General features: G+C 33.6%; 5 protein-coding genes across 5 annotated transcripts; 2 read left to right on the plus strand and 3 right to left on the minus strand.

Moving 5' to 3' along the window:
• Positions 1 to 5,316: 5,316 nt before the first annotated feature.
• Positions 5,317 to 7,741, minus strand: LOC132604349 (chalcone synthase J-like). Its single transcript, XM_060317830.1, has 2 exons — positions 7,345 to 7,741; positions 5,317 to 6,552 (listed from the first exon to the last, which is right to left on the minus strand). The coding sequence occupies exons 1-2, from the start codon at positions 7,520 to 7,522 to the stop codon at positions 5,561 to 5,563; spliced, it is 1,170 nt and encodes a 389-aa protein (XP_060173813.1). The 5' UTR covers positions 7,523 to 7,741; the 3' UTR covers positions 5,317 to 5,560.
• Positions 7,742 to 12,469: 4,728 nt separating this feature from the next.
• LOC132604351 (chalcone synthase J-like) lies at positions 12,470 to 15,063 on the plus strand. Its single transcript, XM_060317833.1, has 2 exons — positions 12,470 to 12,754; positions 13,268 to 15,063. The coding sequence occupies exons 1-2, from the start codon at positions 12,577 to 12,579 to the stop codon at positions 14,260 to 14,262; spliced, it is 1,173 nt and encodes a 390-aa protein (XP_060173816.1). The 5' UTR covers positions 12,470 to 12,576; the 3' UTR covers positions 14,263 to 15,063.
• Positions 15,064 to 19,254: 4,191 nt separating this feature from the next.
• Positions 19,255 to 20,694, minus strand: LOC132601938 (uncharacterized). The gene is made up of 3 exons (XM_060314986.1): positions 20,559 to 20,694; positions 19,896 to 20,476; positions 19,255 to 19,815 (listed from the first exon to the last, which is right to left on the minus strand). The coding sequence occupies exons 1-3, from the start codon at positions 20,692 to 20,694 to the stop codon at positions 19,255 to 19,257; spliced, it is 1,278 nt and encodes a 425-aa protein (XP_060170969.1).
• Positions 20,695 to 33,540: 12,846 nt separating this feature from the next.
• On the plus strand, positions 33,541 to 38,774 carry LOC132604352 (probable leucine-rich repeat receptor-like protein kinase At2g33170). Its single transcript, XM_060317834.1, has 3 exons — positions 33,541 to 34,073; positions 34,702 to 37,688; positions 38,131 to 38,774. The coding sequence occupies exons 2-3, from the start codon at positions 34,736 to 34,738 to the stop codon at positions 38,478 to 38,480; spliced, it is 3,303 nt and encodes a 1,100-aa protein (XP_060173817.1). The 5' UTR covers positions 33,541 to 34,073; positions 34,702 to 34,735; the 3' UTR covers positions 38,481 to 38,774.
• Positions 38,775 to 43,686: 4,912 nt separating this feature from the next.
• Positions 43,687 to 44,533, minus strand: LOC132602637 (S-protein homolog 6-like). The gene has a single exon (XM_060315443.1). It carries the CDS (start codon positions 44,374 to 44,376, stop codon positions 43,936 to 43,938), a length of 441 nt encoding a protein of 146 aa, XP_060171426.1. The 5' UTR covers positions 44,377 to 44,533; the 3' UTR covers positions 43,687 to 43,935.
• Positions 44,534 to 72,089: the final 27,556 nt, after the last annotated feature.

The following is a 72,089-nucleotide window of genomic DNA, read 5'->3' on the forward strand; positions in this document are numbered from 1 at the left end:
TCCGCACCCGGACGAACCGCTCCAGCCAGCCTCGGTCTCTGTCCTCATCTATTTTCGAGAAAAAGGGGTTCCGGCTGCGTTTGGTCAATTTTATTACGCCGCCCCGGAATACCCTCGGGGAATATAGGCGTATCAAGTGGGCCAACGTGAAATCTTTCTCGGCGTTATTGGCCAGCAGCCGGAGACATGCCACGACCCTCCAAACAATCAGACCGATTTGGGCCAAGGTCACGCCATAAGTCCGGCACATGTCAAGGATGACCGGGTCAACCGGAGGGTCAAGTTTGAGAGTAAAGGGGTAGGTGTAAACGTACAAAAAGCCTCTCCGGTGGTCGGTGACTGATTCATCAGTCCCGGGGGCGAAAACTTGAACTGAGTATGTGTTCCACCCGCAGTCAGCCCGGACCAGGTCGAGCTTATCCTCGGTAATGGAGGAGGGGTATCGCCACACGTCGAACCCCCTGTCGGACACCGACGAAGGTTTTTCAACTTCGAGGTCTTTGTTGAAGTTGAATTTAGCCGGTATAATGTCCGAAGTTGTAGGCTCGAAGGAGCTCTTTGCTTTAGCTGGAGATACGACCTCGACTCCTGGGGATGAAACTGAGGGAATGTCGTGGGAGGTGGTTTCAGACATTTCGAAAATATGAAAGGATGAAGATTCAGAAGAGAAGTTCAAGAAGAATGAGGGAACTGATGATTCGAAGGATGACAAAGTACGAAGCAAGCAACACTCGAGCAAGAATAGTTAGCAGAAACGGTGACAAAGTTGGTTCTTCCTCACGTAGTGTAAGGCAATGGATCAACAATGGATTTGCTATGAAGATAACTGTGTATGATGAAGATGAAGAAATGCAGTAAAGAGTGTAAGTTGTAGAGAAGATGGATCGTGAAAATGTTGGAATGAAAAGGGAAAGAGCCTTATATAGGCATGGGGCTGTGACGGTTACGGTTCCCCATCCAACCGGGGAGCGCCACGTGCCCCGTAATTAATGTGGAATGACTTGAAACGACGTGCATGCGGCGGTTGTCAGGACCGGCTATTCGGGATGAGACACGTGGCCGATAAAGAGGGGACGTGACGCAACCGTTCCCGCCAAAATGAGAAGATAACAACGAGCCATTGGAGTCACCGGTTTCGTGATTCATCCACTTCCCGTTATTCCGAAAGATCGGTGATCCGAGAAATGTGGGGACTATCTGTATACGGTAAAAACCGAATGTGAGTCAAATCGGTGAAGCGAGAAACCATAGGGAGAAGGGAACGAGAACATACATGAAGACTTTCATTCTGAACCAGAGGGACGCTTGTCCGGAGCTAATCGGGGGGACCATTTGGTCCGGTTCCTTCATCACCGAGTTGGTCGAGGTCGTTACCCCGAATATCCGTGCCGTTGGTCCGGTACAGCCGTTGCACACAAGCCGCGCGTCAGTAGCGTTCTGCCATAGTCAACAACCAGCCATGCGTGTGTCAGATTGTACGACCAACCTAATCCCACCAAATTCGTTCAGAGTTGTCCTTATTATTATTATTTTAATGATAATGATTTGTATTGTATGAGGCCCATGGAGGCAACACTATAAATAGAGTTCATCCCCCTCCATTATGGGGGTTGGCTTCTTCATTTTCCTAGAGCACTTGTAATAGCAAAACATATATACAATTTCTCTCTCTAAGATCTAATTCGGTCCATAGCGATCATATGCATTTTTATTATATTTCTTCAAACAAGTGTTGCATGTTGTTTAACAAGCATTAATACTCTCCATCAATCGCTATTGCTACATAATGTCCATACATTCTATTCCCCACGATACATATTGAGATTCAAACACATATCCTATACCCACTTACAAATTCAATTGATTATCTAAAATCGGGGTAAACAATGTTGACCCCAAGATCTTCACTTTCTGGCTTGTATTTTGCATGTCTTTGTGATGGATTATATGTAGTATATTTGTTTTCTGAAATTTAATTTGGGACAACTTTTATTTTTAAAACTCATCAGCGTTGGTTAATTTTTGTTCTTCCAGTTGCTATAATATAGGTAAAAGATTAGTAACAAGTACTCCCTCCGGTTCAAAAAAAGTCTACTTAGCTTTTTTTTTTTTTTTGATCAAAAAAAGAGTTCACTTATCAAATTAAGAAAGAATTGACTTTATTTTTTTATATTTTTTCCTATTAACTATTAAGTGTTATATGATCAAATTTCAATGCTTATTTAATTAGAGGTAGTTTAGTCTAATTATCTATTTTTATTTAAGAGTTAGTAATTTTTTAAAGGATGCGTAAATAGCTAGTGCACTCTTTTTTTAATCCGAACGGAGTAATTTTTATTTGTCTTGTTGTTATTAAGAGGTAAAAGATGAGAAGTTGAGAACAGGTGATGACTTTGAAATATGCATAGAAGACTTAAAAGATGGTTGGATGTTGAGCGCAAATTAAATGATTTGACTTGAAAAATATGTGGTCATGACAATAGTAAAAGAGGGAGAATAGTCAAATTAACTAAGACAGATACTTTCAGGGAGCTGTAATAAAGGCCTTTCTCATCTAATTTTATCAGGGATGGGCATGCTACAGTAAATACCGATTATCATAGCTAAATTAAAATTTTTTATATTGTAGTTTTGATATTATGATATTTGGTATGTATTTTTAAAAAGTTTTGTATTCGATATGGTATTTGATATTAATAAAGAAAATACCGAAATATCGAATACTATATCGAAGTATATAATTATATATACAATTCATATATCTTAGAATTATAATACTAAAAAATATATAAACCAGTATTATTAGGAAACTTATTGTTTAAACGTTGGAACTTTGACTACTCTATCTTGATTTAAATATTTTTCTTTTTGTGTAATTGATTTACGAAAGGGATTACTTATACTTTCTTTTGAATATTTTTACATGTATAAGGTGTTTAGTACATAATAATTGAGACGTTTCTTAAGTAGCTGAAGTCATAATTCTCCACAATATGAGTATATGTAAGTCGAAATCGAATAAACTATGATACCGATTTATAGTACCATAAAATACCGAAATTAAACTTTAAAATACCAAACCGTACTAAATTAATTTGATATGGTAATGATATAATATTTTTAGAAGCCGAAAATCAAAATTATCATATCGAAATTTCAAATACCGTATTATGTTGACCCCTAAATAAAATTGCTCTATTTTGCGGCAGTACTAAAATACCCTCTTAGATATGGATGGCAAAAAGTAGATATTTTGGTGTTTTCATAAAGATGACTAGACATTTTGTCATTAAAGCAGGGAAAAATAGCGGCTGAGCATAGCTACAAATTGACATGACACAAATGTTAAGATAAATGACTAAACTGTCCAACCCCATTATATTAATTAGTCTCAGGGTCGTTTGGTGCACACTATAATTGGGATATCTCATCATTAATTTTAAGATTAATTTTGTATCATATTTGATACAAGATAGAAATTTATTTTGAGATTAATTTATAGTCTAAAGTAGTGAAAACATTGCTAAACTTGATACGGATTCGTAATTTCATCTCAGAACTATTAGCACACTTAAAAGCACTTCAAATCTTGACTAACTAAATTTTAATTCACCTCCAAATTGACATGCCGCAGCAAGTGGAATGCTCTCGCTGTCTACTTGACATTTTCGTCCTATATGTCCTCTACATAGATAAATTGTTTTTAAAAAAATGGTAAAACTAAATTTTTAATTAAAATATCTTTAAAAAATGAAATTTTTTTTACAAAAATTGAAAACTTGATATTTTTTTTAAAAGTGTTTTAAAAAATTCCGATTTTCATGATTCTTTTGGGACACTTCTTTAAAAGAGAACTAGAAAATAATGGATTAAAACTGGAGTTTTATACAAATATGGAAAAGTTGTTTTTTTTTTTAAATGTGGAAAATCCATTTTTTTTAAATAATACCGGTAAATTAGATTATTTTTTAAATATAGGAAAACATTATCAGTTTTCCACTTTATTTTTTTTAAAAAAAATCAGTATTCAAGATTTTTAAAAGGTCCAAGTTTAAATTAAAAATTCAATTTTTCAGATTTTTTTTTTAGAAAAACGAATTTATTCAGTTTTCCAGATTTTTAAAAAGTCCATGTTTTTTAAATAAAAAAAATTAATTTTCCAGATTTTTTTCATAAAAAATCCAATCCAGATTTAATTTGAAAAAAATCGATTTTCACATTTAAAAAAAAAGTTTTTTTTATTTAAAAAAAAACCCCACTTTTTAATGGAGGAAGGGGATGGTTTAGATGTTGGAATAGGAAAAAAAATTAAAGGGGGATGGAAAAAAAATTGATTCTTCTCGTTTTACCAAAAAAAAAAAAAAAAAAAAAGAACACCCTGATGTGGAAGTTTCTCGCGCGCGTGTAGGAGTTTGGGCACACTTGCTTGTGCTATGTCTCAATTTGGGGGTGAATTAAAATTCAGTTAGCTAAGATTAGGGGTATTTTTTTAGTGTGACAATAGTAGAGGGACTAAGCTACGAATCCGTGCCAAGTTTAGGAGTGTTTTCACAATTTCAGCCTAATTTATACCTTCTACCAAATAAAGTATAAAATGAAGTCCAAATTTAATGGTGAAATATTCTATCTTATCACATTAACCTTGGAATTATTTTATTCCATTGACCCCAAGCTCCTCACTTTGTGGAATGTATTTTGCATGTGTTTGTGATGGATTTCGGATTATATGTAATATATAATTGTTTTCTAAAATCTGATTCGATGAGAACACGTGACATGACTTTGAAATATGCAAAAAAGATTATGGGGGAGACCCAAATGAAATTATTTGTTTTGGAAAATATGTGGTCATGACAATAGCAAAAGGCGGTAGAGTGGTCGACAAAGATAAATACTTTCAAGGGAACTACAGTAAAGCCTTTTCTCATCCAATAGAATTGCTCTATTTTGCTGCAGAGGATAAAAAATCATATTGTGTATGTACAATCCATAATTAGCTTTAGCAATATTGGAACAATACCACCAATAAAGGTTGCGATGAATTCCTCAATCCTTAACATACATAAAACATACATACATCATACTCCTAATTAAGTAACTACATATCAAAATCATTAATTATTTAAACCTTCAAACAGATAAATGGAAGAAAGAAATAAATTGACCTCTTTGATTTATTTAAGTTACAAGTATCATTATCTGTGAAAGAAAGCCTTAAAAAAACGGTAAAATTATGTCCGAGAAATTTATAGGTTACGAGTTTGAGTAGTGAAAACAATCACTAATGTTTGAATTAGGATAAGTTGTCTACATCACACCCTTTAGAGTGCGGCCCTTCCCTGCATAAATACAGAATGTTTTGTGCATCAGACTACCCTTTTACAAATATAAATATCTGTGAAGTGCAATAGTAGACAAACACATACATTATAGAAAAATAGCAAAAAAAAACTTCCGCGAAGATTGAAAGGTCGTTGAGATAAGTCTAGTGGCTAAAACATTTTGTCAACCACCATATTTTATTTATTTATTTATTTTAATCCACAAAGTATATCTCAACTTAAATAGATATACTGCGGAGGACGACTGCCTCAATAGTTAACCCAGGTCCAAAACCAAAGAGCACGCCCCAGTTAAGACCTTCACCGGTGGTACCCAATCCTGCCCTTATAGAGACTTTTCTCATCTCATCCAAAACAAATAAAACACTAGCACTCCCCATGTTCCCATAATCGCTCATAACATTCCTTGTAGCCTTGAGTTTTTCAGGCTTTAGGCCCAACTTTAATTCAATTTGATCCAAAATTGCACGTCCACCTGCATGAGATACCCAAAAAATGGAGTTCCAATCAAAAATGCCAAGAGGTTGGAATGCTTCCACTAGGATCGTCTCAATGTTTTCTGAGATTAGCATTGGAGTATCCTTATGTATTTTAGCTATCAGGCCAGCCTCACAAAGGTTACCAATAATTGCATATCCACTGTTTGGGAGAAGAGTTTGAGTTGTGAATACAAGCTCAAACAAAGGCCTCTCTGCAGTCAGGGTTGGATCTGACCCCACAATGACAGCTGATGCCCCATCACTAAAGAGGGCTTGCCCAACCAAAACATCAATCTCGGTTTCACTTGGGGCATGGAAGCAGAGCAGATTGATCTCTGCGCAAACAATGAGAACCCGAGCACCCTTGTTATTCTCAGCTAAGTCCTTAGCCAATCGAAGAGCAGCACCACCACCAAAACAACCTTGTTGGTACATCATGAATCGCTTGACCGATGGGCCAAGTCCAAGAAGTCTAGTGAGTTGGTAGTCCGCGCCAGGAACATCCACGCCACTAGTGGTGCAAAAGATCAAATGGGTGATTTTAGACTTGGACTGGCCCCATTCATTGATGGCCTTTTGGGCTGCCTCCTTCCCAAGTTTTGGCACTTCAATATTCGCAATTTCTTGTCTAGCATCAAATGAAGGTGCTTTGTAGTCACAAAAATTAGGGTTTTTTTTCAAGATCTCCTCTGTTAAGTGAAAGTACCTCTTTTTAATCATTGATCTGTCACCTGCAACATATGGAAAAATGCAAACCAACATCAACTAAAATAGAGTTCGCAAACACCCCCTCCCAATATCACTTAAGGTGCATGCAAGGTTCAATTGACATGCTTTGAATTTTAATGCTTATACTGATTTATTAGTTGAATAAACACTTGTTTCTTTAGATGAAAATGGCGGCCAAATATAATCCAAATTTTGAATCTAAAATCTTCAAGTAATACATATAAAGGTAGTCGGATGTTTCTAATCCCCTTTATATACCCTTATACTACATATTACATTTGTATGAGATTTTACTACATATATTTTTATATGTACGTTAGTATATAGATAGAAAGAGAGACAGAGACACACACATGCATGCATACGTATATAGTTCCAACAACAGTAAATGCACACAGATTATACCAAAGCAAAAATCTCAGGATCTATAAACCTTATTCTCATCACTTATATATATGTGTGTGTGTGTGTGTAATGCCTTAAAGTTTTAGTATAGATGAACTCTTACTTTCTTAGATTAATTTGTTGAGAAAGAGGAAATCTCAAAGTGATTGATTTTAGATAAATACATAAACTATTTTGATACATTTTGCTTAAAGTCCGATGTTAAGCAAGATTACAATGTACCTTGTGTTCACTACATGGTTGTACTCAAATATATATACAAGACGAACGAAGTAAAAGAAATGTTCTTTTTACTGAAAAACACTTGGACTTATGGATATTGTGCAGTGAAGATAACAAAAAAATAAAATGGAATATACGTATCATAAAAGAATAGTAAATTATCTTACACATGCGCTTAAATTTGTGCATAAGCTCAGTTTTATGCTCACTATTAGTGACACGGAAGAAAAAGTCAGGATAGGTGCTTTGATCGTAACAATTGGGAGGATTGGCTGTTCCGATGGCCAACACAGTGGCGGGCCCCACGGCTCGTTGTGTCCAGCGGATCCCGTCGATGGTGACCATTTCACCAGAAAAAATAGTGATTTAATTTATATTGCTGTGTTTTCCAGTGTAGTAGAATATAAGGAATACACCACCAAGAAGGATATGGTATAACGACTGAGGCTGTTCTTGTTTTAACTAGATAGTTCGAGCTTGAGCTCTGAGCATGAATGACAAGAAGCGCTTCTCCAAATGGGACCTACCCTGAACACCGGATAGGGGGGAAAAAGGACTAGAAGGAATACGCTTTGTTTGCATGGTCTCTGTTTATACAGGCATTTTGACGTTGTAACGTGGCCTTTTGTTTGGCCTTTCAAAAAATATGCACATTGTTGGCTAATTCCTATCCAAGCATTTTTAAAGAGGCTGCTGAAATATACTCCATATATGGCAAAGCTTTGTACTTGCTATAAATAGGTAGCTAGGTTTCTGACGTTATTGGGACAGATCGACTGGAACGTTCTCGTGCTACTCCCTCCACTTCATAATAAGTGACTCTTTTAGTTCATGCACACTTTTAAAAAATTGTTTATTCTTAAAAAATTATGAGTATTTTTACTAATTTATCTTTAATTAATGCTTAGAAAAAAAAAGTTATTTAATGATTCTTGATTATAAATGAGGGTAAGTTTAGAAGAATATAATTAATTTCTTCTTAAAATTCTAAAGCATCACTTATTTTGAAATAAAATAAAAAACTTAAAAGATCACTTAATATGAAATGAAGGGAGTGTTATATATTGGGAAATACACTTGTCGCTTAGCGTATATGAAGTTATTCTCTCGATATTTTGGATTGACTAGATCATGTACTGTCTTTCATGTACCTGCTACCATATTAATTTGTGCACCTCTCTGCTAATGACTTATATCTCATTGACAGAACTATGTAAATTTTGTAAATTTTATAACCCATTACTTTGCTATGAGTTATTCGATTACGAAACAAATTATTGCATGAGGGTATGGGACAGGCGGACAGCTAGCTAAGAGTCCCGTTGCATGTGAAGGTATGGGCACGCCAGAAAGTCAGAAACTCCCTAATTTGTTTATTGTTCCTTCTATTTTAATTTATGTGTCAGTTTGATTCAGTTATATGGAGTTTAAGAAAATAAAGATTTTTTTTAATGTGATGCTTTTAAACAAAGAATGTGTCTAATATATTAAAATATTTTTTAATCTTGTGATCTTAAATATATCATATAGGATATAGGTATAAAAAGTACTAAATATAAAAAATAACATTCTTTTTTATCAGACTAAAAATAAAAGTAAAGATAAACAAATTAAAGCTAAGAGAGTATATATTTGGTAAGGTCTATGTAATGGATTAGTTTGGTGCGGGGATTGCAGCATCCATTATTGGTCATGCAGCCCTACAATTTTGGGACATAACATAATCTCCACCAAACCCCCCAAAAACTTTTTTTAATCGTTTGGACAATATTCGGATAATGTAGGGTAAAAAAGATACTAGAAGTAGAAGTTGAAGTAGAAAAGTAATTGGAGGTTTGAAGTAGTGTTTGGACATGAATTTCATCTGGAAAAAAATAAAAAGGTAAATATTTATGAGTAAAAATCATTATTTTACTTTAGATACTCCTCAATTAAGTTTTTCAATGTTTCAAACAATGAAGATCATTATATTTGCAAATAATGATAACCGGACGAATATTTGGTAGGCGTTTGGACACTATTTGATTGAAGTGTTTCGGAGGTAGATCAAAAACCTCAGCGAAGGTCACCGAACACGAACAAGATACGAAAAATGTTAGACAGCGGACCACTTAAACTACAACGTTAGAGATTGTTTGCTATTGCTTATGCCTCAGCAGAGAAGTAAAGTTTTGCTCTCCTCTCTTTCTCTTACGTATCTCGTTCTATAGCTTAACCCTGACTTTTACTGTTTTTTTTTTTTTTTGAAAAAAGGAGAAGAGTAATTTAGGTTGGAGTTAAAGAAGAGTAATCCTATTTGAAATTAGATTAGACAAATGAATTCTTAAAAATGATAGACATTTCTAGCTCTAAATCAATAAATAAAATCAGAAAACCCCAGTAATTGTCACCACCTGGCCGTAGTTCTATGTGAAAACTCATTTTGTTTTTTATTACAACTAAAAGGAAGACAAAAAAAGTTAGTAGGTACTAGCTTATATCAATCTCTTCTTTAAAGATTTTGCACATTTTAGTGGTCAAATGAATTATATATTTCTTGATTAATTCTACTGTTTTGATTTAAAACAAAGTGTGTCTTATAACTACAACTCCTCTGCATATTTTCAATATTATTGGGCAATTTGCAGAAGCAAGCCATATGTGACTTTTAGGCGATTGTGAAAAATATGTAAGAAAAATAATGTGGTTGGTAGAATCTAGGCAGGCAAGAGCAGAGCTCACGCCCAATAACTACTCCAATCATGGCCAGTTGATGTATCATGTAGCTACGAAATGAAAATGTAGCTACGAAATGTAATTGTTATAAAAGGTAGTTATTATCGATAATTACCTCTTAGAAGAAAAATACACCAAGTAATTTTTCCAAATCCAAAAGGATCGGCCCAATAACAACATGCACAACAATAATTTGGAAAAATTAGCTAGCCCCATTGGCTAGTTTTTGGACCGTTCGTTACCGATTCTGTCTTAATTTATGTGATATACTTTCATTTTTAGTTAATTCGAAGAAAAAAAAATATTTAGAAATAATTTAACTCTAAACTCTCAATTTTCCCTCGATGTCCATGATTGAAGGAGGAGAATGTGGTGATATATAGTCTCAATTTCTTTGGAATTTAGAGAATAGGAAGTACCATGTCTAGGACTAGGATTTCAGCGGTTGAATCTAACAAATTAATATTGTGATCAGATCTCTGTGTGATCAGGGGCGAATTTATGCATTAAAAACGGGTCAGGTGAGCACACGGTCACCCAACTAAACTCGGTATATTATGTATATAATCCTTAAAATATATCTAATATTAACTGAAGGAACTCATGGTCAAACTAGATCAAATGAAGCACTAATTAAGATTGGATTTAATCCAATGCACTTTTATGTCTTTTCTTTTTACAAAATCCAACATGAACTCATTCTCTTGAAAAATCCTGGATTCGCCTCAGCGTGTGATTGGTAGTACTTTCCCTAGTATTATAACAGTGAACCAGCTATAATCTGGGATTACAGCTAATTAATTATTTGTTATATCATTTGCATGTGAAGTCTCTCTTCAACATTAAAGAATAAGAATCATAAATTTGCATGTGATCCTGTTCAATGACAGAAAGAACAAATTACTAGAATTTTTTAAATCTATGATTCCTAGCTAGTAGTACACTAGCACTCCAGTCTACTCCAATCTAAAAAATTAATACTCCTCCGGTTAACCTTTGTGTTTTGATTCAAAACAAGTGTATCCACTTATATAATTAAAAAGAAATTAACTTTATTTTTTCAGATTTTCCCTTACTTGCTCAAGACAATAAAAAATCTAGAGTCTTATTAATTAAGGATAATTTAGTTAAAATACATGAAGTATTTTTTTGGGTGAATGACTATAAACACATAATAAAAAAAGTATTTACGGAATATGACGAAACTTTTTAATTTGCATAACATAACGAATTTTCATCTTTCACACAAAATTTTTTGAAAAGGAAAAATAATTTTTATTTAAAAAAAATAATTAAAAAATAATTTTAATTTTTTTAAAATATTTTTTAAATAAAAAATAATTTATTTTCTGGTTAAGGCTTAAAAAAATTTGCTCAAAATTTTGTGTATGAAATGTGTATATCTCACTCAAGGCTTAAAAAGTTCGCTCAAAATTTAGTGTATGAAAACTATATGAAAAATGTATGAAATGTGTATCTCGTAATCACTCAAAATTTTATGTATGAAATGTGTATATATTGCTCAAGGATCGCTCAAATTTTGTGTATTAAAAAATATATATATGAAATGTGTATATCTCGTTCAATGCTTAAACATACACTCAAAATTTTATGCATGAAAACGGTGTGAAATGTGATCTCGCTCAAGACTTAAAATTTCGCTCACATTTTTCGTGGATAAAGTTCATATTAGGTTTCTAGAAAATGAATACAACTACAAAGTACTTTCATACAATAGTCAAGGCTTAAAATTTCGCATACAATTTTATGTATGAAAATTATATTAAAAATTTCGCTCACGTATACATTTTTCATACACAAAAATTTGTGTTAATTTTTTAAGCCTCGAGCAAAATAATATTTTTTTTAAAAAAAATAATTTTTTAAGAAGTAAAATATTATTTTTTAAAAAAATAAATAAAAAATAATTTTTGTTTAAAAAAAATATTTTTAAAAAATTAAACATTATTTTTTAAAAAAATGAAAACCTGTCATGTTTCTTAAAATATTGTTATGTTTTGTAAATAAGGAAAACTATCTATATATTTTGTAATAAAGAGTCTTAAATAGGTACCCTATGTCATTTCCCCTATTTTTTCACTTAGAAATTAGTATTTTCTTAAGGTGTGTGTTAAACGCTAAGTGAACGCTTATTTTAAATAGGTGGAAGTATAGTACTGCCTCCGTCTCAAAATATTTGTCGTGGTTACTAAATAGTTATCTCAAATTATTTGTTGTTTTCGGAGTTCAAGGCAAAATCAATCATCTTTTTCCTATTTCACCCTTGGTAAAAATTTCTTGAAGACTACAAACTCCTTCATTAACACATAAATTGATCTGAATATTTAATGTAAAGAGATAATAGCTTAGACATAAATTTGGTTAAAGTAATAAAAACTCCCTTTTAATCATTGTTTCTTAAACACGGCGTATAAACCAAAAAAACATAAATACTTTGAGATGAAGGGAGTATATGTAACGAGAAGCACATGTTGTTTGGAGATTTGCAGTTAATTAATCATTTATTATGTCAACATTTCTAAAGAAAACAAACATTTGCCCGTGAACCCCGTTCAGCATTTAGAGAGAACAAAATACTAATACAACTTCTTTAACAAAGTGAATGCTCTAAGCTAGAAAAAAATACACAGCTGCAAAGTACTCACTATTTGTTCCAGCAAAAAATGGTCACTGTCGAGGAGCTCCGTCGGGCACAACGAGCCGAGGGGCCAGCCACCGTGTTGGCCATCGGAACAGCCAATCCTTCCAATTGTTTTGATCAAAGCACTTATCCTGACTATTATTTTCGTGTCACTAACAGTGAGCATAAGACGGAGCTTAAGGAGAAGTTTAAGCGCATGTGTAAGATAATTTACTCTCCTTTTGTAATACATTCCATTTTATTTTTTCTTATGTCTTTTTCAAACTGCCTTATTATGTGTTACTTGATCCGAGGATCTTTCGGAAGCAGCCTCTCTATCTCGAGGTAAGGTTTGCGTACACTCTACCCTCTCCAGACCCCACCAATGAGAATACGTACACTAAGTATGTTGTTGTTTGTTTGTTTTAATTTTTCTTATCCTCGTTGCTACGAGCCAAGGGAGGAGCTCTCCTTGTCCAAAAGGAGTCATTTTACACCCCTTTTGTCAGGAAATTATATAATTGTGCAGATATGTTACTTCTTTTTAATGTATATACATTATATGTTCGAATTCTATTGACTTTTTTGTGTGTTTACTCTTTTAATTTTGATTTTTTTTTTCATTAAAATCCTAAATTCACTACTAGGAGCATGTTAATGAACCTTGCACGGGTGGTATTGAAACTCAAATAACGTTTTAGTTAATATTGGTTTACATTTTTCATATGTTACAGGTGCTGGATCAATGATTAAAAAGAGATATTCACACTTAACAGAGGAAATCTTGAAAAAGAATCCTAATATTTGTGGATACAAGGCACCTTCCTTTGATGTTAGGCAAGAAATAGCAATTGTTGAAGTGCCAAAACTTGGAAAAGATGCAGCCCAAAAGGCCATCAATGAATGGGGTCAGTCCAAATCCAAGATTACTCATTTGGTCTTTTGCACCACTAGTGGTGTGGATATTCCTGGGGCTGACTACCAACTCATTGAACTTCTTAGGCTTGGTCCATCAATTAAGCGACACATGATGTACCAACAAAGTTGCTTTGGTGGTGGCGCCGCTCTCAGATTGGCCAAGGACTTAGCGGAGAATAATAAGGGTGCTCGAGTCCTTGTTGTTTGCTCAGAATTAATGAATGTGATGGGCTTCCATGGCCCAAGTGACACTGACTTAGATGTTTTGGTTGGTCAATCCCTCTTTAGTGATGGGGCATCCGCTGTCATTATTGGATCAGATCCTATCTTCGAAGTGGAAAGGCCTTTGTTTGAGCTTGTATTCGCAATTCAAACTCTTCTCCCGGATAGTGGACGTGTAATTTATGCTAACCTTAGTGAGGCTGGATTGATATCCCATATACATAAGGATACTCCTACGTTAATCTCAAAAAATATCGAGAAAATTTTAGTGGATGTATTTCGGCCAATGGATATTTTTGACTGGAATTCAATCTTTTGGGTAGCTCATCCAGGTGGACGTGCAATTTTGGATCAAATTGAACTAAAGTTGGGCCTAAAGCCTGAAAAGTTCAAGGCTACAAGACATGTCATAAGTGACTATGGAAACATGGGCAGTGCCTCTGTTTTGTTTGCTTTGGATGAGATGAGGAAAGCCTCTATCAAGGAAAGGTTGGGTAGCACAGGTGAAGGCCTTGAGTGGGGTGTGCTTTGTAGTTTTGGGCCTGGATTAACAATTGAGGCAATCGCCCTTCGTAGTATCTCTATTTAAGTTAGGATTTATTTTGTTTATCGATTCAAGTTTGAATTGCCTCTTTGCTTTACATTCTTTTTATTTGCTATTATATACTTGTCGTTACTATTGCACATTAAAAATAATGATACTCTTAACTAACTAAATCAAATAACTCACTTTATTTCTTGCTATCTTTATCTTCTTGGAGGTCTAAATAATAATTTTGATCCTTAAGTTACTGCTTTATTATGATTCTGATCTGTGTATTACTCAACTAAGCATATTCATCGATCCTTCAATCAAACAAACAGTATAGTTTTAATTCAATCACTTCTAAGCAAACAGACTGTTATCTCTGAAATATCTATTTGTCTTTCAGAAATTAAAAACAAATAAATAAGTCGAGAACCTATATAAATGTCTATCTCCCGTTGAGGAAATTGAAAGAACGAACGAGTGAGCTATGTAAAGATTCAGATACATAGTGGCATGCACCATACAAAGTTTAATGGGATCATTACCCATAACTTTGTAATCCATAGACCATAATGTAGGCATGGCCGCATGGCAATTAATAATTCACCTTGGTTTTGGTGCTTGATGCACCACATTATCTTGAAGCAAAAATATAAAAAGTTTAGTACAAAGTACATCCTAAAAAATGAATTTAACAATAATAAATTTAGTCCTCTGCGCGTTATGATGTAATAGTCGGATTAGTTTTTTGTATATTTTAGTATCTTATTAATGTTCCATCGAAAAGATAAATTAAATAATTTAATTTGTGGTTCATGTTGACCAAATTATTGTTTCCTCTATCAGCTTCATCTTTGTTGACCTTTCCGAGCTCCAACAACCCTACACTTCTACTTATTCTAAATTCTATTCTCTAAATGACTTCCTTACCCTTTGTTTACTTCTTAATGTCATTTCCAAGGACAAAATTGAGCTTTAATACAAGACTTCGAATAAAATATAAAGGATAAAGGATTTTTTGCATAAATAAATGTGATACAAATAATTACGTGCAGTTGAAGATATTCAAAGATATTCTTACACTAAATTATGACAAATGATAGGAGTATCTTTTTGTTTAACGTTTCATCTTCAAGATATTCTTATACATACTGAGAATGAAAATTGCATCATCTTCAAGATATTCTTATACATACTGAGAATGAAAATTGCATTAGTCCCATAATTTTGATCTAGTGGTAAGAATGCAATACAAGTTATGTGTGTCAGACATAGGATAACCCTATTGGCGGCTCTCAACTAAAACTTAATATTTAGGTGGAAAAGATTAAATTGATGAACCCATTATATATTGATTTTGAAATTACGACACTAATCCTCAATGATTATTTTTTTATTATAAAAGGAAGAGCGAAATAGGCCTAGGTAAACTTCCCCTTACGACCGTGATGATTAGTTTTCTTATAATATGATAAGGAGGGAAGAATAATTATCACGTTGCATATTATGTAAAGATGAAAATTTCATTTACGCGCTCAAGTAAAGTCAAGAATACTTTTTCTGTCATGTCAGTTTTTAATTTTTAATAGGTACACATTTGTTAAGACTTAAGTATCTAATAAAAGGATCCAACAAGTTTAAATGAGTTTACCTCTTATAAATTTTTCTCTAGAAAATTGAGACGTGATCGACATATTCAACAAAAATTCTCTCTTTTCTTTATACCTTATAAAATAAATGGCGAAGGCTCAAATATGTCCCTAACCTTTGCAAAATTGCACACATATACCCGTCGTTAAAAGCTTGGCTCGAGTATGCCCCCAACGTTTTTTTTTTTTTACACCAAATCTGCCCTTATACTAACGGTGCCCACAAAAACTCGGGTCCCCCTCTTTTTTTGACCCGTACCCGATGCCCCGCCCGAACCCAACAAATTAATACCCATTCTCAGCCTTTTTCTCTCATTTCACTCTCTCTTCTTCACCTCTTCTTCAATGGAGACCGACCCATTTCACTAAAAAATTAGGGTTGTAAATTCCTCTTAGATTGAATGATATTTTAACTAGTATAGCTTTATTGTTTGATTTTGCTCATTATTGCTCTTGAAATGTCTGAAAATTCGAGCTCGTCAACTGGTCGGGTTTGTGGTTGTGGAGTTGCTGCACTCCATTTGACTTCGTGGACTCCAAATAACCCCGGTAGACGCTTTTTCAGGTGCCATAAGCCCGATGTAAGCTAGCTCTTTTCTTTTTCATGGTGTAATTTGTTTTATGGTTGATTTTCATTTTTTTTTTGTTTTGCCGTTAATTTTCTGTTTGTCGAAGGCATTATCTTGTAGATACTGGGTATGGGAAGACAAAAAAAATTCAACAAGAGCTATCCAAGTGATCAACAAATTGAAATGTGAAAAGGATGCTCTCATTAGTGAAAACAATATTTTGAGGAGTGAAAATGATGCGCTTATTAACGAAAACAAGTTTTTGAAGGATAAAGTTGAGTTTCTTCAACTTGAAGCTTTGAAGGAAATTGTGGATGAAGTTGAGGCGAACTCTTCAACAATTCATAATGATGATTTTATGGAAATTGTTGATGAACTTGAGGCCAATTCTTCAACTATTGATAATGTGACTTTTAAGGACGTTGTGCATGAGCTTGAGGCTTTTTCTATCGATAATGAAGATTTTAAAGAAGTAGTGGACGTGGTTGATGCTTCTTGTATTGGCGGAAGTGTTTGGAATTTGTCGATAAAAGTTTATGTTGTATTATTGTGTTGCTTTGTTTGGTTTGTGTTTAGTTACATGTTAAGAGGGAAGATTTGAAAAATTGATCTAATGTAAGGGTTGGAACATTTGGTTTGTGGCTTCAGTAGTTCTTCTATTTAGATGTAATGCGATGTAATGGTTTCGTTGCTAGTGTTAGGTAATGTTTTCGTTACAAGTGTTTTTGATGTTAGGTAATGTTATGTAATGGTTTCGTTGCAACTCTTTTGACGTTTGGAATGCAATGAAAGTTTGATCCCTAGTGTTTTTGTGTCTTCATGTTCTTGTTCCTTTATGGTTTTGTTCCAAATTCTGATTGTAATTAGGATCTTTACTTCATAGCAATGTCTAAAACACTTGCATCTTTACTTCATCTTTCAAATTTTGTTGCTAACATTCAAAGCGGAAAGAGATTACATAAATAAAATGATTACTTAAATAGAAATACCGAGACCTAATCCTCTATTTCTATGATTTCCATCTCAACATTAACAAAGAAGGTTATGTGCTCTTCAATTTCGCAAGCTTGAAAACGTAACACCATTCCTATTGTCAGGTCGTTAACGTCAAGAAATTTTTTCCAACCTTTACATAAGCGCTTGTATCTGCCAACCTTGTACTTCATGTAGTATGCGCCACCGTTGTAAAGCACGACTGCTTCGCGGTTGTATCTTGGTAGAAATTGGAAAACATCAGGAGGAAAGATGAAATCGTCATTTTCAACGTACGATTTGGTTAATTTTTTGTCAAACGTCACTAGAATGTCGGTCATTTTTGTTGGAGATAGGGCTGCCTAGAATGGGAGAGACAAAATGAATTATGTGGGGTGTGTTAACAAATCTGAGCAAGGCCCACTAATTTATAGTGCATTGTGAGTTATTACCTTCACCAAATAAATGAGTAATTGCCAACATCTAACCCCCCCCCCCCCCCCCCAACCAACTATTTAATGGTTTGACCACATAAATGTCCCTATCTACACGGTCTTGGCAACATACATTCATAAAGGTTCAAAGTACCAAGACATTGGCCACTGATATTCATAATCACATTCACATTCACATGTCAACAGTAACAGTCAACTGAAATTCATATTCACATTCACATTCACATTCAACCTGAAATTCATAATCACATTCACATGTCAACAGTCGATATGTCAAATGTGTCAATGAATTCACAAAAAAACAATCTGCTACAGCAGCTAAGATAAGCTTAAAGGTTGTACATCAACCATCATTAAACATTTGTCCAAAAAGGTAACCAAAAAGTTGCAACACATGTTATACTCCAGAATCTGGTATAGCAGCTGCATTCCCTTTTGATCCAATCTTCTTCCTCTTTCTTCTTGCTTGAGTTTCAAGCTGCCTGGGTGTAAGTGCTGCATTGCCTCCCCAAGTTGTTTTAGTTGGTGAATATGGCAAGTCTGTGGGCATTGACACTCCATCAGCACCTTCAATAAACTGAATTCTTCTTATACCAGTTGGTGGCCTCACTTGCAGCTTTCTTGCCTTCAGTATTGTCTGTGACTTAGAGATAATTAAGGGCCGCAGCACTGGATCTTCCTCATGGCCAATATCTGGACCATAGGCTTGTGATTGTTGTGTGGTGGCTTGAGAAGAGTCTTGTGTCATATCTTCAGTTGCAGCATCAGTGTGGAAGAAATCTTCCAACCAGTCATCAAAGTCTTGAGCTTCAGGTTGTGTGGAGGATGATGCAATGTTTGAGGCACCCTTTTGCTTTGTTTTATCAACCTTCTGTTGTTAACAAAGGATAAATGTTTAAGAATTTTACATGAATAAATTCTGAATGGAGAAATTAAAAGACTATCTTACCACCTTGAAACAGCCTCTAGCATTGTGGTTCTCTCTACCACATTTGCTGCATGTCATAACCAATCCCCTTCTTGATAGACTCCACTCTCCCTTCCTTTTCCTTGCTTCATCAGGTTCTCTATTTCTTCTCTCTTTAGGCCTGCCCACAGTCTTGGCAACATCAGGTGGTTCCATGGCTTGAGCTTCAGTAATCTTCCAGAACTGTTGTCCTCTAACAGGTTGCAACTTGTTCTTGTAAGTCAAGGAATATGCCTCATTGCTGTAGAACCAGTGCATTTCATCCATAGGTTCACCCTTCAAAACAAATAAATACCACCAAGTAGTTAACTAGAAAAGACTTCTAAACCAAAAAAAAAACTTACATTACACTAATTTGATACCTTGTCATACAGGATAGCTTTGATAGCATGGGGGCAAAGGATTCCAGATAATTGCCAAACTCTACATGTGCATCTTTTCTATGAAAGATCAACAATATGCCTATCTTCACCTTCAGATATTTCGTAGCCATAGTCACCATTATACTCAACCTTGCAGTAGTGAGCAATTGCCCTGTAGTCATCATACAACTTCAGAGATTCTGGACTAAAGTCACCATCCCATTTCCTGATTTCATCTTCATTTTTAACCAACAACCTCATAACCTTTGTCCTAATTTCCTCCAGCATCCTGCTGATTGGCATTCTTCTAGCTTCAAGAATCCATGAATTAAATGACTCGGTGAAATTATTGTCAACCATCATGTTTTTACACTTAGTGTCTAAATATGCTCTACACCAAGATTGCGGAGGATAGTGTAACAGATCCTTGGCAGCAGAATAATTATCTTCCTTGGATAATTCACCCAACTTTTTGAGTCGGTCTTTGAACTCTTCTTCATAAGTGCTCCAAGCACACCACCACATCAACTTCTTCATTTGTCCACTTCTCCACTTCTTTTGCCAATTGGCCTCAATGTGTCTCACACAGTATCTATGGTGAGAGTTAGGTAACGTATTCTTCACAGCATCAACCAATCCCTATGACAAAAACAGAAACACACAGTGAATAATTTGATACTAAATCAAAAGGAAAACACTCAAAAAAATGAAAATGTTACCTTTTGCATATCTGAGATGAAAGTCACCCCTAGTCCATCTTTTAGTTCCAAAGACATCTTCAAACACTCAAAAAACCAAGTCCAAGTCATGGTTGTTTCTTTGTCTACCACAACCCAAGCAAGGGGATAAAATTGTTTCATGGAGTCTTGAGCAAGGGCCACTAACATCTGATCCTTATATCTACCCTTCAGAAATGTACCATCAACTCCTATCAATGGTCTCAACCCACCTTTCCAACCCTTTTTTAATGCATTGAAGCATATGTACATCCTCAAAAATTTTCTTTTACCTTCTTCAAGAGCACTTCTTGATATATTTATCACAACATCAGTGCCAGGATTAGATTGTCTAACTTCTTGCCCATAAGCCTCAAGTTTCTTGTAATCATCAACAAAACTGCCCTCTAACTTCTGAAGAGCTAACAACTTAGCCCTTTTGAGCTTAGCCTTAGTCACATTTAAATCAAAATTATTCTCCAACTCCCTTCTCAAGTCTTTCACCTTGTACTTAGGATTGCATTGAACCTTTTTCTTAAACAACTGAGCTAAAGTATTCTGATCAGCCCTAGGATTCTTGAAAGCTGGTTGACATATGTGTTTATCAATAAAGGTTTTGATGCTCAAGCAAGTACTATTCTTTTTTTATCTGTTGAGATATACAACCTAAAGGGGCAACCCTCCTGACATTTGTAACTAGCCCTCGTTCTATCTGTTTTTTTTTTAAAACCAGCCCTCTCTTATTGACCAGTGCATAAAAGTTAACTGCAGATCTAGCTTCATAAACATCCTTGAAAGTCATACCTATCTCTAACTCTTGAAATTATTCCAACTTATCAGTTACAACCCTCTTTTTTTCTTTCACTGACACTTCATTATCTGCAGAATCAGATTCAAAAGAATCATCTGATTTTTCTTCATCACATTCAGAGGCTACATCAAAGTCTATGGAAAAGGTTTCTGTGTGGTGAGTGATATTTCGAGCAAAAACCTTTAGTTCAGATGCATCAACAACAAAGAAGTTAATATCCTTGAATTCTTTAGAGAATAAGCATTGTAGAGTCCTCATACCCTCATCAGAAGTAACCAAGTAATACCTCCCGGAGGGGCCAGACACTAGAAGCGGCTTAACAACTCTAAACCCGCAATGTTTTGTAAATTCTTCACAAACAGATTTATAAGTAATCATACAAGCTTCACAACCAGCCAAAGTGTGCATCAACTTTCTATTATAGACTGTGTTATGTGAAAAGACCCAATTACCCCCATAGTGGAAGACCAGATCCACTTTCTCAATCATCTTCACGGACAGCACATGAAAACAATAGAAAAAGCGGACACAAATGGGGGACCACATCAGTAAATAAAGCCATAAAACATCAAAACCAGACAAAGTGTTCCCAACTACCAAAACATCAGCACCTTTAAAGGACCACAACAGCTAAAAAAACACACCTTTAATGACCAAATATTTGTTCTTTAGTACATAAAGGTACACAAACAGCTAAAAGAGGAATACTTTACTTGATTATCAAGCACAACAACCTAAAAAAAATCAACTTTAAACGTACACAAACAACTATAAACAAGAATAAAACACTCGAATCTCAATTACTACATAAAACCCTAACTGAACCCACACACAAACACTAGAAAAAAACACTAACGGGCATATTTAAATCAGAAATAGATGCCTAAAAACACAATAAAATACTGGAATCTCTCTTACTATATAAAACTCTAACTTAACCCACACACAAACAGTTCAGAAAAACCCTAACTAGCATACAAAATGATAAATAGATGAAATAAAAACTCAGACCTTAGCTAATACGACCGGAAAACAGCAACAACGACCTTTCTCCGATCAAACAGCAACTCAGACCTTAGCTAATACGACGGCCCTAATTTTTTAGTGAAATGGGTCGGTCTCCATTGAAGAAGAGGTGAAGAAGAGAGAGTGAAATGAGAGAAAAAGGCTGAGAATGGGTATTAATTTGTTGAGTTCGGGCGGGGCATCGGGTACGGGTCAAAAAAAGAGGGGGACCGAGTTTTTGTGGGCACCGTTAGTATAAGGGCAGATTTAGTGCAAAAAAAAACGTTGGGGGCATACTCGAGCCAAGCTTTTAACGACGGGTATATGTGTGCAGTTTCGTAAAGGTTAGGGGCATATTTGAGCTTTCGCCGTAAAATAAATATTCTTTTGTTTTCCACTTTTCCAATTTCAACTATTGCTAATCATTTGATTAGCCTAGCAAATAATGGGTTTATAATAATTAATCTTTTCAAGGATCAAATGATTAGTGGCCTGAAGGTTATAAATTAAATCATTGATTTAGACATGGTTGGGACTTGGGTGAGTCTAACTTATAAAAAATAAATGCTTTAATAGTTGGTGAGTGTACTTGGATATCCTATTATGTTTTTCAATGGTACACCTGACCAAATACAAATTCTTATATATTAATTATATATTATGCTTTAATGGTTACAGGTATGCAAGTATTACTAATACAGAAATTAGTTACCGCATAAAATAATACTAAATATATATATATATATATATAATATAAAGTTAGGCATAAGCAAGGTGATGTGGCACCTCTCTATGACCACCATTCTTATTAATTTTTTTCTCCTTTTTTTTGAAATTTTTCTCTTATTTTTCAATTATTTAATTATTTAATTTAAAAAGTCATCTCCATAACTCACACCACTTTATCTTCATAAATTCTACTTTTAATTAGTACCAATAATATTCATAACTCCCAAGCCTTTTATATTCATAACCTCCAATTATTTAATGTGTAATGTGGCCTTATTTTGAAATAAAATATTATGCTTGGAGCCAAAGTTTGCTTGTATGGATGAGAAATTTTTGATTATTTTCATTTTCTTTTTCCCCAACTTGGAGGCCAAGTTTGGCACTATAAAAGGAAAGCATTTGTCTCCATTTGAATACACACCAAAAACAATTCAAGAGCTTCTCATCTCTTAGCTTTGTCTTCTTCTTCCTCCCTTTTTTTATTTAGAGTATTATTGTAAGAGAGTTATGTGTTGGGAAACACTTGTATGAACCCTTCTTTGGAGTGATCTTGTGAGGTTATTCTCTTGGGATACTTTTAGGGTAATTAGAGTATTTACTCTAATTTTGTACTCTCTATTGTACTCTTGTTGATATAGTGAAATTGCTCCTCTCCGCTTGTGGACGTAGGTCACACTGACCGAACCACATTAAATTTGTGCCTCATTTATTTTCTTTACTTCCTGTTGTTATCAACTGACTATTGTCTTTGTTATTATCATTATAATATTGTTTGGCTAAATTTCTCATTACCCGGGTTACCGATCCTAACAAATTGGTATCAGAGCCGGATCTAACCAAGTAAATTTCAGTAGCCAAAAAGTGACTGTAACAAAAACTTATGTTGAGAAATTTGACCGAAGTGCAAACTTCGGGATGTGGCAATTGAAGATGGAAGCTATCCTAATTCAGGACGGCTTAGATATGGCACTAGAAGGAAAAGAAAAAAAGCCAGAAAGTATGACGGACCCCCAGTTTGTTGTCATAGATAAAAAGGCAAAATCAGGTATCATTTTAAATCTCTCAAATGAGGTTTTACGTGAAGTATCTGCAGAAACCACAACCAAAGGCATGTGGGAAAAATTAAAACCTTGTATATGAAAAGGACAGTGGAAAATAGACTTTACCTGAAGCAAAAACTTTACACATTTCGTATGGTTGAAGGTACTTCGATATTCTCACATCTTGATGCATTTGAGCAATATTGATGCTGAAGTTAAAGATGAGGATCAAGTCGTGTTATTGCTTATTTCCCTTCCCCATTCATTTAAACATATAAGAGATGCTATGCTTTATGGAAAGGATAATATCAAATCTATTTTAAAATCAAAAGAACAGATAGATAGAGATATTACTGGGGAAACTAGTACACCCCTTGGGGAAGGCTTGTTGTAAGAGGTAGATCCGATAAGAAAGAATCAAGTAGTGAGAGGTCTAAATCAAGGTCAAAGTCTAGATACAGAAATGTTGTGTGCAAATATTGTCATAAGAAAGGTCATATTATTTCTGAATGCTATAAGTTGAAAAACAAAGAAAAGCATAAGGAAAAGAAAAATGAGCACCAAAATACTAACACCGCTGAAGCAAGTGTAGCTGCAGATGAGACCGAGGGAACAATATTTTTAGCTACTAACAATAGCTTTAAATCTAATGATGAGTGGATTTTAGTTTCAAGTTGTTCTTATCATATGTTTCCTAATAGGGATTTGTTTACCATATATGAATCTGTTAGAGGTGATGTTGTCTTAATGGGCAACAACGCTCCACGCAAAGTTATTGGTAAAGGTAAAATCCGAATCAGAATGTATGTCGGTGTGGTGAGAACTCTCACTAATGTTAGATATGTTCCTGACTTAAAGAAAAATCTCATCTCATTGGGCACTCTAGAATCTCTTGGGTGCAAATACACAGGTGAAAGTGGAGTTTTGAATATCTCGCTAGGTGCTCTTGTGATCATGAAAGCACGTAGATCTGGTACATTGTACACTTTATTGGGATCCACTGTTACACGTGCTGCTGCAGTTTCCATATCAAATCAACCTGATTCCGACATCACCAAATTGTGGCATATGCGATTGGGGCATATGAGTGAGAAAGGTCTTTCCATTCTCAGCAAAAGATGTCTCCTATGTGGACAAAGTACTAGAAATATGGAGTTCTGCGAACACTGTGTGTTCGGGAAGTAGAAAAGAGTCAGCTTCAAATCTCCAGCAATTTATCGAACAAAAAGTACTTTGGATTACATTCATTCAGATCTTTGGGGTCCTTCTGGTACCCCGTCAAAAGGTGGTGCCAGGTATATGCTAACTTTCATTGATGATTATTCAAGGAAAGTTTGGGTTTATTTCCTGAAAAGTAAAAGTGATGTTTTCTTAATTTTCGAACAATGGAAAGTTTTGATTGAGAAGCAAACATGAAAACAGGTCAAGGGGCTTAGAACAGATAATGGCTTGGAATTTTGTAATGATAAGTTCAACGAATTTTGCAAAAATGAAGGAATTGCTCGACATCGCACTGTGAGGATGACCCCTCAGCAAAATGGTGTTGCAGAAAGGATGAACAGAACACTTTTGGAAAGAGCTCGTTGCTTGATGTCAAATGCTAGGTTAACAAACGCCTTTTGGGCAGAAGCTATCTCTACAACTTGTTATATTGTCAACCGTGCTCCTTCTGCACCTTTGAACTTTAAGACTCCGGAGGAAATATGGTCAGGTACTCCTGCTAATTATTCAAATTTAAAAAATTTTGGTTGTCCCGCGTACATGCATGTGAATGAAGGAAAATTAGAGCCAAGGGCCAAAAAGTGTATTTTCCTTGGATATGCATCTGGGGTGAAAGGATATAGACTATGGTATCCTGATCCCAAGTCACCAAAATTTGTAATTAGCAGAGATGTAACCTTTGATGAATCCTCTATGTTACATCCCAGAAAAAAGTCTTCTAGTTCTTGTAATAAGAATAAACAGCAAGGTATACATGAGCAGGTGGAGGTTGAGCTTGGCATTCCTTCTGAGCCAAGCTCATCAACTGTGGAACAAAATACAGTTGAAACTCCTGAAGTTGAACCAGAAGCTGAAGCTCCAGAAGTTGAGCCTGAAGTTGAACTAAATGAGTATTCCATAGCCACACACAGACTAAGGAGACAAATTCAAAAACCAGGAAGGTATGGAGATTATGTTGCATTTGCTTTTTCAGTTGCACAGAAAATTGAAGAAATTGGAGAACCATCAAAATATTCAGAAGCAGTTTCTGGTGGTGATTCAGCCAAGTGGTTGATTGCAATGAATGAAGAAGTTGAATCTCTCCACAAGAATGGTACTTGGTCTCTTGTAAAGCCGTCATCAGGAAAGAGAAATGTTGGTTGCAAATGGGTCTTCAAGAAAGAAAAAAAAAAGCATTTCAGGGGTTGAAAATGCATGGTATAAGGCACGATTAGTTGCAAAGGGCTATAGTCAGGTACAAGGAGTTGATTTTAATGGTATTTTCTCACCTGTTGTTAAACATAGCTCCATTCGTGTTTTGCTTGCCTTAGTTGCAATGTATGATTTGGAGTTAGAACAGCTTGATGTTAAGACAGTTTTCTTACATGGCGAACTTGAGGAACAAATATATATGCATCAACCTGAAGGTTTTGAGATTGAAGGAAAAGAAGATCATGTTTGCTTGTTGAAGAAATCCTTGTACGGATTAAAGCAGTCTCCGAGACAATGGGTCAAAAGGTTTGATTCCTTTATGTTGGGTCATGGTTATTTGAGGAGCATGTATGATAGTTGTGTTTACTTCCGGAAGTTAAATGATGGCTCATTTGTTTACTTATTGTTATATGTTGACGACATGCTCGTTGCTGCAAAGGATTTGACAGAAATTCACTACTTGAAAAGTTAGCTGAAAAGTGAATTTGAAATGAAAGATTTGGGAGCAGCTAAGAAAATCCTTGGCATGGAGATCAAAAGAGATCGAGGAGCCAATAGGCTATTCCTAACCCAGAAGAAGTACTTGGAGAAAGTCTTGGAGAGGTTTAGCATGAAAGATGCTAAACCAGTGAGTACTCCTCTTGCTGCTCATTTTAAGTTATCAGCTGCTCAATCATCGCAGTTAGAGGAAGAAGAGAGGTATATGGCACATGTACCATATTCTAGTGCAGTTGGCAGTATTATGTATGCGATGGTGTGTATACGTCCAGATATTTCACAAGCAGTAAGTGTGGTAAGCCGGTATATGGCTTGCCCAGGTAAAGCACATTGGCAGGTTGTGAAATGGACTCTCAGATACTTAAAAGGTACTTCAAACGCATGTTTGGAGTTTGGGAGAACTACTGCCTCTTTGGTTGGTTTTGTAGACTCTGATTATGTAGGTGATCTTGACAAAAGAAGGTCACTGATAGGCTACGTGTTTTGTATTGGTAGTTGTGCTATCAGTTGGAAAGCTACATTACAATATGTAGTAACTTTATCTACTACCGAAGCAGAATATATGGCCGTAACTGAAGCGATCAAAGAAGCCTTATGGTTGAAGGGTCTATTTACTGAACTTAGCTTACACCAAGGTGGTATTACCGTTTTCTGTGATAGTCAAAGTGCTGACTAAAGATCAAATGTATCATGAAAGGACGAAGCATATAGATATCAAGTGTCACTTCATTCGAGAAACCATTGCTGAAGGAAAGGTCTCTGTTAAGAAAATCAACACCAGAGACAATCCTGCCGACATGTTCACAAAAGGTCTTCCAGTTAGCAAGTTCAAGCTCTGCTTGAAATTGATTGGCATTCATGAAGAATGGTTTAGCCCATATGGGCTTTTGCGGAGAGGGTGGAGCAAAATTACTATATCACTCAAAATTAGGCCAAGGTGGAGATTTGTAATGTGGCCTTATTTTGAAATAAAATATTATGCTTGGAGCCAAAGTTTGCTTGTATGGATGAAATTTTTTTGATTATTTTTCATTTTCTTTTTCCACAACTTGGAGGCCAAGTTTGGCCCCTATAAAAGGAAGGCATTTGTCTCCATTTGAATACACACCAAAAACAATTCAAGAGCTTCTCATCTCTTAGCTTTGTCTTCTTCTTCCTCCTTTTTTTTATTTAGAGTATTATTGTAAAAGAGTTATATGTCGGGAAACACTTGTGTGAACCCTTCTTTGGAGTGATCTTGTGAGGTTATTCTCTTGGGATACTTTTGGGATAATTAAAGTATTTACTCAATTTTGTACTCTCTATTGTACTCTTGTTGATATAGTGAAATTGCTCCTCTCCGCTTGTGGACGTAGGTCACACTGACCGAACCACGTTAAATTTGTGCCTCATTTATTTTATTTACTTCTTGTTGTTATCAACTAACTATTGTCTTTGTTATTATCATTATAATATTGTTTGGCTAAATTTCTCATTATCCGGGTTACCGATCCTAACATAATGTGTAAATTTATGGCACCAAAAAATCACACCAATATAGTATTTCCATCCAAATAAATATGCATGTTTTGACCCCTGTAAATTATTCTCTACCTTTGAAGTAAGTTTTCTTTCGGTTTTCCGGTTTTTGATATGTCTATGTTTTCCTTCATGTTTATGTTGTTAACATTTTATGTTTTCCTTTATGTTTGCTTGGTGCTTCGTGTATTTTTGTTGTAAAATTCTTTCTTTATTTTGACAGATTGTAGCAAATCAAATTTGCATGTTTAAAAAAATGATTTCGATTTTCCTCTTTCTTTCCTTTTGTATTTTTTTAAAGAATTTGATTACCTTATATTAACAATAATATAGTTTTTCCCTTCTCAATTCTTAGACATGAAGAAAAACGTTTTTTTTTTTTACTTTTAATGGAATTTGATTACCTATGACAACATATAGTTTTCCCTCTTCAATTCATATATCTAAAGTTTTCATTTGCTTAGTTAATTCTTAATTTCTTCTGATTTTTTCTTTATCGGCGAGGTTAAATAACTTTTTATGTCTCTAACTAGGGTGTTTCGAAAGTGGAAGCACCCGAAAAAAGTCATCACATACATGTATGTTTCTTAAGGAAGTACGTATATATTCTTCCGCATGTGGATCAACTTTTAGTAAGCATAATAGAACACAAGAATGTACAATTTGTTTGTAGTTCATAGAATGCAATTTAATTCATAAGAAAGCTAATTAATTCCAGATATGAAAAATTACAGTACTCAAGTATTTTGTTTCTTATTGTTCATAAAAGTCTTCAAAGTTTTCAGATTTTCATAGAATATTAGTATCGTTTGTTGGGTCTAAATCTTTTGAGCTTACTACTTGAAAAAAAATACAAGAAATGAATTACCTATTAAGAAAATATAACATAATAGGTATTGATTTACAGGAGGAATTGAATAAGCAAAGGTAAAGAAATGAAAAGAAAGTGAGGAAAGGAAAAGGCCAAAAAATAATGTTGGAATGAATACGAAGAGGAGTAGGATTACAAGAGATAAACACAATAAGATGGAAAATAATAGAAAAAACGATAAGAAAAAAAAAAGGACAGTTAATCAAGAAAAATAACAAACAAACAAAAAAGATACTTCAAAAAATGGATTGAAGATAATGAGAACATGATCAAATAAATTTATTTTCTTAATTAAATTTCTAAAATCGTGAAACAAATTTTATAACTTAAAAATATTTATTAGAAATCTTAAGAAAATTATTAAGTTGGTGGATTAAAATTGTATGCCTTTGACAAGCCACATACGATTCTTGTGAGAGATGAGAGATGGGAAAGTCAAAAACTAACGACGTTCGTTTATTTGATATTAAATTTCTTGATCTAGTTTTTTTTTTCATTTGATTCAACCTTGAAAATATAACTAGAATAACAAATAACAATTGAAGAGTAGAGAAAAAAATAAAATTAATCAATGAGTGAAGATTAATCTTATTAGTTAGAAAAACTGAAAATAACTATTTAGTTATGTTTGTATACTATTTTTTAATAATCGCGCGAAGCGCGGATAAATTCACTAGTTGACATAATATATCTAATTTATTTATGTGTGATTGTAAAATGATAACAATATGGCACTTGATATGCTAAATTTTATATAAAACAACTAAAAAGCTAACAAATATGGTGTTGAATTGTTGATTATGCTAGTTTTTATACATGAATAACTCTCTTTCTAACCAGCAACCAAACGACTCCTAAGGACGTTTGTCAGATCAATATGGCGTGTTTTAAATATTTCAATTTGGTATTTTCCATATTCAATTTCTTAAAATGTTATACCAATACCGAATACCTAAAATCGGATAACTAGCACGATGCATCCAAAGCAAAAAATAATACAAACAAAAAATAATTTATAAAGGGAAAAGGGTCAAAAATATCCCTTTATTTTATTTTAATGGCTAAAGATATCATTCGTTACAACTTTGGGTCATTTATACCCCTGCCGTTATGAAAGTTAACAAATATACTCTTCAATTAACGGAAATCCCCAAATTGATTTAAATAACCAAATTTCACAAAAAATAACCCATTCTCATATTTTACCCGACCCGCCAGCCTCTAAAATAACCCAAGTGTTCCTTCTCTTTCATATTTTCTCCTTCGGCAACTTGGCTCTCAAGCCCACTGCTCCGGCAAACTCCATCTCCGGCCAACCACTTCTCCCATTCTCTTTCCCACCACCGACGGCTGCCGCCACGGTCAAATGCCTTTAAATATCACCACCACGCCATTCTCTTTACTTGAGAGATGCAGAGTTGAAGAAACCAGCTCTTCCACCATTTGTGGTCATAGTCAATAAAGTACCTCTCATGAGAAAAAGCATTTCACTCACTGGATCTCCTTCTCAAATTATGAAGATATTCTTTATGAAAAGAGCTGGTTTCAGCCGATCACGCATTGCATCCAGTAACTGTTCATCCATCTTCTCAAACATAGGAACCTGCATTTAGAAGTTTAAATAAGAACAACAGTTTCAAGAATGCAAGAAAGACATGATGATTATCTAATTTCTAACCTTCCCAAGGACTTGAGGAGAGACGTAAAGCGTCATCTCTGTTGGTCTTTGCTCAAAAGAGTGAGTGCCTAGCTAGCTCTTTGATATTCAAGTGGTTATTCGAATATCACTTCGAAGGCATTTGACAGTTGCAGCAGCCGTCGGTGGTAGGAAAGGGAATGGGAGAGGTGGTTGGTCGGAGATGGAGTCCGCCGGAGCGGGTGGCTTGAGAGTCAAGTCGCCGGACGACGAGAAAACATGAGAGAGAAGGAAGACTTAGGTTATTTTAGGAGGCGGGTGGGTCGGGACGAGTAAAATATAAAAATGGATTATTTTTGTGAAATCGGATTATATAAATTAATTTGGGAATTTTCGTTAAATGAAGGATATATTTGTTAATTTTCATAACGGTAGAGGCATAGATGACCCAAAATTATAACAAAAGGTATTTTTAGTCATTAAAACAAAATAGAGGAATATTTTTTACCCTTTTCCCATTTATAAACTCTAAAACAAGAACAAAAGATGACACCTTTGCTAGCATCACATCTGATTTCACTTCCTCTAGGCCCCGATGTACAATTTTCTTGTTTACGACCCATTACCTAAACTACTCCTCCGTCAAACATTATTTATCTTTTTTTTACATGCCCTTAAAAAAAAAACTTAGGAGGAATATTTGACTAATTTTACTCTTATTATATCTAAGTTATAATCTCTCTCCCTTAAATATTTACTTTATTTATATGTCATATTTATTAATGACAAAATTCTAATATGGGGAGAGTGGAAAAAAAAATTATACCTTGAACACGTAAAACAACAAATACTCCCTTCGTCTCATATTACTTGTCTACTTTTTTCTTTTCACGCTTTTTAAGAAATCATAAAAAAAATGTATTTTTACTATATTACCTTATCTCTCTCCAATTAATTACACTCTAATCAATATACTTTTAAAAACAATTAATATCAAGGTCAAAATAGGAAAAAACTAATTAATTCTATCTTGATTTTGTAAATGGACAAGTAGGGCTGGACATAAAATACCGAAACCCGAATTACCAAACTGAACCAAAAATTTTGGTCATTTGGTATTCAGTAATTCGGTATTTGGCACGTTATTCGGGAGTAAAATTTTAGAATTATGGTATTTGGGTTTGAATTTGGTATGAAATATTAATACCGTTCGGTATTTGATATTTACCTAATACCAAATTATCTATTGAATAAAGGTTCACCCCTTATTATAACCCATATATCTAACAGGACCATCAATAGTCAACCAAAGAATCCTTATTCCCTATGAGCTATGACCAATCGTAATGACTTTGAGTATCTGAGTAACTCAAAACAAAGTAGCAAATATAGGGGCATGTAACTTGTGCTATTGCTATGTGCACTTCTTAGATATCCATTTAGTAGCAGCACTTAGATTATCTTCTAGCCTTTTCTAATTTAATTTCCTAGATATCTTTTAGTTTTGTTAATTAGCTTTTATTGATGTCTTCTCAGTTGTTGATCTTTTATTATAACGTGTCTCCGCATAGAAAAATAGAATTGAAGGAACAACATTAAATTTATAATTCAATCGATTTAAACTTGGTAGTACCGAATACCATACCGAACTGATGTTTGATTTACTGATTACCAAATTACCGAACTTGAATTTTAGAAATACCGAACCAAATTCTGAATCCCTACCCCGAGAAAAGGCCATAAATAGTCCCTTATCTATGAGAGTAGGTCTAAAATGGTCCCTTAACTATATACTTACCGGTTTTAGTCCTTTAACTATCCAAAAACTTATCAAATTTGGTCTCCATCTATTTTTTTATACAAACAGCGTACAAACTCATAAGCCTTTGTGAGATTAATCGTTAAACCATTCCTCAGACCTATATTTCTCTCTCCCTGCTTTTTTTTTTTCCTCAACTTCATTCTTTAACCTCAACTTTTTTCCTCAAGTTCTCTCTCGCGTTTCGTAACCGACGGACTGGGTCGGTTATAAACTCATAAACTTTCGTGAGATTAATCGTTAAACCATTCCTCAGACTTATATTTCTCTCTCCCTGTTTTTTTTTTCCTCAAGTTCATTCTTTAACCTCAACTTTTTTCCTCTAGTTCTCTCTCGCGTTTCGTAACCGACGGACTGCGTCGGTTAAAACCGACCCAGTCCGTCGGTTTTGTTAAAAAAAAATTAAAAAAACTGACGGTCTCACGTAAGTTTTTTTTTTAAAAAAAAAATTAAAGAATGAAATGTAGGAACTTGGAGTCAAACCCAGGTATGTTCCTTGGCATTAAAGGGCTTTACCACTAGACCACTGATATTTTTTGTTCATATACTTACATTGATTTAATTTATACTGTTTTTTCGCTCTAAAAAACGACAGACTCCATCGGTTTATTTTAGAAAATAATATAACAAATAATTATATTTTTTCGCGTATTTTTGTGCAAAAAATAATCGACTCAGTCCGTCAGTTTTCTTAAAAAAAAAAAGATTTAAAAAAATTATTGAAAAAACCGACAGATTCCGTCGGCTTTTTCCATCGGGTTTTCCAGTGGTTTTTACCAGTTTTTTAGTAGTGTTTGAGAAGATTGGTTATAGCAATTTTGTGCCTGAGTTTGTCTTTTCGAATTTTAGAGATTCGAGAGCGACGCCAGTGCCAGAATACTCTTTTTTTTTTTAACAAGAGGAACTTGAGGAAAAAGAAGCAGGGAGAGAGAAATATAGGTCTGAGGAATGGTTTAATGATTAATCTCACGAAGGTTTATGAGTTTGTACGCTGTTTGTATAAAAAAAAAGACGGAGACCAAATTTGATAAGTTTTTGGATAATTAAAGGATTAAAACCGGTAAGTGTATAGTTAAGGGACCATTATAGACCTACTCCCATAGATAAGAGACTATTTATGACCTTTTCTCTCCCTACCCCTATGGATAAGTATTTTGAGACGAATATTTTTAGTAATGTGGATAATTAATATGGAACGGAGGGAGTAATATGAGACAATTATTTTTTATAACCGTAACAGATAATTTGAGACGGAAGGAGTCCAAAAAAGGACAAAAAAAAAAAAAAAACAAGAAAAACAAAGAACCTGTCCCAATCTCAAAAGTCCATATGAATATTTTTTTGGAAAAGTGTGTGTAAAATGCCTAGAAAGTTGGCAGTTAACAACTACTATTTGAAGTACTCAAAAGCAACTTTTTAGAGAGAGAGAGTGACAGTCAACCCAAAGGTTATATATAGAGAGAGAGAAGAAAACTGTTTAATGCTAAAGAACAAAGAAGATTCTTGAAAACTTTTGAATATTTCTCATCAATAAAAGAAAAGGGTATCAAAATATTCACTTAGAAACATTACATTTTATTTCCCATGTTTCCTTTTGCTTGTCCCATACATAAAGTTTGAATCTTTTTACCTTTTTCATAAATTGTGCATATAGATGGGAAGATCCCCACAATTCTTGGAAAAAGGTTGGAGGTTTTAGTTTTATATATAGAATTTTTTTCTTTCTCTTTCTCATTCAAGATTCCATGGTTTTTTGTGTGTCATCATCAAAAAGAATCACTTGAAAGTTCTTGGTTGTGGGGTCTCCAGCATTTTGAGGAAGTGATGCACAAAATCCAAGAGGTATGCTAAAGCTTTGATCTTTTTCTTTATATAGCTGACTTGTTAATTTAGCATATTGGTTATTCATTTGGTGTGTATAATTCTGAATTGTTAAGAGTTCTTTGAAATTGTTAATTTATCAATTTTTACATACTTATTAGTTATTACTAGTTATTATTTGGACTGGACCTTGCTTTAGTTTGTCATAGGTTGGTTTGTCTAGAGGCGGATCGAGAATTTAAATTTGATGGGATCAACTTTTACATATGCCAAATATATGCCCTTAAAGTGTTCAAAATTGAGCAGATATGCCATTCATTAATTGTTTAGCAATTGTTTAGCTCCAGAATGCCCTTCGTATACTTACTGATACTGAACGGTAAGGGCATTTGGGTGTATGGGCTCAATTTCGACTTTAAGGGCATATTTGGCCCTTCTCCGTATTTTAAATTTCGAGCTCAAAATTTGATATTTTCTAAAATTGTACTAGTGATTTTTCACATATATAACCATACTTCAGGTCGAAAATACTAGATTCAGTTGAACCCGTTGACTATATGCTACATCAGCCACTCGTCTTGTGTTGCTCTATCTTGATGATTGAACCTGTGGGCTCTTCTCTGAAAAAATTCAATCTTCATCATTATAGGTTGGATAACAGGTCAAGCTGCAACTTTGAGTTAATGAGAGTTATTGAGATGTCTGGGGTATCTGACTCAAGAACTGGTCTAATACTGATTTGGATAGTTCTCTTGTTGGCTTTTGTGATGATGGTTTGTCCTACAGAAGGATTGAATGCTGAAGGAATGTTCCTAATTGAGTTGAAGAGGAACTTAAAGGATGAGTTTAACAATCTTGGAAATTGGAATCCTAGTGATGAAACACCGTGTCAATGGAAAGGCGTAAATTGCACTTCTGATTACTATAATCCAGTTGTTCAATCACTTGATTTAAGGTCTATGAATCTTTCAGGTACTTTGAGTTCTAGCATTGGTGGTCTCGTATATTTAACAGTTCTCGACCTGTCTCATAACCGATTCACTGGCAATATTCCGAAAAAATTAGGGAATTGCTCGAAACTGCAGAGTCTCCAGCTCCACGATAACGAATTTTACGGGCAGATTCCTGATGAATTGTACAACCTTTCTTGTTTAAAGGACTTAAACTTGTTCAACAACATGATATCTGGTCCTATTTCAGAGGAGTTTGGTAAGCTCTCTTCTCTAGTTTCTTTTGTTGCATATACCAATAATCTCACTGGTCCGCTCCCTCGATCACTCGGGAAGCTAAAAAAATTGAAAACATTTCGAGTGGGGCAGAATCCGCTTTCTGGAAACTTACCCGCGGAGATTGGTGATTGCCGGAGTTTACAAGTTCTTGGTCTTGCACAAAATAATATTGGAGGAAATATACCCAAAGAGGTCGGTATGCTTAGTAGATTGAAACAACTTGTACTTTGGGAAAATCGATTTTCGGGCTATATTCCAAAGGAACTCGGAAATTGTACGAAACTCGAACTGCTTGCTTTGTACCAGAATAATCTGGTTGGAGAAATTCCTGCTGAAATAGGTAAGCTCAAATTTCTCAAGAGGTTATACTTATACCGGAATGGATTAAACGGTACAATTCCAAAGGTCATTGGGAATCTTTCTTCAGCGATAGAAATTGATTTCTCAGAGAACTATCTAATAGGAGAAATACCAACTGAGTTAAGTCAAATAAAGAGACTGAAATTGTTGTACCTTTTTCAGAACCAGCTCAAAGGTGTCATACCTCAGGAACTTACTAGTTTAAGAAAATTGGAACGCCTTGATCTGTCGATTAACTACTTATTTGGCCCTATTCCATTTGCCTTTCAGTATCTCACTGAATTGGTTCAGTTTCAGCTGTTTCAGAATTCTTTAAGTGGAAGTATTCCCCAAGGTCTCGGGATTTATAGCCGACTTTGGGTGGCTGATCTATCTAACAACTATCTCACAGGAAGAATTCCTCCATATATCTGTAGGAATTCCAATTTGATTTGGCTAAATCTTGGTTCAAATAACTTGTACGGAGACGTTCCACCTGGTGTTATTAACTGTGTCTCATTGGTACAACTTCGTCTTAATGGTAACTGGCTACAAGGGAATTTTCCTTCTGACTTGTGCAAATTGAGGAGTCTATCTGCTCTTGAATTAGGACAGAACACGTTCAATGGTGTAATACCTCGCGAGATTGGAAACTGTCAAAAGTTGCAACGACTTGATCTTTCAGGCAATTATTTCGCGTATGAGTTGCCAAAGGAGATAGGGAATCTTGAATCACTTGTGACTTTTAATGTCTCATCTAATTTGCTAACTGGTCAAGTACCACTTGAAATTCTGAAATGCAAGGCGCTACAACGACTTGATCTCAGCAGGAACAGATTTATTGGTGATATGCCTGATGAAATCGGAAAATTGGCACAGCTTGAACGTCTTTTGGTTTCGGATAATAAGTTTTCTGGAAAGATACCAGAAGCATTGGGGAGGCTTTCTCGTTTGACCGAGTTGCAGATGGGTGGAAATTCATTTTCGGGTGAAATACCATCAGAATTGGGTAATCTTACCGGTCTACAGATTGCGATGAATCTCAGTTACAACAATCTCTCTAGTACAATACCACATAAGCTTGGAGATCTTATCCTACTAGAGTATCTTTATCTCAACAATAATCATCTGACTGGTGAAATACCAATCACATTCGGAAACTTAACAAGTCTAATGGGCTGTAACTTTTCGTACAATAACCTCGCCGGACCACTGCCAAATATACCGCTGTTTCAGAATATGGGCGTCAACAGCTTTATCGGAAACAAAGGCCTTTGCGGTGGTCTTTTAAGTGAATGTAATGAATCTCCTACTTTCAGCCCTGATCCTCTAGTCAAAAGTGCTGGTGCTCCAAGAGGGAAGATCGTTACTGTTGTTGTTGCTGTTGTTGGTGGAGTTTCTCTTGTTTTGATTATGATAGTTTTATATTTGGTGAAGCGGGATCCAGTTGCATCCATAAAAGAAAGGGACGCGTCATTTCCAGCTTCGGACATATATTTCCCTCCCGAAGAGGAGTTCACTTTCCAAGACTTAGTTGAGGCGACAAACAATTTTCACGAGAGTTATATTGTTGGAAAAGGAGCTGTTGGGAAGGTTTACCAAGCAGTCATGCAGTCTGGTCAAATGGTCGCTGTTAAGAAGCTTTCATCTAACAGAGAGGGTAATAATAACATAGCAAAGAGCTTCCGTGCAGAGGTTTCAACTCTGGGAAAGATTAGGCATCGTAACATTGTGAAACTGTACGGGTTTTGCTATCATCAGGGTTGTAATCTGCTACTTTACGAGTACATGGAAAAAGGTAGCTTAGGTGAATTGCTTCATGGTGCATCGTGTAGCTTGGACTGGCCTAGACGCTTTATGATAGCGCTTGGGGCAGCTGAAGGCCTTGCTTACTTACATCATGATTGCAAGCCACAGATCATCCACCGTGATATAAAGTCCAATAATATTTTGCTTGATGACAAGTTGGAAGCTCATGTTGGTGATTTTGGTCTTGCTAAAGTTGTTGACTTGCCTCAAACTAAGTCTATGTCTGCAATTGCTGGATCATATGGCTACATAGCCCCTGGTAAATACATGAACAATGATTATGACTCGTCATAGAAAATCAGTGAATGCACACGTAAAGTTTCATGTTTTTTTTATCCTACCATGGGCTTACTAGTATTTGTTAGTTTTCCCCGCACTTCGACTAGCAAATAGTACTAGTGTTTCCTTGGCAAACGTTTTTGCTTCTTTTGTTTCTATTCCATGTCAAGAGATATTATACTCTGTCTGATAAAATAGATACTGATATATTCGAGGTGCGCTTGCAAACTCTGTCTAACTAATAAGGTACAGTTTTGATGTTCAGTTTTAATCTAAAAGATTATGTTCTTTGTCATGATATGAACAAATATTTTATTTGAATTACATGGAACTGTATATTACGAGTTTTTTGTTTGCCAATAACATTCATTTTTTCTTTCCATCGTTGTGACTAGGACCGTTTTTCTGCTTTTCCATTGCAGAATATGCATACACCATGAAGGTTACAGAAAAGAGCGATATCTATAGTTACGGAGTAGTCCTTTTGGAGTTGCTAACGGGAAGAACACCAGTACAGCCATTAGATGAAGGAGGTGATCTTGTCACTTGGGTTAGGCATTATATTCGGGACAATTCATTGACACCGGGGGTACTTGATATCCGATTGGATTTGACAGATAAAACTACTGTTAGTCACATGCTTACAGTCTTGAAAATTGCTTTAGTTTGCACTTGTATGTCTCCGGCTGACCGTCCTTCTATGCGCGAAGTCGTATTAATGTTGATAGAGTCTGATGAGCAAGAAGGTAACTTCATCTTGTCTCAAGTTTGATCTCCCTATGACAGAAACATAATAACCTGTTAAATGCTATGTTGCTCGGACTCTTCAAAAGACATTTTTGAAGAGTCCAAGCAGTATAGGCTAAATGTATTGAAAACGCTTTCTTCGATTAGCTTTCTAGTGCTAATTCTCCTTGTATTGTATTTTACAGCTAAATAATCAAGATTACCACATGTTTCTCAAGATGTAAATTGTATCTCACTTTGTAGAATGAGTTTTAGAGGTGATTAATGCTACTCTGATTAGTTCAGTCTGAAGTTTTACAATATAATTATCCTTTGTGCTCCTTCAATCTGTTGTAATTAGTTATGTTGCTTGGACCCTCCAAAAATTATGTTGCGCCCTTGTTGAATCCTCCAAAAATGCATAGCTTTTGGAGGATCTGAGACACACTCGGCGGTATTTTTGAAAAGTTTGAAAAACATAAGTAATTAGGGCCTTCCTTTTTTCCCTTTTTTGTCTCTCCAGTGTCATTTTGAACTTATAAAAGGTCTTATCTTTGAAAGCTCAGTAACACCTGAATCTTTCTAGTTTGTTAGTTTCTTTGACGGAGCCAAACCTGAAAGGGAGCTAAAACTTAGTCACAAATACTAATCCCATTTTTTTGGAGCAACGGTTAGTAGGAAGGAAGGGTATTTTTAAGCTATTTGATTAATTGAAAGGCATTTTTAGCCAAAAACGTTATGGAGGGTAAATTTGAAATAATAAAAATAGTTTAGAGGTATTTTTGGCTCTTTTCCCTTTTTTTAATGGGATAATTTCAATAATATACAATCCAGCATAAATATTACATCCACGTAGTTACATTTTTAATTTACATCCGCATAGCTAACTTTTTTGTTTGCAACAATGTTTATACGCATGATATACAACATTATACATTTACTGTAAATAATGTATAAGCCTCGTATAAACGGTTATAATAATGTGTAAAAGGGACATTTTGGGTAATATTAGAAATATGGGCCATTTCGGGTAGATATTTTCTCCGAATAAACATAGTGTTATTTTCCCATACAGGGGCTATGGGCACCCACCACTTGTTCACCACTCACTCAACCGTGCAAGTACAACGGTATGTTTTTATAAGGCATAAAAGTAGTGCAGGGTGTTAGTGGACGAGGTGTAAGTCTCAAGACGAGATATATAGACCCCACAATTTTGACATTTTATTTTAAAAGTAATGAAAAGTAAGAAAATTTAGAAGAAAACTTATACCAAATTGATTAATTATCTAGGTATAACAAATTGCCCTAACAAATTGTTCTCAAATATATTGTAAGTCACCAAATCCTTACCTATTGAACAACATATTATATAGGGAAGTATCATATTTGTTGTGATTTGAGTTAATGACACGTATTGTCGGTTTTGACCCAATAGATCTCAGAAATTTGTCTATTGATGCCATCGATCATCATGTTTAAAAACGTGTGTATCATATGAACTTGTATTATACCTTATAAAGTTATTCATTTTCCTCTCTCATCCCAATTGGGATTCGCCTAATGTGTAACATGCGTCCTCCTTCAAAAGCTTGTCGACTTAGAAACTTGTCAATTCTTCTCTTTGACCTTTCCTTATCGCCACGCCCTTTGTCATGGACGTCACGTCACGTTCAGTAGCTAAATTTGCTTGCAAAAAGAAATTCTAGCACTTTTAAAGATGAGGAATTTGGTGAACATAATATATAAGCCTTTATAATTTGAATGGAAGAAATGTTGCAAAGAAATGCATATATAAATAAAAAGCAAAATAAACATATAGGCTATATATAATAATGACACCGTTTGTCACTATAGTAATTTATTCATTTATTCACTTCTTCGAATATTGACGCCGCTTATGAAAAATTCAGTTAATTGAGGAGGAAAAGTGGAAAAGTGAAAGATGTCTCTCAAAATCAATTAATTAAAGGAAGCAAGTTGGTACTTAGATTTTACATCACCAGAAGTTCTTTACTCCTAAATTATACTTAGTTCTTAAGGCATTGGTTAATTAAGAGTATCCTTTCTCCAATTATAACTTCTTCATTTTCTTTCTTCCAATTGCAAGTTAGTTGCCTGTAACTCGACCTTTTCTTCTAAATTCATATAGGACAAGTGGCAAAATGTAATAAAGTTGTATCTTTGTGGAATATTGTAGCTGTTGACAGAAAGCATTTGCATGTTTTACTTATCACGATCACTTAAAAAATTCAAATTCCTACTTTAAGTGACGCATACGTTCATAAACTTTTCGTGTGTGGCATACTTTCAATTAGGGGTGTACATGGACCGAGTTGATTTGGATTTTTTAAAGACCAAATCAAACCAATTGCATCGGATTTGTAAATCTATAAACGAAAACAAACCAATAAAATTTGAGTTACTAATATCATTGGACTATAAAACCTATTAAACCATTCAAAAGTCTAATTCAAAGCTTGAAATAATATGTTAAAAGACAAAAAACTATGAAAAAGTTAAAGAAACATTTATAAATTACATTATAAATAAATAAATATTTCTATGTATAAAATGTGTTTGAAATTTTATAAATGTAATGTCGGGTTGGTTTGATTCGGTTTGACTTTTTTTAGTTAAAACCAAATCAAACCAATAGTGTTCAGGTTTTTCTTTTTAAAACTAAACCAAGTCAAACCAAACCACTAGTCGGGTTTTTTTCTCAGTTTGATTCGGATTATCGGTTTGGTGCGGTTTGTCGATTTGCTTTGTACACCCCTACTTTCAATTAATGGTAAATTGCACAAGTTGAAAGCTTTATGCAATGACCGATTTACGAATTAAATTTGATGAATTCAAACTTTAGAATATTTAACCCTGAATTTATGCTAGTTTTAAAATTACGAATTCAGAGGTAATAGTTGTCGAAATTTAAGTGGAATTTCACTTTTATATCTATATTCCGTATCGAGAGTATGCATCCGTCATTGGCTCTATGATGGAGAAAGGATAAATGGACAGCGTCAATTAATCAATTGATTTCCTCAATTAAACAAGCTTATCACTTAAAAAAGAAAGCATTAGGAGAACTAATCAATGGACTAAATGGGCAAGTTGCAAAATAAAAGCTTTGGGAGTTTACACCATACAGATACAAACAAAAATTGTTGTCTTTTGTCTTCTTTTTAGTTTAAGTGGAATGCATGACAACTTTATAACTTGCAACTCAATCAAAATATGATATCATATTTTAAAGATTTAAATATAATATGTTTGTAAGAAAATCTTTTTTTTTTTTTTTTGGCATTGAAGAGCAGCTTTAGCTCAATCAAAAAACTCGATCCATCGAGTCCCACAAAGATCTTATGCTAATGCTACCATAGGGAGCTAAAAAGTTTGTTTTAAAATATTTGTCACTTTAAAAAAACTAAGAAAGTATTAGTTTATTTTTTTATTCCTCTCTTACTATTGAAGACATGTCAAAACTAATTACCTACATAAAAAAAGAAATAATTATAATTAGTCAAATAACTCAGACGACTAATGTTATTAAATAGTATGCCAAAAAACTTGTACCACAGATAAAAGGACCGGAGAGAATATTGTTGTTGTTTTTATTACTTATTGGTATTCTTATTGTAAGGGAGCTTTGGACATCCGACATCGCTGCACATGAAAAATTAGTTTATATGAGATATTTTTCTAAAAAATATTGCGTATTTTACAGTAATTATGCTCATGTTGATTGAAACCTAATGCATAGTAAACATTAATAGAGGATTTGAAGTGAGGCCTTAAACACAATTTTTCTGGACTTGAACTCATTTACAAATAGATCGATATATTCCATTTTTAGTATAAATTTACCCGCATCAAATATTTATATCAAATCAATAGATGTGTGACATATGTTTGTATATAGATTTTTATCACTTAATCATGATTAATTAAATTAATTTTCACTTTATTAAATCACTCAGCTACGAAAAATTGAATTGATTAAATATAAACACCCGGTTAAGTATTTCCTTTCTTTTCTTTTGCAAATGCGTACACAATTTAGTTACTGTTAAATTTTTTAAAATGACTAGATCATCCACCACTTGAAATGGTGCCATTTTGGTATATTTTTGCCTCCCACAAGTTGCATACAACGTAAGGAAAGAGATGGTTCATTAAGAATGTTCCTTAACATGTTGTTTAATTTCTTAAATGGGCAAGCGCACTATCCTATGATTTCTAATACTAGTGGAACAAAAAAATCTCTTTCCTTCTTTTTTTTTTTTTTTCCTCTCTTTGGACTAACTTTTGAAATTTAATATAGCCGCATTCCACAAAAAGTTGCTACTAATCAACTATTTTGAAAATTATAAATTTAATTTATTTTGAAAAGTTGGATGTGATCATAATGTCCCATCTTAAGCTTAAACTTAAAAAGTTAAAGTATACATAGAAACTATTTGAAATGGAGAGCATTCAAGATGGTCGAAAAGTTTAGTTAAATATACGTTTAGTTAAATTCATATCATAGATAATATAGAAGCTCGTATTTCTTAATTATAAGCGGTTGCCAAAAGTAATTAAGATGTTTAATTACATCATGATTGAAAGGAAACGATGAGTTCCACAAGCAGTTTTATTACGTGGGATAAATTCTTGGACTGGTTGTTACAAGAATAAGATGAACTTCTGAATATGCCAAATCATCTGGAGCTTATAGTAGTGATGAAGTCGGAAATTTCTTCAAGAGTGTATATATTTGTATATCTTTGACCTACGCCGGAGTTAGCTCATCGGGTGTGGGATAATTTTGGTTCAAACATTATATTTATATTAACAAATTCATTGAACATATATAAATAATTAATTTAGAACCCAGTAACTTTAAAACATTAAAATTCCGAATCCATTAACGTCAAATACTGGCTCTGCCTCTGCCTACATTTTCAACTCGACCATTGGCTGATTGGTCATGACGTCTGCAATATAGGTATTTTTCCCCCACACAAACAAAACACCAAAAAGAAATTATGGGTGTGTTTGGACAGAAGAAAACACTTTCTGAAAAAGAAAAAAAAATCCTTCGTACCAAACGCACCCTATAAGATAAATGTTTTTCATTGAAAATGACTTCTGTCAAACTAATACATTCTTTATCACGATAAAAAGTTCTTAACGTAACCAATAGCGCTTCTCAGCATTAAGTTTAAAACATAAAGAGCATAAGGAACAAAAAGTGGATTCATTCACATATATAAATGATGATATATTAGAAAAAGATTATACACCAACGACTGAGGAAAGTAACAAAGAAACACTGAATATTTCTCAAAGTTTCCTCTTCAAAGATTTAGCTTACAACATTCTTATCGCAAAACTCTTAACTAAATAGAGTGAATTTTTTCGTTCACTGTCAATATATATAAGTTAAACTCAACTGAAAAATATAATCTCTAACCTTATTGACAAGATGAGCAAAAAAGCACTTACAAAAATACATCTCAAATCCAAGAAAAATCTTTTTGCCAATAAATTTCATCATTACTAAAATAAAAACCATCTTCTTTCACCAACCAAAAACATTGCTTTGTAGGATTGCACCTTTGAACATCTCTAATTCCATGAAAAGCTTGAAATCTCCTCCTTTTTTGGTCCAATTTCATTGTACACAAATACTGCGTGTTCTTCCAAAATTTGGTCTTCACACTCCAACTAAAATCATCGCGTTCTTGAAGGGCGCGACCCCCAATGTCACCAGAGTCATCACCGGAGGAGCACCACACAATCAATGGCAGGGATGAGTTGTTGGTGAAGCCATTGATAATGTGGACGTTGTAGGTGTTGTTGCCAAAATAGTCGCTATGATGAGGTTGTTTTAGAGAAATGAAAGTAACATAAGTAGCAAGGCCTAATATGAGGAGAAAAATGCTGTGTGCCTTCATGATTTTTGTGTTATTATTTGGTGCTATCAACTACATGTTATGTTAAAATGAATGGTTATTAGAAAATTTGAAGTTAAGTGGCTATATATATAGGCTGGCTGGCTGCATGGTTCCTTATTTAAGCTAGTGGTTTACTATGAAAATGAAAATCTACTGTTTAAGTATCTGGAATATTTAACCGTGGTTTAGTGGTCAATAAACTAGATTTTAAGAATGATGAGGTATCATATTCAAATTTTAATCAAAATAAAAATATTAGGTGACTTCTTCATATCTATTCAAATATGAGTTGATAGAGTTACCCACATCAATGTTGGTGGGAGCATTGAGGAGCGACAATATATGATATCCCGTGAAATTAGTCAGATGTGTACAAGCTGATCCAGACACCATGATTATTAAAAAAGAAAAGTATTTGAAATAGTTATATTGACAGTCTTGATTTTTTTATTAAGAAGCCCCACTAAAAAAAAAAAAATAGAACATGCGATTACCACCTTATGGTTTTTGACGGTTTCTAATTTCCTAATTTCTATTACCAACTCTTGGACCATGTCGAACTAGACCATATACTTAAGGTTTTGTCACTTTGTGGGACGGGTCATTTGCACGATTGCCTTTAGTCGGGGTAATATTTAATTTTTGCCTTTCGCTAAAAAATTTTTAGTTACGGGTTCGAACTCCTACTCAGTCAAAACTTAAAAAAAAAAAAATTGGCAAGGTAGAGTTTGGATTTGCAAGACAGACCTTCGGACAAAGTTTCAAACTTTACCTTAAGGCAGAGTTTGCCTCAAACTCTACCTAATCAGGCAGAGTTTGCCTCAAACTCTACCTAATCAGGTAGTGTTTTGCCTTATGCCCCCTTCAGGCACAAGGCAAAACTCTACCTTAAGGTAGAGGTTTGCATTAAGGTAATTTTTTTTTTTAACCTTAATCGGAATTTTGCAAAACTCTGCTTTAAGGCTTAACTTTTGTCTGAACAAACTCTACCTAATCAGGCAGTGTTTTGCCTTATGCCCCCTTCAGGCACAAGGCAAAACTCTACCTTAAGGTAGAGGTTTCCATTAAGGCAATTATTTTTTTTTAACCTTAGTCAGAATTTTGCAAAACTCTGCTTTAAGGCTTAACTTTTGTCTGAATAAGCCTAATTTTGCTACGAAACTCTGTTTTGTGATTTTTTATTTTTTTACTGAGCTGGAATTCAAACCCCAAACCTCATAATATCAGGTAAAGAGTAAAAATTAAAGATCAGCAATTTGAGGTGCACCTTTGAAGGGCAATCCGCACAAAGAAATGGTAACGGGACTTATTACTGCATTGATGGGCTGAATCAGCCATGTCAGCGGCATGGCCGGAAATAGAGTTCAACACTTTAATTTATGGGTTCACCCGAACTCGATAATTTTGATTTGAACCTTCTATATATACTAGTCACAAGAGGCCCGTGCTAATTCCGTGCCCAACTCAATATATAAAAATAATATTTTTTAATAAATAAGCATAATATGAGTCATATTTTTTTTACCGCATAATTAATTTAATGTAATTGCATGTTAACCATCTCTTATTGATAAGTTTTTAAAATTATTAAAGTTCTGAGTCATATAATTTGGATTATTATTAAAGAAAAAAATTACTTATGAGAAAGAAAGTAAAGTAGGTAAATTAACAAATCCCAAAGACACAAGTTATTGGATAAGTAAAATTAACAAATCCCAAAGACACAAGTTATTCCATATCCTATAAATTAAGATGATAAAGTATGATAATTAACAACTTGATGAAGATCGTAGATTGAAAAATATTTTAGTATTTTTATGAATTTGTGATGTGATTTTTATTTACATATAAAAAAATGTTTCATTTTGATGTTTATTAATTTTCACTCATTTTTTTATGGGCTCACAAAAGAAATAAGATTTTGGAGGTTTAAAACAAATAAAAAGAAAAAAATATGGAGAGTAACATATGACGTGAGATATAGTTAAATGTGGTAAGATCTAATAAATGTCTCAGTTGGAAAAAAAATGGATTCAAAATCTCTAAATTCTATCAAAATATATGAGGAAAAAATAATATAAAAGGTACTCCCTCTGGTATGGGGCAAACCTTTTAAGTAATTCACTTAGTGGTCGTTTGGTTTGAGGTCAAAATAGTCCCGGGATTACAATCTCGGGACTAATTTATACCATCTGTTGGTATTATTTTATACCATCTGAGTATAAGTGGGTTAAGAAGGTATAAGTTGAGTTATTCCAGCACTAATTTTTATACCACGTTTGGTACAAGGTATAAAATAATCCCGGGATAAATCTATACCTTATATCAAACGTGGTATAAAAATTAATAGTACTTCCTCCGGTCTAAAATAATTGAGAATTTACCCTCTAATAGTTGGTCCAAAATATTTGAGGTTTTAGTCTATCAAGAAGGTATTTTATTCTTTTTTTCAAATTTACGTTTGACACATTCGTAATTCAATTAACAAATTTAATGTTTGTTATAGTTTTGAAACCCCTCTTAATTAAGGGTATTTTAGTCAATACATCTCTTAATTTTTAGGAGTAAGCGAATTTCTTAGTATATGTGTCCAAATCTAAAACTTCAATTATTTTCGATCAAAGAAAGTACCTATTTAATATGATTTGTTGATTATGTAAAAACTCACATATATTAAAAGAAGAAAATTTTAGATCAGATGTAAAAATAAAAAACACGATATAATATTACCGGAGAAAGAGATCAAATAAAGGTGAAGAAGAAATCCTTAAACAGTACAATACACACAAACACAGAGGCCCACGCAGTAATATTCGAAAATCAATGCTGGCAGCAGCGAAGTCAATTGCAGCAACAGCCAGCCAGCCACGTGCAAGTCATCAAAGAGTTGAAATGATTCTCAATATTCCAATTAGGTCCCTGTCAGGACGACAAAAAGAGTCTTATATTAAGTAGTAATATCTGTTGAATAATTTACTAATAGGTATAAATAATTATTTCAAATTCTAAATCATATGAATTAGGTAGATTTTCAAAATCAAATCCATAAAGTCCAAATCCTCAACTCGCGTCAACAGCTCAAACCAAAAACCAAAAAAAAAAAAAAAAAACTATTGTAAATAGCATAAACTTTCCTCTACTATTGCTTTATCGAAAAAAAAATATATATCCCCCATTAAGAACTAAAACTAATTTGCATCACTAAAGATGCTAATTTGTACCTTATTGAAACCATTTGACTCCAAAAATTATGGGTTGTTGCTACAATTTGCCAAAACCTCCAGGGTTATGGTTTTATGCCCGTTGCTTTCATGCTTCTATTCCTGGTTATGCATTATCGACAGGCTAAAGATTTCAGATAAGAACCAAAAAAGACAAGGCAAAAAAGAATACGCCACCACAATATCCAAAATTTAGATAAATAACTAGCACAGTTTAATGTGTGCATTTTCTGATTAGACTTTTGAGTGATTGTAATGTAGGAAAAGCATTTATGTCGCAGATAAATCTAGGATTTTAAGTTTATAGGTCTAGATCACAATCCTTTTTGCTTATTGAAATTTGAATAAATTATTTATACGATTAACTGAATTATCAACATAAATGCAAGATATTAGTTAAAGTTATTAGGTTCTGTCGAACCCGTAACTTTAATTAAGGCTCAGCCAGTATTTATGTAGTAGCTGTTTCTATAGTTTGAAGGGCACATGATAAATATGGATCATCGTTATGCACTACAAAAAGTTTCCTGTTTAGCCTGATTATCGAGGATCAACTTTTTTTCATGACTACTGATTGAACATACTGAAATTCCTACAACTGTTTCATTTGGATCGTGTAACAAGCATGCTATAATCCTACAATATTTTTCAAGATTATAATAATTGGTCATGATTATGATAATTACGATTTTTTTATCTGCCAGAATTACATACTATACTAGTATCCAGTAGTCCTATTAATCCAGATTCGTGCCGCATGCAAATTACTCAACCCAAGACCATTGGTTATGGATAGAGAGGTTACATCTAATCCCACCAACCCCCTCCATGGTCATTTTATGCTATCATTGAAGGATATGCAGTAATCAAATTTAATTATGTCCTTAGTCTTTACTGCTGGGTTGTTGTAAAGATAACTTTGATTTTTTTTAACTAACATTGTCTCTACGCAATGATCGTGTAATTGTTTGTGATGTCAAACTCGAAGCTGTAATTTTTGCACATATCAATGATCAATGAGGCAGTAATTAAAAAGAAAAACTTTTGATTTTTTTAGAATGAAGTCAACAATGAAGGATTAATTTCGTCATGGATTAAATTCGATATCACATTTTTTAAAATTTATTTTACGTGTCAGTTTGATTAAATTAGTCATTTCTTCTATGACCTTATAGACATATATGGAGGAATTTCTATTATGTGAAAGTAACCATTCGTAATCATGGTGGATTTTCTATCATGTGAATGCGTTATACTCCATTCTTCAATAACTTTAGCTACAGTTAGTGCCCACCTACTAGTAATGATGTTGAACAAGTGGTGGATGGTTTTTGAAAGAGTCAAAATAGCAAAAAATCTGCACATAATCTTGTGTTATTTTGTTGGTGAAATTTTAAAATGCAGTTTTTTATCAGATGAACTTATAGGACAATAGTGGCTGTTCCAACAATATAAAGTTCGAGTGATATGGCTAGACTCTATATATATGCACGAAAAATCAATAAAGATAAAGTTAGGTATTTATTTAAAAAGTTTACTTTTTCTATGCATACATCACAATATTTAAATTCTGAATTTGATACCGTAGAACAATATATATGCTTAGTCTCGTGAGTCGTATATGATATGAATCAAGAATGAGGAGTTGTCTCCGAACACGAACTTAAAGGGCGAATTATGGATAGGTTGAATAATTACAGCCAACAGTTCAAGAATAAAGTTATTAGTAACACTAGTGTCATTTGGCCAAACTATTGTTAAAAATTAAATTTGCAGATAACTTTCAAAAAAAAATTTTGCTCTTTTGTTTTTCTGTAATATCAGTTTGACACTTTCTAAGAAATTCTAAAATATTAAAGTACAAAATGTATGTAAAAGTTAAAGGAAAATATTTTTCATAGTTTATTTATTAGCCTTTTAAAAAAATAATCAAACTAATGAAAACTTTTCTAATTTTTTGTTTTGCTGAAATTTTTTGAGATTATATTCGTCAATGATTCAAATTATGTTTTTCATATGTTAAATTAATTTTATTCATTTCTCTTAATTGAACCCCTCAAACATGTATGAGTGTGTTTTGTGGGACCACTGTCACCTTTTCTATGACATCAACACTTTTAGTGCCATGAGAAAAGTCCTTAGAGTTCTTAATAAAATTTTAGAGCTCTAATATAAATTTCTCTCAATTCATCCCCGCGGTACTACTTCGATATCATCACGCAAAAGTATGTAGTCTTGTAAGATGATTCTTGTTGACTCACACAAGATTCTGCGTGCCCATGCTATTCGTGTCAAAACAAATCTCTTGTATTTACTGACTACCCCATATAGTTATAATGTAGCTATGATTTAATTTTCCAACTCAAAATAAGGTGATTTAAGCCTAAATTCAAGAAAAACATAAATTCATTAAAACAATCTTAGAGGATAAATTCAGTTCTTCATGAACATTTTCTATTGGAAACAATTTGTCAGACAATGAAACAACATTTTTGATAGAGTGATCCAAATGGATATTTCTATTTCACATCTTCATTACTCTTTGAAAGTATATTGGTAAATGATTTATGGCTTAAATTGCTTGCATATATATGACAGCGGGACCCATCTATTCATACTTTCCCAAAACAAAGTGAATCCTTGAAAATACTTAGCAGCAACACGTCAACATGGGTACAGTTTCAGAACATTCAAACAAAATTATTGGCTACCCCTGTGAGGACGAAAACGAATGAGTGCAAAGATGAAATTATGTAGGAAAAAGCAAAGCCACGTGGAGCAGCCTAACTGCATCAAGGAACATTGTGAGGACGACAAAAGTTTTTTATTCTCCCTTATTACATATTATTACTTTACTTTACTTTACTACTATTAAGAAGCACCGGTTGGTGCTCCTTTTTCATCGTCCGTTGTGGACCCCCTCATAAAAAATAAAAAAAATTAGGCCCCATATTAAATAGGTTCATAAAAAAAAAATTATAAAAATAAATAAATTGTGGGCCCTATATATATTAAACAACAACTAATATTAAAAAAAAAAATTGAAGCCTCATATTAAACACCATCCAGTATTAAAAAAAAAAAAAGTGGAACCCACTACATCCAAACTCACGGGAAAAAAAAAGTAGACCCCATATTAACAAAATCAAGCAATATTGAAAAAAAAAAGTGAATCTCATATTTAGAAGCACCGGTTGGTGCTCCTTTTTCGTCGTCCGTTGTGGACCCCCCCATAAAAAAAAAATAAAAAAAAATTGGGCCCCATATTAAACAGGCCCATAAAAAAATTTGTAAAAAAAATGTGGGCCCTATATATATTAAACAACAACTAATATTAAACAAAAATTGTGGGTCTCATATTAAACACCATCCAGTATTAAAAAAATAAAAAAAAGTGAAACCCACCACATCCAAACTCATGGGAAAAAAAAGTAGACCCCATATTAACAAAATCAAGTAATATTGAAAAAAAAAAGTGAATCACATATTTAAAAAACAAACAATGTTAAAAAAATATGGGCCCCATATTAAACACCATGCGTATTCGTAGCAAACAATAATATAATAAAGTTTTAAATACGGAGCACAAACTACAATGTTATATTAATCGTGTTTTGAACATAGTATCCCATATTGACAAAATCAAGCAATATATAAAAAAAAGATGAATCTCATATTAAAACAATAAACAATGTCAAAAAAATTTTTGCAGACTTTGTATTCTTAGCAAACACTAATATAATAAAGTTTTAGATATGGAGCACAAATTACAATGTTATATCAATCGTGTTTTGAACATAATATATAAAAAAAAATAAAAAAATTGGGCCCCATATTAAATAGGCCCATAAAAAAAAAAATTATAAAAAAAAATTATGGGCCCCATATATATTAAACAACAACTAATATTAAAAACCCCATATTAAACACGCCCATAAAAAAAAAGTGGGCCCTATATATATTAAACAATAACTAATATTAAAAAAAAATTGTGGGCCCCATATTAAACACCATCAAGTATTAAAAAAAAAAAAGTGGAACCCACCACATCCAAACTCACGAAAAAAAAAGTGGACCCCATATTAAAAAAATCAAGCAATATTGAAAAAAAAAAGTGAATCCCATATTTAGAAGCACCGGTTGGTGCTCCTTTTTCGTCTTCCGTTGTGGACCCCCCCCCCCCCCCCCCCCAAAATAAAATAAAATTGTGCTCCATATTAAACGGGCCCATAAAAAAATTGTAAAAAAAAAATTATGGGCCCCATATTAAACACCATCCTGTATTAAAAAAAATAAAGTGGAACCCACCACATCCAAACTCACGGGAAAAAAGTGGACCCCCATATTAACAAAATCAAGCAATATTGAAAAAAAAAGTGAATCTCATATTTAAAAAACAAACAATGTTAAAAAAAAATGTGGGCCCCATATTAAACACCGTGCGTATTCGTAGCAAAGAGTAATATAATAAAGTTTTAAATACGGAGCATAAACTACAATGTTATATTAATCGTGTTTTGAACATAGTATTCCATATTGACAAAATCAAGCAATATATATATATAAAAAATGAATCCCATATTAAAAAAATAAACAATGTCAAAAACAAAAAAAGTGCAGACTTTGTATTCTTAGCAAACACTAATATAATAAAATTTTAGATATGGAGCACAAATTACAATGTTATATCAATCGTGTTTTCAATATAGTATATATAAAAAAAATATATAAAAAAATTGGGCCCCATATTAAACAGGCCCATAAAAAAACAAAATTATAAAACAAAAATTGTGGGCCCCATATATATTAAACAACAACTAATATTAAAAAAAATGTGGGCCCCATATTAAACACCATCTAGTATTAAAAAAAAAAGTGGAACCCACCGAATCCAAACTCACGGGAAAAAAAAGTGAACCCCATATTAACAAAATCAAGCAATATTAAAAAAAAGGTGAATCACATATTAAAAAAACAAACAATGTTAAAAAAAAATGTGGGCCCCATAGTAAACACCGTGCGTATTCGTAGCAAACACTAATATAATAAAGTTTTAAATACGGAGCACAAACTACAATGTTATATTAATCGTGTTTTGAACATAGTATCCCATATTGAAAAAGTCAAGTAATATATAAAAAAAAAAAAATTGAATCCCATATTAAAAAAATAAACAATGTCAAAAAAAAAAAGTGCATACTTTGTATTCTTACCAAACACTAATATAATAAAGTTTTAGATACGGAGCACAAATTACAATGTTATATCAATCGTGTTTTGAACATAGTATATATATATATATATATATATATATATATATATATATATATATATATATATATATATATATATATATATATATATATATTATATGCATAAAAATAGTGCAAATTAATAATGTCCAAAAGGGTGGGCCCCATACTAAACGACACCAAGCAATATAAAAAATAAAAATAAAAAAAGAAGAAACTATATAAAGCGTGGGTTTAGACCCATGCTTCATCGTCCGTTGTCCCTTAAAAAAAAGGGTGGGCCCATACTAAATAACACCAAGCAATAAAAAAAAGGAAGAAAAAAAAGTGGAACTCGCCACATCCAAACTCACGGGAAAAAAAAGTGGACTCCATATTAACAGAATCAAGCAATATTTTAAAAAAAATGTGAATCCCATATTAATAAAACAAACAACGTTAAAAAAACAAATGCTTAGAAAATCAAACAATTAAATCAATAATGATGGACTCATTGCTACATGCGTATCAACCCATTAGTGGGATCAAATGAAATTATTGTACAATAACACACTTAAAATACTTATATATTAAAATAAGATATAATTTAATTACTTTTTCATTTTTTCCTTACTCTAATAAATGTGAAAAGAGATTAATGTCATAAAATAAAAAATAATATTAAATGGAGATCAAATAATTGATAAGCTAATTAGTGAAATTATAATTCTAATTGACGTTTCATTAAAAACCTGTGTAAAAAACAACATGACAAGTAAAATGAGTTAAATAAAAAATATTTACTAAAAATTAAAAAATAGAAGTTCTTCATGGCCCTATATTAAACACCAACCAATATTGGTATTTTTTAATACCAATATTAAAAAATAAAAATAAAACACCAACCATTATTTAAGAAAAAAAATGAAGTAAATAAAGTGGACCCACCATCTCCAAACTCACGGGAAAAAAAAAAGGTGGACTCCATATTAACAAAATCAAGCAATATAAAAAAAAAGTGAATCCCATATTAAAAAAAATAATGTCAAAAAAAAGAGTGCAGACTTTGTATTCATAGCAAACACTAATATAATAAAATTTTAGATACGGAGCACAAACTACAATGTTATATTAATCGTGTTTTAACATAGTATGTGTATATATATATATGCATAAAAATAGTGCAAATTAATAATGTCAAAAAAAAAAAAAAAAAGTGCACCCCATATTAAAAAATCAAACAATATTCATGTAATTTCTAAAGTATCTCATTAAGTCAATAATGATGGATTCATTGCCGCGTGCGTATCAATCCATTAGTGGGAGCAAATGAAATTACTTTTCTTCAAAAGGTTAAGTAGTCAAACCATACAAATTTTTTTTTATATTAGCCTGAGATCTAATATAAATATTAAACTGTTGAATTTGTTATTCCTCCATGTCATTTATTTGTTATGTTTACTAAAATAAATATACTTAAAATATTTATATTTTAAAATAAGATAGAATTTAATTACTTTTTTATTTTTATTCTTACTCTAATAAATGTGAAAAGAGATTAATGTCGTAAAAAAAATATCAAATGGAGATCAAATAATGAATAAGGTAAATTAGTCAAATTATAATTCTAATCGACGTTTTCTTAAAAAACCATCCAAAAGATAACATGACAAGTAAAATGAGCTAAACCGAGAATATTTACCAAAAATTAAAAAATAGTACTTCTTCGTTTAAATAGAAAATCAATTTATACTTTGTTTCGTTTTAAACATGTAAAATTAATTTAATAATTTGAATTAGAATTATCTAAATCAAAATTTGATAAAAAATAATAAGTATTTTACACCTTTAAATTAATCGAATTAAAATTGAAAGTATCAACTGATGCTTAAATATTGCTATTGTTTTATCTCAAAGAGAGGAAAATAGTTTCCTTTTAAACAATTCTTCTGTTTTAAAAAGTATTAATAAATTTTCGTAGCAAACACGAATAAAATAAAGTTCTAGATACGGAGCACAAGCTACACTGTTATATTAATCGTATTTTGAACATAGTATATATATAAACACAATTACATATACATAGATACACTATAATCCGAAGTGTTAGGCCCGTGCGTAGCACGGGCATAGGCCATCTAGTTTAGTACTATATAGAAGCATGGGTTTGCACCCATGCTTCGTCGTCCGTTTTCCACTAAAAAAAAAAGGTGTGGGCCCCAACTAAACATCAACCAATATTATAGAAGCATGGGTTTGCACCCATGCTTCGTTGTCCATTTTCCAACAACAAAAAAGGTGTGGGCCCCAACTAAACATTAACTAATATTAAAAAAAGTGTGGACCCCAACTAAACACCAACCAATATTAAAAAAAAAAAAAAAAAGTGGAACCCACCATCTCCAAACTCACGGAAAAAAAAGTGGATTCCATATTAATAAAATCAAGCAATATAAAAAAAAATGAATCCCATATTAAAAAAAAATAAACAATGTAAAAAAAAAAGGTGCATCCCATATTAAAAAATCAAACAATATTTATGTAATTTCCAAAGTATCTCATTAAAAATCAATAAAGATGGATTCATTGCCACATGTGTATCAATCCATTAGTGGGAGCAAATGAAATTAATGTACAGTAACATACTTAAAATACTTATATTAAAATAAGATAGAATTTAATTACTTTTTCATTTTTTCCTTACTCTAATAAATGTGAAAAGAGATTAATGTCATAAAAGAAAAAATAATATTAAATGGAAATCAAATAATTAATAAGGTAAATTAGTGAAATTATAATTCTAATTGACGTTTTCTTAAAAAATCGTGCAAAAGAAAACATGACAAGTAAAATGAGTTAAACAAAAAAAAAAAGTAAAAAAAAGTGGAACTCACCATCTCCAAACTCACGGGAAAAAAAAAGTGGACCCCATACTAACAAAATCAAGCAATATAAAAAAAAGTGAATCCCATATTGAAAAAAATAAACAATGTCAAAAAAAAAAGTGCAAATTTTGTATTCGTAGCAAACACTAATATAATAAAGTTTTAGATATGGAGCACAAACTAAAATGTTATATTAATCGTGTTTTGAACATAGTATCTCATATTGACAAAATCAAGCAATATAAAAAACAAAAAAAAGTGAATCCCATATTAAAAAAAAAAACAATGTCAAAAAAAAAAAGTACAGACTTTGTATTCATAGCAAACACTAATATAATAAAGTTTTAGATACGGAGCACAAACTACAATGTTATATTAATCGTGTTTTGAACATAGTGTGTGTATATATATATATATATATATATGCATAAAAATAGTGCAAACCCATGCTTCTATATAGTACTAATATGTGCATAAAAATAGTGCAAACTAATAATGTCCAAAAAAAAAAAAGTGCACCCCATAAAAGGTGGACCCCATATTAAACAACATCAAGCAATATAAAAAAAAAAAAAATTGGAACCCATCATCTCCAAACTCACGGTAAAAAAAAGTGGACCCCATATTAACAAAATCAAGCAATATAAAAAAAAAAGTGAACCCCATATTAAAAAAAAATAATGTCAAAAAAAAAAAGTGCAGACTTTGTATTCGTAGTAAACACTAATATAATAAAGTTTTAGATACGAAGTACAAACTACAATGTTATATTAATCGTGTTTTGAACATAGTATATATATATATATATATATATATATATATATATATATATATATATATATATATATATATATATGCATAAAAAATAGTGCAAATTAATAATATCCAAAAAAAAAAAAAAGTGCACCCCATATTAAAAACTCAAACAATATTCACGTAATTTTCAAAGTATCTCATTAAGTCAATAATGATGGATTCATTGCCACGTGCGTATCAATCCATTAGTGGGAGCAAATGAAATTACTTTTCTTCAAAAGGTTAAGTAGTCAAACCATACAATTTATTTTTTTTATATTAGCCTGAGATCTAATGTAGATATTAAACTGTTGTATTTGTTATTCCACCATATCATTTATTTGTTATGTTTACTAAAATAAATATACTTAAAATATTTATATTTTAAAATAAGATAGAATTTAATTACTTTTTTATTTTTATTCTTACTCTAATAAATGTGAAAAGAGATTAAAGTCGTAAAAAAAAAATCAAATGGAGATCAAATAATGAATAAGGTAAATTAGTCAAATTATAATTCTAATCGACGTTTTCTTAAAAAATCATCCAAAAGATAACATGACAAGTAAAATGAGCTAAACCGAGAATATTTACCAAAAATTAAAAAATAGTATTTCTTCATTTAAATAGAAAATCAATTTCTACTTTGTTTCGTTTTAAACATGTAAAATTAATTTAATAATTTTAATTAGAATTATCTAAATCAAAATTTGATAAAAAATAATATGTATTTTACACCTTTAAATTAATCGAATTAAAATTGAAAGTATCAACTAATGCTTAAATATTGTTTTATCTCAAAGAGAGGAAAATAGTTTCCTTTTAAACAAGTCTTCTCTTTTAAAAAAATATTAATAAATTTGCCGATTTTGTATTCGTAGCAAACATTAATATAATAAAGTTTTAGATACGGAGCACAAACTACAATGTTATATTAATTGTGTTTTGAACATAATATATATATAATCACTATTCAAAGACAACTACATACACATAGATGCACTATAATCTAAAGTGTTGGGCCCATGCGCAGCACGGGCATAGGCCGTCTAGTAGTAATACATAAGCAACATTAGAAAGAGTTTAGATTAAAAGTGTTCTTGAAAACAAACCTAAAAGGCTAAATCTTTGGGTCGTTTGGTTTCAAAATTGACAACTTACATAAATGACTACATTTTGGGGGTAGTTTTTTTAGCATAGCTACACTTTAGCTAATTACAGTTTGTAGCTACAATAGATTGTATTCACGCACAAAAGTAGATTGTATTTAAAATTCTGATTGTATTCAAAATTCAGCTTAGTCAGATTTCACTGTATTCAAGTCCAGATTTCGCTGTATTCAAGTCAGATTTCGATGTATTCAATTAAGTTGTATTCAAGTCAAATGTATTCATTTATAGCTACTTTTACACTGTATTCACTTTATTATATTTAAAATCGGTTGTATATGAAAAAATATCCTTCAAAATACACCCCCAAATACTGAATTTTGCACTAAAAATTTAACAAATACTCTCAAATACCGAATACAAGAAATAAAATTCATTGTATTCATTTGTATACACTTCAAAAGTCACTATACTCATTTGTATACAAAAATATCTCCTTCGAAATACAAGTGAAAATCACTGTATACACTGTATGTATACAACAATACAATGTATTTTTTGGTCAGATCTGAATTTTTTTTTGATAACGTCCAAATACACTCCTCAAAGAGAAAGTGTACACGGTCGTATGCAATATATTTACCCAACTATGAGTCGGGGTCGATCCCATAGGGAACAATATGATAGGCGATTAAGAAAGTAAGGAACTTTCACCAACTACGCTAAAGCCAAACGATAAATGATATTTTGGTTTTTTGGAGAAAGATTATAACTAATGCGGAAATGTAAACTAACCTAGAAAGCGAGTAAAATGATCAATGACCACAAGCATGGATAATAGGAGATTACACTCAAGTAACGATCCAACGTACTTTACGATTTTACAACTAAGATCGGGTTTGTGTTGATAGATAATGATATCTAAAATCTCATTGAAAGTCTTCCAACCAAATCAATTAATTTCACTCTAAGCTTTTCCAAGCCTTAGAGTGTGATATTAGGTACAATCAATTTAACCTCAAGTAACTATCCTCTTCCGAGCTCCAGTTATTAGATGAGTTTAATGACCCAAATTCTTGTTAATTAATCTTTCCCAACCTAGATTTCCTCTTCCAAGCTCAATCTAAGTAAATGGGTGAGTCCTAGGGTTAGCTAATCCCTTTGGAAACATTCAAGAACGAGATTAATTAAATCAACAAAGACCCACTTCAATAGCAATAAGAATCATTCAATACATAAGCATAACAAGAGTTTCAAACCAAACTTTAATCAAGAATACTTTCATAAACGAGATTCAAGTTATGGAATAGAAAGCTACACACTTAGATATACAATACAAAGCAAGGAATTGAAGAAATGAATTAAAGGTTTAAGAAATACTCAACCAAATCTTCAAATCTTTAACCCCAAAGTGTGGTGTAAAAACTAGTCTCCAAACTTGATGAAAACCTGCCAAAGATATGTCTTACAAAACCCTAAAAGAGTATTTATATTATTCCAAAAACGGGAACAAAATCTGGACCAAAATACCCTCTTGCACAACATGCTGCACCACATGCTATTCGCATGTTCAACATGCTAATCGCATGTGGTGCCAAAACCGTAGCATGTGGTGACATTTTCTCTGTCACCACATGCTGCTCGCATGTGCGACATGCTGCGCCATATGCTGCACTCTGCGAGTAGCATATGGTGCCATTTTCACTGGCAGCAGATGCTGCAGCAGATGTTGCTAGCATGTTCAACATGATGCACCACATGCTATTAGCATGTGGTGCCAGAAACGTTGATTTGTTATATTTTTGCTCTATTTTGGTCTGTTTTGCTCCGTTATGCTCTCCGGGCATCTTTTCCTACAAAACAACATAAAAACACAAAAAGTAACAACAAAAGTGCTTAAGGAGTCACAAAAGCTTAAGGAATTAGCGTCGAATATCGCGTAATTTCACGACTCATCAACACCCCCAACTTAAAATCTTTGCTTGTCCTCAAGCAAACTAAAACAAAAATCTCAATGAGGATCCATTTTAAGCACAAAAACATGATTTTGGTTGGTACCAATAATTAGGCTACAAGCATGTGAAGCTTCAACGAAATAACTCCCTCGTTTCAAAATACAATTTCAAGAATGCATTAGAGATTTAAAACAATCAAGCAACGACACTCAAGCCTCAATAAGTGACTCAAAACTACTAGCTTACTAGATATGCTCAGTTGACTCAACTTTGAATTTTTCAACAACACCAATCTATCGTAATCCATATGCCCTCACAAGAAAGAAAGTCCCAAAATCACTATATTCACAACAACAACACAAGGGACAAATACACAACGTCACTCACACTCAACAAAGAAATTCTAGTGCTAACAAATATCACACCATAAGCTTGCCCTTATTTTCAATCATCACTAACTCAAGAACATTCAGTTGGAGATCACATAGGGACTTTTTAAGCTTGTAATGTAGGCTTAGGGAAGGGTAGGATAAGTATTTGGGATACAAGTGACTACGCCCTCCTTGAACACTACACATACTTTTTGTCCACTTTCCTCTTCATTTCAAAACATCACTCCTTCCTTTGCATACTAGTTTCCCCAATTATTCAAAAAAAAAAAAATTAATTTTATTTATTTATTTATTTGCACAAAAAGTTTGCAACCTTTTTGTATTTTTTAAATTTTCTTCCTTTCTTTTGACTTTTCCACAACACCAACCTTCACCACTCTCAACCAACACTAACACCCCCAACTTAGGCTTTTGGCCTCAAATTCACAATTTCATGTTCACGGAGAGAAAGGTTCAAAAGAGAGACTCTTCATCAAAAAGGGTAAAGGCTTGTAATGTGGCAACAAAAGAAAAGGTCGTAGGCTCAAATGGGGTTACTAGTGATATTATTTATGCAATGGTAGGCTAGAAAGGCTAAAGAGGCTTTTTCAAAAATCACAAAGATAGCCCAAGGTCATCTCTCCAACCAACATAATCAAAATTAGCATTGAACGACTAACCGGGCAAGTTCTAGATGATAAAAGTAAACACAAGATTTATTCAACAAACACTCACCACACATGGCATATGAACTAGTCTAGATGGATCAACTAGTGTAATATCTCATAATCCAAAGTAAACACAACAAGTAGGTAAAGAGTCGTCAAATGAGCCAAAAAGTTACCTTGCTTTTTAACATTCACAAAACAATTTGGAGGGGTATTCGCATTTCAATTTCACATGCAAGAGACTAACTCTATTAGTACCAAACAAGCCAAGAGTTTTCACATTTTTCCTTAAAGAAAGTAAAATAACAAGAGTGACTAATCCACAACATGTCAAAAGAACAAAATTTTCAAAAATTTTGAGCAAGTTTCAAAATATAATGTGCTACCGTATGCCACCCCAACTATAAACATTGTAGTGTCCTCGCTGCACATAATCGAAACAAAACATAAAAATAGAAAAGGATTTTTTTTTTTTTTACTGGCATGACATGCGACCCCACATGCGATTCGCATGTATGACATGCGAGTCGCATGTGATGTCACCAGAAAAAGTTTTTTTTTTTTTTCACCATGTGCGACACTACATGCGAATCGTATGTTATGACTGATAACGTCCAAATACACTCCTCAAAGAGAAAGTGTACACGGTCGTATGCAATATATTTACCCAACTATGAGTCGGGGTCGATCCCACAGGGAACAATATGCTAGGCGATTAAGAAAGTAAGGAACTTTCACCAACTAAGCTAAAGCCAAACGATGGATAATATTTTGGGTTTTTGAGAAAATTATGACTAATGCGGAAATGTAAAATTACCTAGAAAGCGAGTAAAATGATCAATGGCCACAAGCATGGATAATAGGAGATTACACTCAAGTAACGATCCAATGTATTTCACGATTTTACAACTAAGAACGGGTTTATGTCAATAGATAATGATTTCTAAAATCTCATTGAAATTCTTCCAACCAAATCAATGAATTTCACTCTAAGCTTTTCCAAGCCTTAGAGTGTGATATTAGGCACAATCAATTTAACCTCAAGTAACTATCCTCTTCCGAGCTCAAGTTATTAGATGAGTTTAATGACCCAAATTCTTGTTAATTAATCTTTCCCAACCTAGATTTCCTTTCCCAAGCTCAATCTAAGTAAATGGGTGAGTCCTAGGGTTAGCTAATCCCTTTGGAAACATTCAAGAACGAGATTAATTAAATCAACAAAGAACCACTTCAATAGCAATAAGAATCATTCAATACATAAGCAAAACAAGAGTTTCAATCCAAACTTTAATCAAGAATATTTTCATAAACAAGATTCAAGTCTAGAAATGAAATACTACACACTAAAATATTCAATACAAAACAAGGAATTGAAGAAAGGTTTAAGAATTATCTCATTAAAGTGCTCCAATCTTCTCCTCCAATGGTGTAGATGAAAACCCTAGCCTCCAAAACTTGCAAAATGACCAAAGATGGAAAATGTTTTGCCCTAGCCTCTCTTTTGTAGCTCCCCCCAATTTTTCCAAGTCCAAAAAATGTCACAATCTGCCCCCATATTTCTGTTTTTGCAATTCTGCCCGTTTTTGCAAAACTGTCCACTTTTGACAGTTTTGCAAATCTGTCCCGTTTTTGCAAAACTGTCCAGTTTTGACAGTTTTGCAAAAATGTCAAGTTTGACCTCTTTTTGACTTTCTTTTCACTTGGTTTCTTCCGATCACTCATTTCAGCTACTTGACTTGTTTTGCTCTATTTTGTTCCATTTTGGTCCATTTTGATCCATTTTGCTCTTTTATGCTCTCCGGGCATCTTTTCCTACAAAACAACATAAAAACACAAAAAGTAACAACAAAAGTGCTTAAGGAGTCACAAAAGCTTAAGGAATTAGCGTCGAATATCGCGTAATTTCACGACTCATCAATGACACCAGAAAACATTTTTTTGCAGCTTTTACTGGTTTTGGGGGCTTTCCGGATATCCGACATGCTCAAAACAACTCCAAAAACTCTGAAACTTTGCAGATTAATCAAAAACCATAAACTAAACTATTCTAAAAAATAAAATTTCAAAAATGATTTAAAACTTTTAGAACGATGGGTTACCTCCCACCAAGCGCTTGATTTAACGTCGCGGCACGACGGTTACCTTTACCACTTTTCCTTCCATTTGGAGCTTATGAATTTGCGCCCCAACTTTGAATCAAGATTCTGGTGATGCTCGTGAGGCGGTGGTCGTAAGTCAAAGAGGCCAACTTTCAGGTGTCGCATTTTGCACTTCTTGGCCTGTAAGTGAGGCATGCCATTTTGTCTTCTTGGCATAGCAAACTTCAATATGAAAACGCTTTCTTCTTCATTTCCACAATTCTCCATAGGCTCGGTTAGTTCAACTTCCATATCATCAACCAAGCACAATGTTGAAAAATGGTTGGAATGTGGTCCAATGCGCTTCAATTTCAAATTCGCTTCATTTTTGACATCCTCACCCAAGAATGAACTAGAGTCTTCAAAAACCATTGCATGAACTTTTTTATGCAACTCTAATATCATTTCTTCAATTTCGGCATCATTCACTATTTTTGGGTTGGTAGGTTGGCAATTCGCCATTAGCTCATCAAAATCAATCTTGACCTCTTCTTCATTGGAAACCAACTCAAAATTATAATCCATGACCCTTTGATATTGAGCATTACATGCTTCAATCTTTGCATTCAATTCGGCCTCCAATTTCCGGATATCAATTTCAAGTAGCTCCATTTCTTGACTTTGCTCAACATACATTTTTAAAAATTCTTCCATCATCCATGAAATGCCTTCACGGTGATTTCCATAGGCTTCAAGTTGTTGAGCTTGATTCATTAGCCAATCTTGGCTCAAAATTTCCATTTTGTCAAGATTTTCTTCATTGTGAGAGTCGTCCAACTCTTGTAAAAATCTATCCATTGTGAGATACACCTTTTGGACAGTTTCATCATCTCCATGTTGAACTGCTTCCCATAATTTGGTCAAGACTTGCCCATATTTTTCATTCCTCCCCATTATGCTTTTCAAGATTTCCTTAACTTCTTCTTTTCGAGAATTGGAGATTTCTTCTTCAAGATTTTGCTCTTCTTCTTCTTCAAGTTGAACCATTTCTTCAATTTCACAACTTTCGTTGTGGACACAAGGATTTTCGGGTTCATCTTTCAAATTTGAAATCTCTTCTTCAATCAATTCATTTTGAGGAGTAGACACTTCCATGACAATTGAGGAATTGACATCCTCAAATGAATCATTCATTATTGTCATAGCTTCTCCATTTTCTAAAATGGATTGTTGGATGAGCTTTCGCTCTTCCTCCATTTTAGCTTCCCGATCTAAGTATGTTTGGAGCATTGTCATGATGCCTTCATATCCGGCACTTTGTCCTTCATTTGCCATGTCATTGTCCCTGTCAAGCTCAAAAGCACAACTAGCATTTTCGTTAGAACAACTTGGGGGAGGGGAAGCGAAATAATTGGGACAATCACCCCAATGTCCACCTTGACCACCACATATATTACAAATACTCTCATCATAGGATTGAGACGGTGCACACATCTCTCTCCCGGGAGCATATTCACAATCTTGCCAAAAGTGGGGTCCTTCACAATATGGACATGGGTCATCAAAATATGGATTACAACCATCAAACCCATTTTCATTCCAAGATGCCATGTTTTTTTTTTTTTTTAAGATAAAATAAAGCAATGAAAGTTTGAACCAAAGCAAGTTAGCTTAAATCCCAAACTAACCCAAATACGCCAAATTGTTCCCCGGCAACGGCGCCATTTTTGATAACGTCCAAATACACTCCTCAAAGAGAAAGTGTACACGGTCGTATGCAATATATTTACCCAACTATGAGTCGGGGTCGATCCCACAGGGAACAATATGCTAGGCGATTAAGAAAGTAAGGAACTTTCACCAACTACGCTAAAGCCAAACGATAAATGATATTTTGGTTTTTTGGAGAAAGATTATAACTAATGCGGAAATGTAAACTAACCTAGAAAGCGAGTAAAATGATCAATGGCCACAAGCATGGATAATAGGAGATTACACTCAAGTAACGATCCAACGTACTTTACGATTTTACAACTAAGATCGGGTTTGTGTTGATAGATAATGATATCTAAAATCTCATTGAAAGTCTTCCAACCAAATCAATGAATTTCACTCTAAGCTTTTCCAAGCCTTAGAGTGTGATATTAGGTACAATCAATTTAACCTCAAGTAACTATTCTCTTCCGAGCTCCAGTTATTAGATGAGTTTAATGACCCAAATTCTTGTTAATTAATCTTTCCCAACCTAGATTTTCTCTTCCAAGCTCAATCTAAGTAAATGGGTGAGTCCTAGGGTTAGCTAATCCCTTTGGAAACATTCAAGAACGAGATTAATTAAATCAACAAAGACCCACTTCAATAGCAATAAGAATCATTCAATACATAAGCATAACAAGAGTTTCAAACCAAACTTTAATCAAGAATACTTTCATAAACGAGATTCAAGTTATGGAATAGAAATCTACACACTTAGATATACAATACAAAGCAAGGAATTGAAGAAATGAATTAAAGGTTTAAGAAATACTCAACCAAATCTTCAAATCTTTAACCCCCAAAGTGTGGTGTAAAAACTAGTCTCCAAACTTGATGAAAAACTGCCAAAGATATGTCTTACAAAACCCTAAAAGAGTATTTATATTATTCCAAAAACGGGAACAAAATCTGGACCAAAATACCCTCTTGCACAACATGCTGCACCACATGCTATTCGCATGTTCAACATGCTAATCGCATGTGGTGCCAAAACCGTAGCATGTGGTGACATTTTCTCTGTCACCACATGCTGCTCGCATGTGCGACATGCTGCGCCATATGCTGCACTCTGCGAGTAGCATATGGTGCCATTTTCACTGGCAGCAGATGCTGCAGCAGATGCTGCTAGCATGTTCAACATGCTGCACCACATGCTATTAGCATGTGGTGCCAGAAACGTTGATTTGTTCTATTTTTGCTCTATTTTGGTCCGTATTGCTCCGTTATGCTCTCCGGGCATCTTTTCCTACAAAACAACATAAAAACACAAAAAGTAACAACAAAAGTGCTTAAGGAGTCACAAAAGCTTAAGGAATTAGCGTCGAATATCGCGTAATTTCACGATTCATCAAAATACAGTGTATTTTTCGGTCATATCTGGACAATAAAGTGTATTCAAATATACAAAATACACTAAATCCGGCCAGATCTGATTGTTTCCGTCTAGATCTGACACCGACGCCACCAGATCTACGAAAACACCGCAGTCACGGTCATCATCACCAACAACTGCCGCTGTATCCTTCGTTGTCACCTTCATCTCCGGCGATACAACGACGATGACCGTCATTGTCACCAACAACTTCGCCACCGGGAAAGAGAAAGAGAGAGAGAGGGGCGACGGGAAAGAGAAAGTCACCGCCGCCATCAACAAAGACAGTAGGAGTTGACGGTGCAGGAGTCGATGGTGACGAGTATAAGGGAACAGAGGGAGAGATATTGTGGTTGGCGACGAGGAGAATGGAACGGAGGGAACAGTGGTGTGTTGTTGTTGGTTGGTGGCCGGAGCTCGTTCGCAAGAGCTCCGGCGGCGGAGAGCAGAAGCAGTCAAGATAAAATTTCTTATAAATAATAAAAATAAAGTATTCTCCTTTAAATATATATGTAACTATTAATTGTATTTAACATATTACTCTTAGCTATAGGATGTAATTAATCTAAATTATAGCTGCTAAATATAATTACTTACTAGTGTTTGCGACACCATGTAGATTTCCCTTTCAAAGGGCAAAAGGGCACCTCGATTTAGGACTGGTTTGGGCTTTCGGATATTAGCCCAAAATGATGATTTTGCTGAGGCAAGTGCACATATAGCCGATTTTAGGACCCCTGTTTAATTCAAAACTTTATATATTTTTTTTGGCAAATATAGTTGCTTTAAAATTAACGTCAACAAATTTCAGACATACACATATGAAGTTTGGCTTGCAAAAGCCCAACTTCAGATGGCATATATGATTGTATGTCTGCATTTGGTATAAAAGACTGAACTTTAGGCATATATTTTTTATTGAATTAACCTCGGACATCAATGACTGAAATTCGGACATTTATAATTTTATACATGAACATCATGCATCTCCTATCTCTTAAATATCCTTCTTCCTCTAGCGTAAATATCAAAGACATTTATATTTATACTTTTTGTGTAAAATTTGCTCTAAAATGTGTAGTATGGACATAAAATAGCATGGTCAAAATTGGTTACCGGTGAAATTAACCCGATTTTGCCTCTAGTTTCTGATTATTATATTTATACTTGAGAATCCATCCGCGCTTCGCGCGGTCTAAAACTTTTAGCTATATAAAGTTAGTTCAGACACTTACATAAATGAAGTTTTTGTTAATCCAAAAAAAGTTTCTAAATAAATAGAAAATGATCAAAGAAAACAAAAATATAAGGCAAGGCATACATATTATATAAGAGAAACATACATGCGAATACACTTAAACCGTCAAAAGAATCCAAATATAGACTACTGTATTTTTTTGTAATTTTTGTTAACAATATAAAGTTAATTGTAGACGTGCCAATAATTACTTGGCTGCCCAGCAAAATTACGTGAACAACAAACTCTCTATATACATATATTAAAGGGTGCAAACTTAAAAGTCTTAGACTGAATTCATTAGAAGATACTTGTTCATCAATATCATTTCTTTCATTTTCCTATTCAGAATTAACCGGTAACATCAAAAGTTCCCAAAACATCAATTCTTCCACATGTCAACCAGCTCTAGACCATTATCCCACCGCAACATAAATCAATGCAAATTAGATGACTTCGTAATTAGCTACAAATCACCTGTGCGTCCAAAAACTATATACACAGAAGAAAATTAGAGTTGATTAATTTTAATGATTCATGTGAGGATAATTTCAACTAAAATCGAATCAAATAGCCTAATAGACCAAAAGCTACTCATAACATCTAAAGAGGAGCAAAGACTAATTAAGAAGAACCGATACCTGCAATGCCATAAAAATGTCCAAGAAGACGTACGGTACTAATTTTGTGGGGCTATATGCACAAGAAATTATAGGACGACCAAAGACAAACAATGGAATTGCTAGCAGAGTTATAGTCAATCTCAAGATGTAATGAAGTTGCAAACGATTTTATCAAGTGACAGATAATGTTAATCACAAATTCACAATTTGAGGCATCCACACACAGAGTGTAGAAGGAGTTGAATAGGCTGCAGAAACTCACGGAACTTATACATGATAAAAATTCCACAAAAATAATTCCCCTACAGTATATATATCTCTGTGCTTGTAGTTTTAGCAATAAGTATGTTCTCATAGAAACAATTTCAGCAACATCTAATCCTCAAAGCTTCGTATCATGCAAACAATTCATGTGCAGTTCAATGAGAAAACAACCTAATGAGCGGAAAAAGCTTACGGTTTTTTCTACCTGTTTTTCTCCCGGGAATTGATTGAGCAGAATAATTTGTATGAAATGTTCAATAGAAAACCAAGTTGTTGTATCATATCTCAGGTAGATTCAGATTTAATATTCTAAGTATAAGTGTGTGGAGGGAAAACTTTCACATTCCTTATCTCCCTAACAGGCATTTTAAACAAATATCAAAACTAAAAATTGCAAACTAACCTCGAAAATTGTGGAAACCACCATGACAGAGAGAAATTGACGAAGTGGGCAAAATAAGAGGAAGAGGAGGAAAAGTTCCTTGCTTTTATAGATGGAAGAGATGAAACCTACAAGGAAGAAGAATGCACACAACCGGAGTTAAAAGGAATGAAACAGTTAGCCGGAATGAAGAGGATTCAAAATGGTGGCTTATGAATTTTTTGAACCTAGAAACGTTATGCTTCTCAACAAACATGGAGGTCTTAACCAAAAACGTATTGCAAGCAACTTTGAAGAAAGGGAAAAACGTCAAATAAAAGGATAAAAAAGATAATTGTGATTGTTGGCCAAAGAAAGATGCCAAGTCACTCCCTTCTTTTCCTTGCTTTATATGTATAGGAAGAAATAATCGAATAACACCAACGAAAACAAATAAGAGAAGTGTAATTTTGCTTGGGGAGAAACTAATTCTTTTTTTTTTTTAGCCGTTTCAATACCTGGAAGAGAAGGGACTGTCTCAAAGGTCTTACGTTTATCTCTAGCATATGGCAACTCCAGCAAAATCAAATCTTTGCAAAATAAAAAGTAAAAAAACAGTAGCAACAATCAAACATAGCATGATGAATAATAGTAAAGTTCCAGATACCAATTAGTAGTAATACAAACTTATTTCTTGTGTGAAATATTTTAGAAGTGGAATAACAAAAAGGCGAAGTTCCAAATATTAAAATTGGGAATAGTAAATAATTAGAGATACCTTCGTCTTGCAGGCACAACACAGAGATTAGAATTGGACCAAATAAACATGGAAGTGAATAACTATATTCTAAAATCATAAAGAAAATATTTACCTGGCGAATTGAGGTGAACACAGTATTAGATATAGATTCTCTTTAGCAAGTGATAAGTATTTGGAAAAAGAAGATTGAGGAAGAGAAAAAGCGAAAGACGCTAAAGCAGATTTACTCCGAAAGGAGAAAGACAAGTACGCTTGTAGGCGAGCGACTGGTACGGCAGAAATTTTCGGAAAAGAAGTGACTGTTGAGTTAGGACCGTTACTGAAGGGATTTTAAAAGTCGGACGGTTTCTTTTTAAACAGAGCACGTTTTTTTCTTAATTTAAAAAGGCAAAATTATAAGAAAATAGATAAATACAAATCCTGCAATTTGAGAGGTGCCACGTCAGCTTTTTGTTTCCTGCTTTATATATTTATATAGATATAGATATTTGATTTGACTGGTTTTTACATTCATGTTCCCACATTCCTAAGTTTATTTTCTTTAGCCAAAGAGAGAATTTTCACACTGTCTTTAAAATAATTTAGAAATACGTTTAGTAGCAAGAATTTCATTGATTTTTCATAAATTTTAATCATATAAATGGGTTAACTTGACAGTTTTAGTGATAGACCTTCTTATTATTTGTTTACAAATGAGAATAATTTGCCAAATACCTTAATCTTTGATTTACAAACTCCTTCCCTATCATCATAGTTCATTTAAAGTTTATGAGAAAATGGTCCCCCTATACTGAAGGCATTAAACAGATAACGTTATTGTAGGTAATGACTCATAAATGTCATGTTTCCAATGATTTTCCAAATATTGAAAGCACATGTTATTGTAGGTCACTTAACATGATAACAAAAAAACGTATACCTAAAGAATGCTGCAGGAGATATAATACAAGATGCACAGGGGATAGAAGATGAAATACTGAGTTTCTACAAGGGTCTTCTTGGGGCTGCAAACAATCAAATACCTGCTATAAGGCCCGATATCATGAAGAATGGTCCTATGTTGAATAGAGCTCAACAACTACAGCTTATCAGGCCTGTCACCAGTGATGAGATACAACAAGCAATGAACAACATAGAATGCTCTAAAGCACCTGGCTGTGATGGATATAATTCTTTATTCTTCAAAAGGACATGGTCCATAACGGGAGGGGATATCATTCAAGCCGTCAAAGAATTTTTCAGCGTACATCAGTGATGTACAGAGATATCAACTGTACCTCTGTCACTCTAATACCCAAAGTGAAGAATCCGCTGACCATCAAGGAATACAGGCCAATATCTTGCTGCACAGTGCTTTACAAAATAATATCCAAAATACTTACTAGCAGATTACAGGAGGTAATGGATGGGTTGATAGACAAATGTCAAGCAGCCTTTGTACCTGGGAGACTGATATCCGATAATATAATCATGGGTCAGGAACTGGTTAAAGGCTATGGAAGAAAGGGGCTATCACCAAGATGTATGATTAAACTAGATATGCAAAAAGCATATGACTCGGTTGAATGGAGTTTCTTGGAGCAGGTGCTAAATGGTATGAATTTTCCTGCTAGTTTCATCAGATGGATAATGACATGTGTTACCATAGTGTCATATTCTATAATTATCAATGGTACTCCCAGAGCTCTCTTCCCAGCAAAGAAAGGCCAAAGGCAAGGAGATCCATTGTCCCTCTTTCTGTTTGTCATTGCAATGGATTATTTGAGCAGAAACTTGAGGCAACTACAACACATCCCAAACTTCAATTACCACCCGAGATGTGAAAAGATGCAAATAATACAACTGGGTTTCGCGGATGATCTATTACTATTCTCAAGGGGAGATTTGGGGTCTGTGCAGTTGATGTATACAATATTCCAGGAGTTTTCAAACTTTTATGTCCTGGGACATAGATATTCTAGATACCCCCTTCTATTATGAATCGCCAAAGTCTTCCGTCTCTGGGCTTATTGCAAATAAAGACAAGAGCTCCATATATTTTGGTGGTGTTCCTAATGAAGACAAATGGAGAATATTGTGCTTCTTGGGTATCCCTAAGGGTGAATTACCAATAAAGTATCTCGGAGTCCCTCTTTGCGCTAAAAGAATATCCGTAGTCCAATACCAGCCCCTACTTGAAAAGATGTTGGGAAGAATTACCTCTTGGACTACCAAATTTCTGTCTTACGCTGGAAGAATGCAATTGCTAAAGAGTGTCCTCTTCTCCACACAAGTCTTTTGGTCCCAGTTGTTTGTGTTGCCTAGGAAAGTGATAAAGATGATTGAAGCAATCTGCAGAACTTTTTTGTGGACAGGGGGTATAGATGTATCAAAAAAGGCGCTACTAGCTTGGGACAAAATATGCGGCCCTAAAGAAGCTGGGGGATGGAATGTTCTTGACATTACAAAATGGAATAGAGCAGCCATAACCAAGCTACTATGGAACCTACACAGCAAGAAGGATAAGTTTTGGGTTCAATGGGTGCACACATACTATGGGAAACATAAGAATCTGTGGGAGGAAGTAAAACAGGCCTCATGGATGATAAGGAAAATTCTTAAGGCAAAAAAATATATAGAAGCAGTGGGTATAAGGCCAGATGAATTCATTGCTATGCCGTACTATTCTATTAAATCAATGTATCAAAAGTTGAAGGGTGAAGCTCCAAGAGTGCACTGGTGGAGAATATTCTGTCACAATGAAGGACTCCCTAGATGGCTATTTATTTTCAATCTCGCTGCCCATGGTAGACTGGCCACCAGGGACAGACTGAAGAAATGGGGCATGACAAATGACGTAGTATGTCCACTATGCGATGGACATGATGAATCCATCAACCATCTATTTTTTGAATGTGCTTATGCTGCAGGCGTATGGAACAAGCTGCTGGTATGGCAAGGAATTCATAGACAAGCAATGACCTAGAACCATGAATTGACTTGGGCATGCAGTCATATTAAGGGCAGAAGACCGGGGGAGAAAATTTAC

This window comes from Lycium barbarum, chromosome 7 (genome assembly GCF_019175385.1).
Source record: "Lycium barbarum isolate Lr01 chromosome 7, ASM1917538v2, whole genome shotgun sequence".
Taxonomy (NCBI): domain Eukaryota; kingdom Viridiplantae; phylum Streptophyta; class Magnoliopsida; order Solanales; family Solanaceae; genus Lycium; species Lycium barbarum.

What these genes read in the sequence shown, in the direction of transcription:
- LOC132604349 (XM_060317830.1), bottom strand. Translation starts at nt 7,522, where the DNA reads ATGGTCACCATCGACGGGATCCGCTGGACACAACGAGCCGTGGGGCCC. An exon ending in GCACAAATTTAAGCGCATGT is followed by an intron (nt 6,553 to 7,344) that starts GTAAGATAATTT and finishes CATATGTTGCAG; the next exon opens with GTGACAGATCAATGATTAAA.
- LOC132601938 (XM_060314986.1), bottom strand. Translation starts at nt 20,694, where the DNA reads ATGACTTTCAAGGATGTTTATGAAGCTAGATCTGCAGTTAACTTTTAT. An exon ending in CAGGAGGGTTGCCCCTTTAG is followed by an intron (nt 20,477 to 20,558) that starts GTTGTATATCTC and finishes TATGTCAACCAG; the next exon opens with CTTTCAAGAATCCTAGGGCT. An exon ending in TCATCTCAGATATGCAAAAG is followed by an intron (nt 19,816 to 19,895) that starts GTAACATTTTCA and finishes TTTTTGTCATAG; the next exon opens with GGATTGGTTGATGCTGTGAA.
- LOC132602637 (XM_060315443.1), bottom strand. Translation starts at nt 44,376, where the DNA reads ATGAAGGCACACAGCATTTTTCTCCTCATATTAGGCCTTGCTACTTAT.
- LOC132604352 (XM_060317834.1), top strand. Translation starts at nt 34,736, where the DNA reads ATGAGAGTTATTGAGATGTCTGGGGTATCTGACTCAAGAACTGGTCTA. An exon ending in ATATGGCTACATAGCCCCTG is followed by an intron (nt 37,689 to 38,130) that starts GTAAATACATGA and finishes TTTCCATTGCAG; the next exon opens with AATATGCATACACCATGAAG.
- LOC132604351 (XM_060317833.1), top strand. Translation starts at nt 12,577, where the DNA reads ATGGTCACTGTCGAGGAGCTCCGTCGGGCACAACGAGCCGAGGGGCCA. An exon ending in GGAGAAGTTTAAGCGCATGT is followed by an intron (nt 12,755 to 13,267) that starts GTAAGATAATTT and finishes CATATGTTACAG; the next exon opens with GTGCTGGATCAATGATTAAA.